The 72,089-nt window shown below is 36.6% G+C and overlaps 2 protein-coding genes across 2 annotated transcripts in view; both read right to left on the bottom strand.

The window, feature by feature from the left end:
• Nucleotides 1-2,723, bottom strand: part of TMEM184C (transmembrane protein 184C) — a 5,492-nt gene extending 2,769 nt beyond the window's left edge. Inside the window, exons 1-4 of the mRNA XM_015861087.1 lie at nt 2,411-2,723; nt 2,032-2,162; nt 1,898-1,934; nt 1-26 (exon numbers count right to left, since the gene is read on the bottom strand). The exon at nt 1-26 is cut by the window's left edge and continues 118 nt beyond it. Coding sequence (XP_015716573.1) covers nt 1-26; nt 1,898-1,934; nt 2,032-2,162; nt 2,411-2,527 — 311 coding nt within the window. The 5' untranslated portion in view covers nt 2,528-2,723. The remainder of the gene's footprint in view (nt 27-1,897; nt 1,935-2,031; nt 2,163-2,410) is intronic.
• A 14,430-nt stretch (nt 2,724-17,153) lies between these two features.
• EDNRA (endothelin receptor type A) lies at nt 17,154-44,792 on the bottom strand. Its single transcript, XM_015861153.2, has 8 exons — nt 44,443-44,792; nt 41,483-41,963; nt 31,583-31,710; nt 26,112-26,310; nt 22,261-22,413; nt 20,071-20,204; nt 19,597-19,705; nt 17,154-19,046 (listed from the first exon to the last, which is right to left on the bottom strand). The coding sequence occupies exons 2-8, from the start codon at nt 41,882-41,884 to the stop codon at nt 18,906-18,908; spliced, it is 1,266 nt and encodes a 421-aa protein (XP_015716639.1). The 5' UTR covers nt 41,885-41,963; nt 44,443-44,792; the 3' UTR covers nt 17,154-18,905.
• Between the last annotated feature and the right edge of the window lie 27,297 nt (nt 44,793-72,089).

Below are 72,089 nucleotides of genomic sequence, written 5' to 3'. Positions count from 1 at the left end.
ATGTTGGGGTATTTCAAAGCTATCCACTGTAAGAAGAGAGGTACACAAAAGGTTACACGCAAGCAAGGCAAAAGTGATTCCAATGACAACACTGGCAGGCTAGTTCAATAAGCAATACTACATTAGACAGGAAGCACTAATTAAATAGAACTTGAAGTAATTGTTTGGTAAGAGTGTGATGCTACAGATAGAAAATGACATTTTCTAAAAATACAAGTGAAACTTTAGATGGCATCTCTGCTTCTTCAAATGAAAGCAAGATCACAGCACTAAACAAGAGGAGCTCTGCATCTCTCAACACAGTTCAGTCTTTTAACTTAAAGGTAACTATGGAGATGGTTCCCTATACCTGACCTACTCCTATTAAAAAGGGACAAGATAGAACAGCTTCCTCAATTTCACATGTTCACAGTCAAAGTTTGGGGGTTGGAACTAGATATTTTTAAGGTCCCTTACAACCCAAGCCATTCTATGGATATGGATTTCAAAACTAACTTTTCACTCCCTTAGTACAAAGTTCATTTCATGTCTAATGCATAAATATTCTAGTGTGTTTGTAGCTATAACAGAAACACTAAGTAACGGTATGAAGCAGTGATTGAGCACCTGGTGGCAGGGCCAACCCAGGGGAGCTCAGGTGCATGCAGTGTGCCTGAGTGACCAAAAGGGGTGGAACCAAGATCCACTCCTTCCCAGACCTCATGTAAGAGTTGGCAGTGGGGGCAAGAGCATTTTTGTTACTGATCCCTGTGTACCTGAGGCCTTTTTAAGATAAGCAGTTTCTTCCCTTTATTTGTGTGCTGTTGCATTTGAGCAAATCCTCTCTCTGCAGCCTGAGACCTTGCTGCTCTGCTGTCATTGCTGAACTTTCCCTTGCATTATAGCAGAACACATGACAGCAGCTGATCAGTCTTCAAGTGGTAGTTGGTCATCACTCCAAGCTGGCATTTCTAAGAGAAAACTCTTGTGGGTTGTCTTTTTTTTCCCCAAGACTGTGACTATAGATCAGCTGTTAGAGCTTTGAGTTTTCTGTGGTTTCTTTTGAGTATCACATTACTGTTGCACTATTCAGTGCAACTTGCATGCTAGTTGCTGGTGGCTTTTCTTTTGGTTCCCAAACAGAAGTAAGCATTTTGAGTTTACTCAACACAAAGTACATAAGGTTGACACTTTATGTAATCTAAAGACGTTAGAGGGGGGAAAAAAAACCTCAAAGGAAAGTTCCTGGAAACCTGTCTTCTATGGGATTAATTAAAGTAACAGCAATGTCAAGTGGTGACAACAATAAGTAAACACACGCCCTGTATGTACAATCCATGGAATGACTATGCTGCTTAGCTCTATCTGAAATCATCTATGCATGCAGCAACAGGTGACACGTACACAAACAACTGGTAAATCTAATAGTACCTGTCATATAAAAAGATTCAGGAGTAGTTTGTTGTGAAGCCTTGTTCTTTGTCCCCAGAAGGAAGAACATTAGCACTAAGCATTTCTCAGTAAAGAATTTTAGTGCTAAGCCTAATGCAGGGAAAAATGGTAAGGCTCTGAATCTTGAGACTACATTTGTATCAGGCTGGTCAACAGGTTTCCATTTCAGCTGTTACTGAAGATGGAAGAAACAGAAGCAAGAACTTAACCTCATTCCTAAGGCAGTCAAAGAATGCTCAAGGACTGAGAGGTCTAAAAAGAGGTTGCAAAAGTGATCTTACAGGATTCCCAACTGGCACGTAATACTGTTAGACATACACTTCTGATGTACCCCATGAACACAGATGGAACAGAAGCTTCTAGGACTACAACTTTCTGTGCAGCACTGTTTCTGCTGTGACACCATTTTCCCTTACTCCCATAGCAAACAGTTTTATTGAGCTATTAACAGTAAGAGGACACTTACACTGTCTAAACTGTAAATCGGCACCATCCACAGAATCCTGTTACAATAACAAAAGAACATTTAATATTACTAGAGATATTTTTAATCTGAATTAAATTCAACATTTGCAGCAGAGGTAAAAGGTGAGATATTACCTTATAATTGGTTTCTGCAATTCAGGTTGAGTGTAATGAACTAAGTGTTGCAGTATTCCCCAGAGGGAGATGGGTATAGTCATCAATAGAAATATCCCTGCGATAAACCATGCCTTGGTATGGATTCCAACCTTGGAAAGAGAAAGAAGAATGCAAGATCAGAGTTCTGGTATTAATCCTTAAAAAAGAAAAAAGCTCTTATAATACTTGTCTTATTTTAGACCGAATCAAGCGTTAAGAAGGATGTTCAGCGCGTATACCAACGCTGCGCTGAGATTTTCTTCACCTCCTTTTGAAATGCATAAAAGCCCAAATCCCCCTTGCTGTCTGTGGATCCAGCTTACGGTACGTCCCGTGCTCGTTCCACCGAGCATCTCACCTCCAGCTTCTGCAGCTCCCACACGCAGAGAGGCACGACCACCAGCAGCCCCACGATGTACAGCAGCACCACCAGCGGCCGGATCCACCGCCTCCAATTGCCGCAGGTGCACGGCATGGTGGCTACGCTCCGCTCCGGCCCCGCGGCGCCTCAGCGGCTCGGCGCCGGGCCCGGTATCCCCCGCGGGGCGCGCATCACCCGCGCAACCTGCCAGGCCTCACCCGCCGCCCCGCCCCGCGGCACGGGACACGAGACACGGGACACCGCACGGCGACGCGGCCCTGCCCGGCCGGCCGCCACCCCGCCCCCAAGGCACTTCCGCCGCGCGTCGCTTCCGTCTCTCCCAGCTGCGCCGATTGGCTGCTCGCTGTGCCCGTCGTGGCCGCCCTGCCGCACGTGGCCGCCGCCCGCCAGCGTTACTCCGTCGTAGTGAGCAATGTGCTGCTGCCTGAGCCTGAGGGGGGGATTCCCTTTTGTCCCCCCCCCCCCCCAGCTAACTGTATTGCTTGCCATTAGCAAAGGGCTCTCTGTATATTCCAGACCTTTCAAACTCCTTGTCCCAGCTGCTACATTAGCAAAGATGCAGGTATTCAGATAGCGGAGCTGGCTTTTGGCAAACGTGCTGTGTTGATGTGGTACCTGATAGTTGGTGGCCTGTGGCTCCACAAGGTGGTGACAGTGTGGTGCAATTCAGCCCACAAAGCAGCAGTTAAATGATGTTGGTTTACCGAGAAGCTGAGGCTGCGCTATTGGGCTTCACATTCCTCCTCCATCCCACGTCTGAGGAGGCAAAGCTAGAGCTCAAGTGACACCACTATTCTTAGTCACTGGTAAGTTCCTTTGCAAGTGAGTGTGCAGTTGTGTGGTCCTTTCCACCTGGGCATTGCCTGTTTCCTTTAGCGTACAAGTGGTAGAGGTGCTGCTCTGCTACACAGGGGCTCGAATCCTGGAGGGTTAGACTCGATGATCTCTAAGGTCCCTTCCAACCCGCAGGACACTATGATACTATGATACTATGATACTGCTTCCCTTCCTTACTGTTGCCTTGAGTTCAGCAAGATGTTACAAGATGTCGGTAAGAAGCCAACCAGTTCAGTCAGACACAATAAGTGTCTAAATAGAAATGCTTTTCTTAAACACGCTGCAAATATAAAACCATTTTCAGAAAAGCAGGCAATACAACTCCTGAAGTACTAGAAATAAATGTGATTACTTATTTATAATTAATACATTCAAAATGGCAAAGAACGATTTACATTAATGAATATACACATTGTTTACAAAGAATTTAGGATTGTTTTTTATAATTTCCCCAGTAATTTGGCTCTTCTTATTTTATGGTTACCTTTATTCAGGAGGACTTAAGCCTTGGGGTAGATACACTGCTTATCACAAGCATACTCACGTGTCAGTCACTGCACTTCCAATTAATCTTACATTGAGAAGAGCATCGAACATTGGACTAGAAAACCTATCTTGTGATATCCCAGGGGATTGATATACTGGTCTGGGTCTATGCAAGACATGTAAAAAGGTTATGAACTTGGATAGCCTTCTCTGATAATAGCTTTTATATAAAGCCATGCTGTATGTATAAGTAAATATAATTCCTAGAAAAATGTCGAAGAAATATATTTCTGCAAATAGATTGTCTTGCATACTTTTAGGAAGCTTTTGGACAAAGTGAATCAGAAGTAAATACCTTCTGTTTTTTTTAAACCATAAATCTGAGGGTTTTGATTTCTACCAGTTCAGGTCAAAATAAATGAGTGAGTAGTGCCTCAGCAACTTTAAAAAGTGCCAGCACATTACTAGGGCATGTAAATAGAAATGAGAGGTGAAACAACTGTTCTGTTCTGCTTAACTGGAATATTGTGCAAGGCCAATGAAGGGGAAAATGTGTGTACTGAGAAGCAACTAGGATGATCAGAGGTTAAAAATACAAGCGTACAAGCTATATCAGAACAGACCAAAATATTTGTGTTTAGAATACTTGTGTTTAGTAAATGAGAAAACATTTGCCACCAAGAAAAAAAAAATCAATTCCATTATTTCTGATGGAGGTGACACAAGTGTGCTGAAACCGCAGCAAGGGAAATTAGGATATTTAAGCACTGGACCAGGTTAATTACTGTGATTTCCACTCTAGATGGTTCTTATTGAAAATCTCCTTTAACTTCATGTCTCAGAAATGATTCTGTAGTGTTATCTCCAGAATACACACAAAGCCCCTTGTCTTCAGCAAGGAGATATGTGTGAAATACTGCCTAAAAACCCAAACTGACAGAATTCATCTTCACTGACTATTAAGACTTCTAGCACTGTGAGAGTAGCATTTCTCTAGCATTAGAGAAATGAGCAACAAAGCTACACTCCAGAGCTTGAAGTTAACAGGTTAACAGGTATTAGTACCATTCTCCACTACTGGAGAGACTGAGGTGTATTACTGTTGATGTCAATCATATGTACATTCTGCTCTCATGAATTTCAAATTTATTTAAAAGAGAGTTATGCTGGAACATAATAAAGTAGGATTATTCCTTAGTATATGGAAACACATAAATAATTTGTTAAGTCAAAATAGAAAACAGACTGATTTATAATTACAGTTGGAAAACTTTGTGGCGTATTTTATTCATGAATTACATTTTTATTTATATGCCATTAATTTCTTAGGTTTCCTCATTTTTCTTTCTTACTTTGTTTTATACAAGTATATACCCTCAGTGAGAATTAGGCTGTCTGTGATGGGTATACAAGATTTCACCGTTGGGTGGCCAGGATTAAATTCAAATTCTCACATAGTCAACCTTAGATTTCCCTTCTTGTACTGTGGTAGCATTACTGCCAACCTTTAGAAAAGTGTGCATCCATCAGAGCACTGCTGATTAGTTCAACCTCCACTCGTACCAGCAACATTACTAATGCGTTTTTATTTCATTTTATCAAAACTTAATGAGAGTTAAAAACTCAGAGTAGTTTCTTGAGTGTTACCAGTACTAGACTTTTTTCCTTTTGTAATCAAATGTCTGTCACAGTTACATCACAGAGCTGTCATCGATTCTAAGAAATTGATATTCCTTGTGGAAATGCTGCCATCACATTCTGATTACTTCCTTACTTCTTTTGTGGATGATCAGTGAAGCTCTTGTTCAGCTCCAGAAGCGTTTGTAACCATCAGTTGCGGTGATGATTTATGATGTGGCTTCTTTGTTTTTAACATCATATATATATATTAAAATGCAATATATAATATATATATATTAAAATGCAGTGTATGTACCTATTTGCAGTTGATAAGAGTTTCTACATCTTGTAAATCTCTCCTCATTCATTGCTCTTTTTATGAGAGAATATGTGGGACCTGCATATGTTCCTCAGCACTAGAGGGATGAACTTCCCTTTCCATCTAGTTTTAATCTCAACCAGACTGAGACATTAGCGCTGCCTTAAACATGAGTCAAGCAGCAGAAGACCATGAAGCTAAAATGAAAACTAGTGATACTCTTAAGTAAGTTCTGATTTTTGAGTCTTTGGAAAAGCTATTGTCTGTCCAAACATCTTGTTTGAAAAACACATTCTCTGAAATCCATGAATAGTAGTAGTAGTAGAAAATATTTAATATGGTTTTAAACACTTCGGGCATGAGCAAAATACCAAAAATATATTAGGCAATAAAATTACTCTAGAACAACTGAAAGTGATTCAAGAAGGGAATAGAAAAATATGAACTTAAATACAAGGAAAGAGTAAAATGGAAAGGTCATCTCCACCCCCACCTACATCTGTCCTTCACAGTATCAGCTTCTGCTGTGAAACTCTGCTTTTATCTGATTCTTATTGGCCTGAGGGAGAACTGCTACAGCAGGATGCAGGTGCTCGGCAGGCAAATTCAGCTGTTCAGGGATATAGTAGTCCATTTACAGTTCTGTTCCTTTAAGGGACAAACGTGATCTGGTATTTCCTACTGAGAAGACAGACATTATAAATGTGATAATATCTCAGTGATCAGAGAGTGAGAAATACACTGAATGACTTTGCAGCTGTACGAAACTGAACTCACCCACAGAGGAATATCTTCAAGATTTTCTCTATGAAAATAATAATCATTCACAGACATCAACATAAGAAGTCACTTGAAACTCTCAAATAGGGTTTTTACAAAATGCTGTTTGAACACAAATAATATTTTGTTTATCTTGTATTTCCTTTATTTTGATTGCCTGCTCCTTCAAGAGACAGCTTTCTGATTGACTTGAAACTTTAAAGCACTCTAATAGGTTTGTTTTTGTTGACTACATTTTTAGCTTTTTTTGACTAAGTACCAAGTACTTTGTATAGCCCTTTAGTCGTATTACCCAGGTAAATTTTCTCAGATGAAGACAGATAGTTATTTTCAATTTGAAATGAAAATAAAGGGACAAGCTGCACTACTCTTAATTTTATGTTCTAAGTATAGCTAAAATTAAACATATTGAGAAATGGTTTTGCTTTTTAGAGCAAAATATCTTTAATATCTATAAATATCTTTAGAAGCAAATCTATATTATTTTATTTGCCTTCTATTTTCCCGAATTATCTCAGTTTTAACTGTCATTTTCTTCTACAATCCCAACTTCATTCTTTGTTCTTCCATAAAGCAAAAAGTGCATGTGCAGAAGGATGCCTGGTGATTATTTGTGAAGGTACTAGTGAGGTAAACTGAGTATCAGAGAAAAGAATGAATAACCACTAGGTTGTGCTGTTGGTCTAATATTGAGTCCCCTGTATTTAACAAACTGAACTTCAGAACTATCAGCTGTGATGTAAACATTAAACCCCAGAATTCTCATTTGGAGTTCTCAGAATAAAAGTACAAAATAAATCCTTTTTTTTGTAAGAAGAGGAATGCTGTATTTGAATGATAGTATTTTTTTTTTCCTATCATCCTCTGTTTTCATTATTTTTTCAAAAATTAAACCTGGAAATTGCTCATTTGCCAGGATTTTTCGGCATTTGGCATTTTGTGGCCAACATATTCTTTAAGCTGTTTGTTTATAAAGCAGACTGGTAAGCCATGTGAGAGAACTTATAGAAAAATCTATGAGGGCTGCTCTGAATGTGATGTTCTGAAAGTAATATTTTAACAGTGTTGACCCTTGAAGTCAGAGGCAGATGTTGGTAGTATGGCAGTAGAGATTTAGCTTTCCTGCCAATGTTTGCTGTGAAACAGATGGCAGCAGTGGGGCAGTCTGACAAAATGGAGTCTGACATGGGATGTGCATATAAAACAAAACAGAGTCACTGAATTCCTCCACGCAGAGCTGTCTGCACCCATTGACAATTGCTGATGCTTGCTGAACGTTTTTAGAGATCAAACATGAGCACAGTGAGGTGATGGGTGGTACATTTCAGCAGTGGTGACAGCAATGTGAAAGACAAGCCCCTTTCCAGATGGCTGTGCACAGGTGTTACACCATGAAGTAGCACACAAATTGGATAATGGTGGTAACAATGTTGAAAAATAGCATTCCACAGCTGAGAATTTTCTGTAACAAGTAGCATTACTGTGCTCTTCGTATCTGTTGTCATTTCCATGGAAAACAAAAAAAAAGGAGGCATTACTTTTGGAGCAACCTATGTATTATAGCAATGAAATATGCTCTGAAGGGACTGGTAGTTGGCAATCCTCTCAAACTAGTAACTATTCTTATAGACATCCAGAATAACAGAATTCCTTCAACAGTGAAGGGAGAAAAAATACTTCTTATGTTTTTTTTCTTCTGGATTTTCCATCTTAAAAAGCAAAACTGGAGCATAAAATGTTACAGATTCCTAAAATACTTTTATATTTATGTAATATAGATGGTACTTTTCATTACTGGTAGTGATTAAGTGATCTAGATTAACTGATCTGTGTTTTTCGAACTTCTACATCATGCTTGCATCATATTAAATGTAGCATTTCCGATCACTTCTTCTAAAGCCACTCAATAAGTGAAGTTTACAAAATATACATTTGGTTCATGCTTACTCAGCTATTAACCCATTGATCTTGCTAATAGTTTGCCAGAAGTGAAAGGCAACCCCTCAAATGTTGGATATTCTTTGGAAAACAGACAACAGCAAAAAATCCATGAGATAAAGCATTTTAAATGAAAAAGTCTCAATCCAGTTGAAACATATCAGCATAACAACTACTTCTGAAGAGTATGTTTCCTCTCTTTTCTTAGTTTTTGAGAGGCATGAGCTAGTTTCTAATCTGGGAGCCAGAGATACTTAATTATTAACTACTTAATGATTATAAATCATTCTGAAATAAAGTGTTATGCAGATACCAAAATTATTTCTGAGCAGTTGATTCTGACCTAGGATGCGACCCAGAAAAGGACATAAACACTTAATGTTCAAGTCAAGTGGAATTAAGAGTCCTCTAAGTATTTATACATCTGCTAAGTATTTACTACATCTGCTTGTGGTACACTCGATTGGAAGCTTAAGCAGCTTTTATTATTAAATGTGTAATAAAAAGAGCACCCCAGCAGTGCTATTTCACACTCTCAACGGTATTTAAGCCCTTCTAAGTAAGACTAGCCCTTCTAAGACTGAGCAGCCTAGTAATTAACTCAGGCTAATGTGCAATAGGTGTCCAATGATGAAGCATCTCTCTGTACATCTCCCTGGAGAGGTCTGTCCAGTAGGTGAGCTCTGACAATGCCTACTAGGCCAGGACCCTGCAGCAACAGCTGGCCCCATAGTGGGGAAAATCTGTTTCCTTTCAGACTGGAACTAAGTGCTTAGAACTGACAGAAATGTGGATGAGGTCCAGGTTCAATCCCTTTCTCTGAGAGGTCTTGGCCTTTTCTTTGGAGTAAGCCAATGAGCAGCAGACTCTTCAGAATGTAGCAAAGATTCTCCAATCTTCAGTTTCTCTTTCCAAAGTATATAAATCCTGTTCAGGAATTTAAGTTTTGCAGTTATGACACATCAGTGAGAAAGAGTAGCTTGTCATTTTTTATCTATATTTTTTTTTATTACAGAAACTAGAAAAATAATTAATCCTGAATAAGTATAAAGTAGCTGTGACTAGAATCCAAGAGAGTGTTCTCTTCAGTTACTGCCTGCTTACATTAGTTGGTGCCCCACAGAACATGATGATTTATGTGAACACACTTTCCTGCTTGCACTGTAAAAATATGCTCAATAGAGGATTCTGGGTTTAGATATGCAGGCTAGGAAGATGAAAATCAGATACTGTGATGCTTAAGAGTGCATTGCTTTGTCTTTTTCCAGATCTGTCCTAGATTCAATAAGAGAGATCTGTAAGACAGGGTAGAATAAACACCATCTCTCTTCCTTTCTCTCTTTCTTTCTTTCTTTCCTTGCCTATGCCTGATCTTTTTCTTTATAAGTCAAAGGTGGAAGTTATTCTGATGTTAATGAAATCAGAATTGGGTTCAGAGTATTAATAGAAGAATAAACTTTTAAAGAAGCTTCCTATATGTAGTATCAATTATATCTAGTACCATTTCTACTGGGATTTGTTATTGCGCATATCTGAGATTGGCCCTGTTGCCTTTACAGTACTCTAAAGAATTAAAATGATCTTTGTAGCGATTTAGATTTTAATATTCTGAGGTGTGATCTGTTAAGTGGCTAAAAGTACTGTTAAAATGGGGGTGAGAAAAGTAAGCTTTTTTTTCTCCCTGTGTTTATGTCTGATTTTTGCTTTTTATCTTGGCACGTGTGCCATGGGAAGAACTTTAAAGATGGAAATAGATTTTGATTCTTGCCAACATACAAACAAGTGGCTGGAGGTTAATCTTTGCACTAAGTACATTTCTAATAGATAGCTACAAGCTGCTAATGGAGAACAATATTTATTCATAGCTGTAAAAATGCATAAAACCAAAAGGTATGTTTTAAAAGCAACAGTGTTGCTTAAGTATTGTAATATTAGAGGCTTTATGGTGCCCATAATGAATTGCTTACTTTTATACTGCAGCTTAGCTGGAACAAACTGAAACCTCTAACTGGGCCTCAACAGAAAAAAAAAAAAGCAAAAAAAAAAAAAAGCTTTTTCCATATTTTAAAGTAGTTTTTCAGGCCTCCTGAGTCTTTCTGACACATCATTCTCAGACCCTTATGGACTGGGATGCTGCCAAACAGCTCTTTTCCCACAAAACTTTTAGTAAACTTTGAGTGCTGGACGGAAGAGAAGTGCATTTCCCAAAAAGCAGTATAGAATTTGAAAATACAGTATAGAAATCACTTCCTGAATCAACTCTGCAATATTTTTCATCTCTTTCTTAATAATAAGTTCACTTCTATGTCTTATGTTGGTTTAACACTTTGATTTTCTCGTATTTAAGAAATAGTTTTGTTTTACCAGCAGTACGATTCCTAGTATTGCTTTGTAAATTATTTGTGCTTTTCCTAACATAAGGATGCTTTGATTTTGCCAGGCATTATACCATACTTGTATTTAATTACAAACACATCAAAATATTTTAGAGCTACAAAGTATTTCAACTCAGATTACTCAGAAGAAGGAATATGCTGAAGGAGCCACGCATGGGCTGAATTCAGGTCTCAGTTACCACAGCTACCACAAGCAAATCCAAGCAAGTCTGTAGGATGCATTTATTTATTTATTTTTAATGTTTATCCATTGCTGGACCTCATCAAGTTTCAGCTTTCTGTAACTTCACTTAGAAACAAGGAGTATCAAATTCCATTGAAAATAGTGCTTCTGTATATAATGGTTGTTGTTTTCCATCACTCACCCTGCATCCTGTGCTTCCTTGAGTTTGGCATAATCTCATTTCATGTTCCAGATAGCAATACTGTTTGTTCTCCGTGTGCTTGAACTAGTCAAATGCTAAAATAATTCTTCTGATCTGTTTTGAAGTCCATGGAAGACGGTGAAGGGAGCATTGTAGAAAAAAGTTTTGTTAGTCATTCCAGACTCCTAGTCAGTGTGCTACAATAGCAATAGTCATGGAGCAGGAGTAGTGAAGTTGATTGTTTTAGTTTGTGGAGCACAACAACAGCTCAGGGATTTCTGTAACAACAGTCTGGGTCCTATTCTCTGAGTCAGCATTCTCAGGTGCATGTATGCTGTCCTGTTGATTTGACTGAGAGTCATGTTCACAATATGCTTTAATAGGAGCATTCTCTGAAAGGAGAACTTGTCTCACCTCCTAAGTAGCTAGTTCTACGCTGCTTACTTGGGCAAAGTTTCCACTGACTTTCTTAGAATACAGTCTAGCATGCAAAACACCAGGTAAGTTTCAGAGTGAGGTTTTGCTAGAATGCATAGTGTAAAATTGTCTTCAAAGTTATAAACATCCTATTTTCATTTACTTGTACGATTCTCTAATAATACCAATAACAAGCTGATTCCTTTTTGGAACTTTTGTTCAGCTACTTTTACAGATACCATTACAGGGAAAAAGATATAGATAGATAGATAGATAGATAGATAGATAGATAGATAGATAGATAGATAGATAGATAGATAGATAGATAGATATATCCACATTTCACAACCATACACTTAGCATTTTGCTGTATTCAAAAACAGACAACCTTAACACACATAAGGATGCTTAATCAAGGAGTGTCTTTGTCATTTTGGAGAAAGATGTGAATTATTTTACTGTGGGGTGATAGCATTGGGACAGGTTGTCCAGAAAGATTGTGGAGTCTCCCTTGGAGATGTTCGCAAGCCATCTGGTCTATATAGCCCTTCTTCAGAAATAGATTGGACAAGAGTCCCTCCATTTGTTCTCATCCATCCTCAAACATACTGTGAGTCTCTAATATAGTGGACAGTAAAAATAAACAGGAAGTACGGCCCTACCAACAATACTGTTAACTATTTCTGTGCTACTTGTTTCAAGAGATGCACTTCTCTATATTGACGTGCACTGTTATGGTTGGATAGTCACTGCATTTCTTGCTTAGTCATGATGAACCCGAAGCATTTCCAGTCAAACAAGTCTATATAAATACACTGATGTTGAAATAGATAAGTCATACAGCTCTTACTCTAACTTTTCTCCATCTCAACAACTTCCTATTGAGTTTGTTACTGTTCACATGCTGTAATGTGAAGTTTCATCTTAACAGTATTTCAAGTGGAGCACCTATTCTCTGTTACCTTGTTATTTTACTGATGCTCTGAGACACAGAGATATGAATTGATGACTTACAAAACTTAACAGTAGAGCCCCATTTAAGTGATGTTGGGAAGGTCTTCTAGTATGACATTAAAACAGAATTACTCTATATGCCAAAATTAAGGAAGAATGTCTCATAAATCATGCTTGGATCATCACTCTAACACCACTTGTTAACACTGACATTTAAGTTCAGTATTATGATCCTTCAGCCTTTCCACCACCTTAACACTATATCTCATAAACTATGCAGCAGAATGTTGGTCTAAATAATTTTGCTAATCTTAAAGAGGAACCCTTTGCCAGAATCAAAAGAATCTGTATACGCCCAGTGGTTGAAACTGGCTGGGGTCACTTTAATTTGTTTCATAGACCCATAAATGTGCTGATAAATTAGCTAATGAGCCCATTATTCCCATCAGGAAGTATATCAAATATTAATTTAAAAAAATGTTTTATCTTGCAGAGATCTATTTGAGTGAACAGACCAGGCAGCATGTAAACTCATGAGCAACAAGGTAAGTAATTGTTTTTACTGTTTCTTAGGAAAGAACTATGGGATACTGAATGAAATTATCAAATGGAAAGTTCATAGCATATCCTCACAAAATGTACATTAAATCACTGTATTCTTTGTCTTGAGAATCTGTGAATATCAAAGGATTGAATACAATCAGATAGAGAAAATCACAGATAAATACTTCAAATTTATCCCAAATGTACTAATTCTCCCCTCAAATTGGTGGAAGCTTAAGTAGACTACCAAGGAAGTGTTCCTCTATGCTTACAATGCCCTTTTACTCTTCCTTAGGTATCTGCTATTGATCATCACAGGTTGTGGGAAGGCCTGACTCAGTATAATTGCTTTTAGCTTTTTAGATTCTTACAATCATTAATATATAGCATTCTCATGCAAATACAAAACAAAGATGATTCATGCTGGCCAGGAATGTGTTCATTTCACATAGGGACTTCTAAACTATATTACTAGTTTTACTTTTGAAGAAATTCCCAGAAATTGGTTCATTCACTCCCTAAAAAATGTTTGACTAATACAGAGTGTTTTAAATAATGATTGTATAGTCTGAATGCAATAATTTCACGTGTATCACACTATAATCACATACTAAATCCCTGTCCTGTGACAGTTAATATCTTTGTGTTTGCCCCAGACTGCATTTCTTCTTTTCCTGCTATATTCCTATTGCAAACGCATCACTTACTTGGTTATCACTGTCACCTGGAGGTCTGTTTCCATAATTCTGAATTCCCATTAGGTACTATCTATTGATCATCTTTAAATGCATTCCTTTCCTTTTCTGCAAATTGATACAGTTTATCTTCTGCACATGCTTTTCTCCTTTTAGGTGTCATCTATTCTATGATGTTATTATAAAATTAAATTGATTTACTTCCTTGCTTATAGTAAAACCTTCTAAATTCTTTTTCCTAGGGTAATACTTGTGAATGGTGACAGGCTGTTCATCTTAAAATGTAAATTCTCTAGCTGTGTTAATCAACTTCAAGTTTGATGTGAAGGGCATTTTTTAGTCACTGTTTACACTGGTGGAATTTCTAATGCAGCACTCCTGCAACTCCACAAATAAAAGCAATTTTTTTTCTTTTTTCCTGGAAAAATGCAGTTTTGGGGCAAGATGCTAGTATGTTAGTTTCCTTTTTAAAGATAAGTACTTCAATTGGAGTCTTGAAGAGACCTGGTGTTTCAGATCTTTGTTTGAAGAGATTCATAATAAAAATCACGCCTTCCGCAAGCATATTCAACCTAGTTCTAAATGAATTCTTTTGGATTTCAGTAACCATTAATTACAATAGCATGTTATGATGTGTTTGCTGTGCTGCTGAGGTGTTTGGTCTGCCTAATCTGAGCTTTTTGTCTCAGTACTGATTGTGCAAATGCCAAATCTAGATTAAAATTAACATGTCTGTTTTTATCTGTAGTTCATCAGCTCTGGTTGAATGTTAATCCATTGCAAATTAGAATTCAGAATCATCTGTGTTTTTGTAAGCATTAACAATTTTATGGCATTTAGTTTAGTGTGAGGATTGTATAAATCCTCTACTTTCATGATGGGAGGCAGACACCTTAATCATCTTATTCACTGTGATTCTGAAGCAGCTTTGAGGAGAAAAAATTGATAGGAAGCCTTTTTTACAGATAAAAGTTAATTTCAATACCAATATTTAATTGCTCTTTTTCCCACCGATTTTACTGTTTCCTATATTTACCTCCCCTACAACTGTCACAATTTATTTAGCTTTATCTTCAAGAACTACCCTAACAATAAAAGATGTGTTTAAACTAGAATTTTTGGAACAGGATAGTAAAACCAAAGACCAGCTTTAGGCCTGGGTAGTATAAACTTTCCAAGTACTGGATGTAGTAAAGAGTCCAGGAGAAGTTAATTCATCCAACTTCTTGTCAGTGATAAGTCAAGGATAAGATCTCAGAGGAAAGGACAAGATAACAGCACAGAGATATAAAGGTCAAACTCTAAGCACTGAGTGTGTGTGGGGGGGGAGGGAGAGGGGAGGCTTGGAAATTAGAATTCAGTACACAGCTCTGAATTTCTCTAACTGGTCTGTCTACAGACTACTGAGAGAAAGTTTCTGTCTTTTGAATCTGCAGAGTTCTAAGGGTACTGCAGCATCTGGATAATTAAAAGCAGTTAATGCTCAGAGTTTTTTGTAGATCACTTAGTCATCATAAAATATTAGCATTATATATTATCAACTGTCATTTTTAATGCTTTTCATGCAGGCTACATTGCCATGGGCTTGTGGAACATAGTTTTGGGAAAAAAAAATTAAGGTGTTCATACAACATGTATTTGAAGCAGGATTTGGAATAGATTTTCAGCTTCCTGATGAGATAGGAATTGTTCCTGAGTTGCGCTTTTTATTTGGGATAGTTAATCCTTTCCATTTTCTGTCATGACACCCACTGTATTGTTGCTAATACCTCTGGAATTGCCAGGTCAGAGCCTAAACCACAGGTGTGGCTAACCTGGGGAGCTCAGATTCAAACTACACACCTGAGTGATCAGATGGTGTGAAGACTGGATCCTCCCCCTCATGTAAGGGTTAGCATCCAAGGGAGCAGTATCTCTCTACAGACTGCACTCCTTTTGAGTTGTCACTGTTTATTGGAGGAGGTGGGCAAATTTGTTTTCTTCTTTGTTACCTTCAACAACTTCATAGCACTTACATGCTAGTAGAAGGTGCTGTCACTGTTTTCCACTGCCATATATTAAAGTATGGCAATTTGGGGTGCAAAGAAGTACCACAGTAACCTTAAACTAAGGCGTAATGTTCATTAAATTAATTATCTGTATTCAACCTTAGAAACTCAACAGAAAACGTTACCAGGTTATCCTATAAATTAAGCATATCTTGGTATTCTTATCTTCCATTCAAGGGAGAGAGTATTATAATTTACCTGCAGATTAAGTACAAAAGTAATATACTGTTACTAAACAGAGCTTGATAAAAGAAAAATTCTCATCTCAATTTACCTGGAGAAGTTCCTTTTCTTGTGACATTTAATTTGTGTGTTCTGAGCTTTCCATGTGATTTTGCTTGTTAACTTTGTGTATAAAACAAGGTTTACGACTGCTTATACTTGTGACAAAAACTTCTGAGTGGGAATGGAAGTATGTGAGGTTTTCATGCAGTGTTTAGTTAGTGAACTTTTTCCCGAAGCTGAGAAATACATCCTTAGAACAGCTAAATCTGAAATCAGCTACAGAAGATAAGATCCTTCTGAAAGGCAGATTTCAGAGGTCTGTGTATTAGAGTAGCAAGGGTTTCCACTTGATGTCAGCAGGGTACACTCCCAAAGAGATGTTTTGCTCTTGAGTGTGTCAAATGTTCCAGAAATACAGTACACTATATGCCCTGCAGTAATAAATATTGATCCCGTGATTTCTCTGATATAACATTTCTATATTTCTAAGGTATGTACTGACCATATACTATGTCCACATTGATTTCAGCATAGACCAGTGTTGCTTCAGTAAAACCAATCTCCATAATTGCAGTAGGCATGTTAAGGGCATGCGAAGTTAGGATATTCCAGCCAACTGCACGTTGCTAGTATCTGCCTGCACAGTAAAAGGATACATCTAAGAAAACCAGTTATGTGCATTGACATAACTCATTCTTATTGAAATGCAAGGGACCATAAAAATGAAATAATTCAATGGTTCTCTTTCTTTGATTGTGAAGAAGTCCTTGACATTGGAATTATTGCAATTTGTTTAGGAGGCAGGAAGCCCAGATGTTGGATATAACAGAAAATATTAGTTAGAGACTTTTGAAGTACAAGACAAGGCACAATGATCCTTGAGGTCCCTTCCAGTCTGGGCCATTCTGTGTTTCTATGAACTTGGCCAAAAAAAAAAAAAAAAAAAAAAAAACCTATTACTAAATGCAGTTGAATTTCTGATTTGTGGTAGAGTTTCTCTGGCTCTTTTAGAGGAAAACAAAGTCTGTTTTCTTCTTGCATTCATTATCTGTTCAACACTTTCAGCAGTGAGAGTAGTAAGGAGACCATGCAATTAGGCCTTTCACATTGAAAGCATTGTTACTTATTTGCTATGATTTTTGATACAGCTGGAGGATAAACAGTTTTGAGTAAAGTTCAGTCGAGTCACATATTGAATGCACTGCTACAGAGCACTGTCAGCAGACTGTATTTATGTTAATAACATGATCATAATTTTATAGGTACTTATAAACACATACCATGGAGACAAAAATACATAAATAAGTTAAAAACGTTTTTTAATATACATAAGAAGATCTGTGTGAATGTAAACGTTTGGGAAATTTCTGCAGCAGACTTCCCTGTAGGTCCTCGTGTTTTGACCTTGTTAATAAAAAATAAGGAGGTTTTTATCATTCATTTGAAATGTAACTTTTTTTTTTTTTTTTAATTGTGGAAATTAGCTACTGTTTTTTTTTACCTGGCACAAAAAATGTTATGGATTTTCTGACAGGTTTGTGCACGTATCTGACACTGTACTGTGTAATTCCACTACTGAGTAAAAGGCTACCTGTTAATTTTTTTAATAGCCAAATAGTGAATCTCTTGCCATGTAACCACAATGGATGGAAATAAGTAAAATGCCTGTTTAAATGTATGCAAGCAACATTTTCTGCACATTATTAACAGCGCTTGTATGGTTAATGCTTCTAATAAACTATCAAACCCCATTAAAATTTTTGAACATGGTGAGAGTAAGACAGAGAAACTCTGTAAGCAAAAGGCACAGAATCCCTGTGTGCATATACAACTCTTATGGACTTCCATGGTTCTGTGTTGGTTATGACTGTAGTAGCTTCTTGTTCACAGTGTGTAAATAGTGTTATGCATAGTTGCTATGGAAGTAATCATATTCTCAGAACTCTTTGAACACATTTATTAATATTTCACTGTGTTCCAGTGACTCTCATTTTGACACAGATTTAAAGCAGCTATAGTCTAAGTAGATTAATAGGTTAATATAGTTTAAGAATTAACATGACAGGTTAATTGAAAACACATTGTAAGATGCCTGTCGGAGGACATCTTTTATTCACTTTGCTGATATAGATTGTTTATTTTGTACAAGCTTTAAAATAAATAACACAGCACAGTACTGCATCACTAGTACCTCTTTTTTTTTGGTATTAATCTGTGCTTAAGTGCCAAATGCTGATGCTCTTTTGTATGGTTTCTTCCTATTTTTGAGTACTGAAGTGCTATAAATATGAATTGCCCAGCTGATGCCATGACTTATGTTACAATAAGTAAATAACATATTGATGTGTAACAAAACATTTTCCGAAATAAGCCTGAATAAAAATACCAATGACAACATGAAAAATGTAGTGGTGTGTGGAATATATCCACCACACAAACAGAAGTTGGAAGACAAATGGGCAGAGAGAAAATATACACAGATTCCACTTAGATGTCTCCAGAAGAATTCCATAGTGATAATTCTTGGTTACAATCAGGTAAGAAGATAGTGATATACCAGTTAGACACCGGATAGTTTCTACTTGGTTCAGAAGAGCAAACTACCTTTATGGCTCATGTCTTTTTTGTTTTTGATTTATACTCAACATACCTCTGAGACAGAATTGCCATCCAGTAAATCTCAGTTCACAAAGCATCACAGCTGTAGTCTGTCAACTCTAGAGATAGCTATGAGGGCGTACACTTCTGAATTGATGATGGAACGCTCGTTAGGTTTCTTGTAGAAACAACTTTGTCATGATATTTATTTTCCTGATTGATTCTGAAGTGGTGTCAGAGTCCTTAGGTTTCAGTTTATGCTGTCTTTATGGCTGCTTCGATCTGTGTTGTGATTGTTTAATTCTTGATTTTTCCACTGAATGCTTGTTCCATTCATGGGCACTGAAGTTGCTAAACTTTTTGATTGGGAGCAGCAGCAACAAAGACATGACTGAAAATTTGAAGAAAATAAATTTATCACAAATCTGTCAGCTCTATGAACACTACCAACATTATTTTTTACTTCAGAATGAACAGAGGATTCTTGTTAAAGCGAGAGATAGGTGCACGTGTGCAAAGTTTTTACCCTTGGACTGCAAATGGTTTATAAGGCACAAAGTTACACATAGGCCTGGCCTAGGTTTCTGATTTAATAAAAGCTTTCATAGCAAGCACTGTAAAAGTTAGGTGGTTGTTTTTTTCCCCCTCTTGCTCACTGCAATTCAAACAAAATGTAAGGGTCGGGGAGGAGGGAGAGCGTGTCTATCTTGCTGATTTTTCACATGTGAAGACTGTGTTAAACTTATTTACTGATTTAGCATTTCAGATAAAGTGGACAGTTTCCTCTTTCAGTTTGACATGTCTGCAACATGACCTGCTAGCGGGCAGTTTATACAACTTATTCGTTTGCATGCCTCTCCTCCTAGGTGAGGAACAAACAGATCATAACCGAGTGATTTAATACTGTTTATCAACTGGACATAGTATCAGAAAGATCTTACCTGAAAACAGTTTTTAAACTTCTTGCTCACAAAATAGAGTGCTATTGGGTTTATACAAGAGTTCATAGTTGCCAAGTTGATGCTGATGTAATCCAGTGGCAGCAAAAAACTAGAAAACAAAAAAGTAAAACTTATAAATTCTTCATATGCATAGAAGCATAAATGTTTTTGTGTTTACAATCTCTTCCACCACAGAAATGAATTCTTTCTCACCTCTCTTAATCTTTTACAATAAGATACCTACAATGAACACTCTCATAGAAGTTCAAAAAGCCCCAGGAAAGAGATTACAATGACAATATATATATAGTATTTATTGTAGTATGCTATGCCGTTAAGACATCCACCTGAAAATGGATGTAGTTGAAAAACTGTGAAGTAGCATGCACAGCGGCATTTCTTACATAATCTTCAAATGTATGACATTAAATATTTTGGCTATAAGTAACTGGTTGTTAGAAAAAAATACAGTACCTGAGCAGTTCACATCTGCCGGGATCTCTTTCATTGTATACCATTTTCTTCAAAATTCGGCTCAAATGAAGAGGGAACCAGCAAAGAGCAAATATCACTACTAAACAGAAAACTGTCTTTGCAACTTCTCGACGCTAGAAAAATAAGTAAAGATAACTATGACTTTGTACTTAGTTCATACTGGTAAGAGTTTGTAGTGGTGTTAGCAGCCAAGTTACATTGTTTAGGTAAGCATGCAAGGATTCCCAAAGTGCAGATTTCAGACCACCTGGTGTTCCTGATTTTTATTTTTTTTTTTTAATTGGGCTCCTGTTTTTAACTCTGGCAGTCCGCTATAGAAACTGCACTGAAACTGGCATGGCTGGATTACACCAAGCATTGTCAGGGCATAGTAGTTGTTAGCCTAGCAGTATCCACTGCTGAGCAGTCCTACACCGTACAGCTTTCCCAGCCTTTCTTATTCCTCTATATTTGGCTACTTTTTTTGGCAATCTTTCAGATAAATCTCTATCTTTAAAAACATACATACCCTCTAGGAAACAGAAATCACTCTTATTTGAAAAACCACTTTCTCGTAACCCTTGATGTGAGGTAATTTGTAAACTCAAGGCACCCAACTCAATTGTCAATAATGATTCTATCATACGATGTATCTAGTCAGGATGTCCATGATAGATTATTTTATATTTAGTAAGCAACCTGTTACATGAAAGGATATGGCAGAGTATTATAAATTTATTGTTATCCTTGCAATGTGATCTTGACGTTCTTACATAGTATTTCTACAAGCAAAATTACAGCTTAGCCTCAATACTTAGGAAAGTTATATTTGAAAGTCGTGTAAAATATCCATTAAGATTTACTGATGTATTAGTGGATTTTGGACGATGTTTAGCAGTGTTCTTTGGTAGGTGTGGATTTGATAAAGAGAACTAAATAGGAGTAAGAATACCAACTCTGGAACTGACATTGTAGTGTGGCAGGCATAAGCATTTCAAGGTTGTCATTAAAAAACTTAAATGTATGAGCAAGTCTCATTAGGCACTATTATTGCTTTTTCTTTCTTAAAATAGCAGTTGTTATCAAAATAGAAGGACCATGACTAGAAATGAATGTGGACAAGACTGAAGTAAGGAAGAAGGGCAAAAAGTAACAAAGGGACAAGTATTGGTAAATGGAGGCATAAATTCATCCTCCAGGATCCAGTCCGAGTTGCTTGCTGGCGCTGCTTATTAAGTTGTGAAGGTTGGGGGAGGATTCCCCTGAACATACAATTGTCCTTCTAATGGGTAGAGTAGTCTGTGTGGCCTCAGGATGGTCTGGATTGCAAGTCCTGGGGTCTGATGAGGGGGGAAAAAGTGGAAAATCTGTGGAAGGAAAGGATCCTTCTGGTCTGCCCTGCTCTGAAATGTGGCAGCAGACAAGTAGTCTCTGAGATAGCTCTCTCAGTTAGAGAGAGAACTGCTGTGGGGAATCATATTTGTAAATGTGGAATTTGGAAGAAAGTGGAATTTGAAGGGCTGACATTAATATTATACCCTGTTGTCTGACTAACTGCAGAGGAAAAGCTACAGATTGTTTTTTAAATTTCAGTTAGGAATGAAACATCAGACAGCACTGCAAAAACATTATAGTGAGAACTGATGGTTCTGTGAGTGACTTTGTGATCACTTGTTTATACTAGTCTCCAATTGCGCTTTTCAAAGCAGTGAAGCTACAGCAGTGGTAAGTGCAACAGTGCAGTAAGACAAAAATATCTATATTCTAAACCAAGTTATTCTAGAGTGGCTTTTCATATGCACCTAAAATTGCATATCAAAGTATGCTAAAGTAGGGAGGACTCATGAAGTGAATAAGGAGGCAAAATTTTTTTTACTTTCAAATCTTTGAAGTTAGATTTCAAAGCATTTAGCCAGTAGTAATTTAAGATTAAACTACAGGAGAACACAACCATCACACTTTCTTAAGAAAAGTAATACACCAATTACTTTCTTGAGCTGCCTTTATTATCTCCATATGTTATGATTTAGTCTCTTGTTCCAGGATAGACTGAATACCTTAACAACAGAACTAACCTACATCCTCACTTCCTATTTCTGTAATTTAATGTATTTAGACACATAAACATTTCTCAGTTAACCCAAAGACAGAAGAATATCATTTTCAAGCACTGGTAGTCCTAATATTTACCTGCTTAAGGTGTTCACTGAGAGCGATTCTCAAGTTGCTGTTCCTTCTATTTAACATTTCACAAGTCATTAGCGTATAGAAGATGGCAGTACATGCCAGTGGCATGCAGAAATAGAAACCAAACAGCCACCAATCCTTTGCATCTTTGTAAAACTGTGGATAAGGTAAAGAGAATAGAAGGTATTTTCATATGATTCAGTAGAAAGTACCACAAAGATATGGGAAATGGAAAGTTAGTATGCTTGTATGTGTCTGTAAACAGCCCTAAAAAACATTCAGTAGGATCTACTTTCAACCAACATCAAAATGTGAACTGTGGCATTTTAACATTTATTTTACCTCAGTGACAATCTGCCTGTACTGTTGTTGCAACCTGTCTTGTATTAGAAGAAATGAATTTTGATTGTGTTTTTTGAAGATTTATTCAAGAAAAGGTGTTCAGCTCCAACTTCAGTATGATGTGCAAGCCAAAATGTAGACACTCAGTCTGAGATAACAAATGTCTCTAAACGCCTGTCTCAGGAAATACCATTTACCTCTGCAGCTTCTGTTCTTTATTCCAAAAAAGGAAAATTCAAAATGCCTTGTAACTTTAGCCACCTTTCCTTATCAGCGAAAGGGTTGGTAGTTGGTTTGTTTATATGTAGGGCTGATAGGAGCCTCTTCATAGGTGTTTGTCTGATATATGCAAAGCTTAGGACTGGTGTCTTTTATTGGTATGGTTACTTTTAACCCTTTACGTTCCTTCCATACCATTTGACTTTTGTGATAGGACCCTGAAGGAACTGATAGAGCTATACTTTCCTGTGTAATTTAAATGTTAGCTGTGGTTTAAGTTAGTATTTCCCATACTAAATATACTATATTTGAAAAAATATTTAAAATTATTATTTTCTGTAGGCAGCGATATCTTCAGGCTAAAGACAACATTCTATCTTATTTCTTAAACTTCATGCACAGCCAAAATTGTGAACTGAAATTCACATTGACATGACATTTTAAAGACTTCCTGTCTCTATATTATTAGTCACTGAGATGGATATGTATAAAAGGGAACCTTCTTTCTCCTAATCTTTCCTCAAGCTTGTTTATTCCTAGCGGATGTGCTCTTGTAACAATCATGGTTCCCACACCAAATGTCAAAATGCTAACAACTGAGGATTATACAGATCCTGTTTGAAGAAGACATTTTGTTTACATTTAAAACTGAACAGCACTAAACTTTGAAAGATGGAGGAAACAAATGCAATGCAATAGACTAGCATTTACTAGTGTTCATTTCTTAATCTGCTTTAGTTACACCAGAGAGTTGATTTACTGAAGAAAAAGAAAATGGCTTTTATTTTTCGCCCTCTAAACCCAACAGTTAGCTGCTTACTGAGCCTGCTAGTTTAGAGAATGCCGCTGGTATCTGGGCCACAGCCCCACCCAGAGGCATCCTGAACTGTGCTCATTAGCTTGTTTCCTCCGCCTTAGTGTAATCTCATCCCTGCATGAGGAGGGGCTGCAGTCTAATGCATAGTTACACACTCCTCTAGGGCTGCATTTTCCTGGCTGGGGTCTGAGCTTCTGCCAGCAGAAAAGCAGAGAGCAAAATGCCTCATATTTTAAGAGTTTGTACTGAGGAGAAATGTAATTACCACTCCTTCTGCAGAGAAAAGGATTACAAATACATGGAGCAATTGCCTGTTCTGTGGAAAATTCCTATGGGTCAGATTAGAAGCACATTGGTTGGACGGCACAATAAAATGTATACTGTGTGAATCCACACTATATTTAAAAGGGAAACGTTTTGTCATTTGTTAACCAGCTTTCATGAGTATTGCGTGTCAGTCAATGCATTCACAGTCCTATTTCACAACCCTGACCAGTACACAAATTCTGTACGAAAACCTGACTTTGTGAAGTTACAAATCCTACACAAAAATGTCTGCAAATGATTAATTATGGAATCTGACTTTCTCAAAGCTTACATCAAAGCACAAAACTGGGTTGATTTAAGAGAAGTAGACATTCTTTTGTTTGTCTTGAAAGCCCACATGGAACTAGTTTTCTACAGGAAATGTGCATTTTAAACAAGTTTCCTAGTGCACTCAGCCTCTAGGGAATCATGGTCTAGCATGAACCTTTCAAGTCCTTCAAGAATAAACTTGAATAAATTCTTGTATTCTTTAAACTTGAATAAATTCTCGTATTAAAAATAAAAGTTAATCATAAACCCTTCCCTAAGCTTAGTAATTGCTTTTTTTCATGTTTGTGTTAGTGAATATATTTAAAGTTAAAATATTTCTATTTTAATCTTGTTTGTACTCGCAATACACTGAAACACGGTGTTCTTTTTGACCAATGCATCCAACATTTATTCTCAGCATTAACCTGAATGCTGATCTATATCTTTAAAAATCAAATTGGTATGGAGAGATTTAGATATTTGAATTATTCTGAGCAAATAAAAGATGCTAATTCCTGCCAACATACAAAACAAACCAAGCCATTCTACTAACTATGCTAAGAACAGAAAAATAATCATTACTGTGCCTGTGGGAGACCTGAACTACTGTGCTTTGGAGAAACAGGATGAGAAAAACGTAAAACATTTTTCTCAGGGAGACAGGAAGTACTGATTGTCCAACCACAGCTGCAGAGAAAAGACTTACTGCAGTATGCATTTTTAAATCATACTTCTAACTACCTATAAACTATGCTGTCAGTATAGTTGAGAAATATACTGTAAGTTCTGGGCAGTTTCGCTTCTTCTTCACCTTTATTATTTCCACTAAAGATTTGCTTTTCTCTTGTTTCTGACTGCCATCTCTGCAGCCTGTGTAGCCCTGCCAATGTTGACGTTATTCCATTGACAAACACAATCCATGCACCCTTTTTATTTTATACATATCCTCACTTCATTTGCCTCACCCTTCTCAGTTCTAACCCGAGCCATGTGAGATTACATTGGATCTAACCCAAGATCTGATAAAAGTAGAAGTATTGGACACTTGAAGACAGAAAACAGTTTTCTGTCATTAAAAATTCTGGGGCAAGAAAAGTGTGGAGTTTCCTTCAGGATCTTGAATTACCTACAACAAAACAGAAGAAATCCTTTTTTTTCTACTTTTTTTTTTTTTTTTTTTAATTAATTTGTGAATGATGGATGGCCCTTCATTGGGTTCACAAGGAAAAATATGTTTCTTTTCCTTTTTCACAGGATAAGACCAAGCACAAAATCACCATCCCTCTGTGCAGTAAAGATTAGTCAACTCTGTAGTGACTACTCACCTGACTTGCTTTGAACAAGCTAATGTGGGTATTTGCAACTGAAAAAGTGCAGTAGCACAGCAGCTGAGGGTTATGAAATTTGCCAAAGAATACTGGTGTGTACTCAGGCATTTCTCTTTGAGTTGCACTGCTTAGGTGACAGCTAACAGTGCCATCACTACCTAGGTTGGACATATGAGTCTGTCAATTTCATAACCATAACTTCTGATAAATGAAGGGATTGTTCTCTGAATTTGCACAATTGTTTTAAATAGGAAAAATTAAGTTAGAGCTTTGAAGTGTTATACCTAGAAACACAAGACCTCTTAGGGCTGTGACTACCCTCGTGATTGTTCTATAATCAGGCCCAAATTGCAGATTTCTTTATTAAGAATACCTAGCAATGAATAATGTTGTAAAGTCACATTTGGTACTTACTAAGTGAAAGTAGAGACTGCTACCTGTACGTTAAAGTTCTTCTTTGCACCAATATATATTAGATTACATTTTGCATCTTAACAGATTAATTAAGTGTATCTTAAGTGTCTAATTTTTATACAGTGGATTCAAAAAGGAGAGGAAAGGATATTACTTACCAACATAAATTTATTTGTAGGGTTGAGCATGCAAGTAACATAACTTTCATCCTTGTATCTGAAAGGTACCACAGCAAAACCAATGGCTTCTGGAATAGCCAGGATGAAAGACAGAAGCCAAATGGAGAAAATTTCAATAGCAGTGATCATAGGGATTCCAATTCCCTGAACACGGCTCCAGGACGCAACTGCTCTATACCTGCGAGAGACAGACATTAATTTACAACGTTTAATCTCTTCCTCAAATTTAAATGTCTTGCTTCATTTTGATACATGAAGTAAAATCCTAAAGCTGACATCTTAGCTTTGTATTGCTTGCTCTTCTTGCCTGCTCCAAGGACTCTACCAGCTTGTCAAGCCACCCAGGACACCCAGTAGAGCACATCATTGGGTGGATAGTAGAGAGCTGGATGCAGTAATTAGGCTAAGGCAATTGATTGTATGGCATTCTGCTGTACGGACTGTGCTTATGGTTACTAATTCAAGTAGGAAAGGTTTGTAAGGACAGACTGTATTTTGTACTAGCTCAAGTGATTGTAACAACAGGAAAAAAAGTTCGTTGTAACGCAGTAGCTGTTATTAAAATATATGAAGCAACTATATTCTTCAGCTACATCAACTTTAACAGCAGTGCTGTCTAAAGTGGTCGGCTTGGCATGTGGTGAAATACTGTGAAAATACTCTTCATCATGTGAAAATGTATTTATTTACACTATTTAGTGTTAAAAATACTGTTTTTATTAGGTATATTCTCTTTTGGCCTTAGATTACAACAGAGTTATCAGAAAGGTAATGCAGGGGCTGAGATTTCTGCCAAAATGAAGAGCATGGCTAAGGGTGCCCATGCCAAAAGTAGCAATTTCCTCCACAACTTTATCCCCTAGATACAAGTTGCTGTTTAAAAAACAAACAAACAAAACTGGAATTACTGAAACCTGCTTTGCTTCATGAATGCAACTCATAGCTTGAAACTCAGATAAAAATAGTTTCAAATACAGCAAATGCACTTACAGCATTTCTCCTTTTTCCTCTTCCCCTTTTTACCTTCCCTGTCCCTCATATGCTAGATTCTTGTTACAGGCTGCAGCTTTCCCCTCCTTCAGGGAACAGGAACAGGGAACCTGCTGGTCTTTCTCTTCTCTGCCTGTTTTCAAGGATCTTGTAGGAATTTATTGGCTTTGAAACCTCAACCTCTCTGTCAGCTCTGATCAAAAGCTTCAAAAATTATTGAGAGTAGACTGAGAGGAATGTAATACAGAGTACATACCAGTCCATAAATTAAATTTTCAGTAGCAAATTTGATTGTTATCGTTACCCATAGCTGTAGCAAACAAGTTACTTAGCATTTCCAGAAATTTAGCAAAGATAACTATCTAAAAGTTGTGGAAAGAACAAACATTGGTTTTCTTTTTGAAATAATCTGAAAAGTATTTTGGAGCATGTGCATTGTAATTGGCAATGTAACAATTTCTAAACTGTATTTTGTTTTCACAGGGTAAAAGCACTTCTCATTTTGAATTACAATGCTACACAGGCTTCTAGTAGAACTAGTGTTTAGCTGAGAAGGTTATGATTGCAGGAAGTCAGAGTGTTGACATGGGCTCAAGGATGGCAAGGGTTTAAGGAAAAGAATAGTTGAGAACTCTAGATTAAGATGCTCTGTACTGAGAATGGCTGGAGTTTGAACTTCTGAAATGGAAGTAGTGAAGACCTTCTGATGGGATAAAACTGTTGAAGTATGTAGAACTTAGGCTTCTGATTTCAGTAAAAAATTGTTATTAAAGGCAACCATACCTCTCCTATAATCAGAACACTAGAATAGAATTGTAGACTCACATATATGGCATTTCTCCTGATTCCCTGTATCAAACCCTCCCTCCATGTTAAAATGGTTGCAGTAAGCAGATGAGAAACCTTGGCTTTGATAGTTGTAGCAATATCATACATAGCACAGTCACAGGTGCACTAGGAACTGGTTCTGAGTGCAACATTTTAATTGAAGGGTATTTATAAAGATTTTGAACATACTGAAGCAAACTAATGTATTGTGGAGTTGCAAATTAAAAATGAAAACCTCTAGATGTATTCTTATCTCCTAAAAGATCTCAGGAGGGAGACAAGTTTACTCATGTAGAAGAAGCCCATGAGAATTTGCAGTTTGCTCTTTACTAACTGGCAACCTTGCAATCAGTTCAGTCAGCTACGGAAGTGCATGGTACTATTTCAAATAAGAAATAAATTTGTGCTTTGTTGCCTGTGCAACTATGTAAGTGAATACCAAGAAGCTGTAAATCATGAATCTAATTCTTTCCTTTCTTGCACTGTCTTTTATACATCTTCACTTCCAGTTACGTCTGCTTTGAACAGGAGATCAGTGTGCACAGCAGCAAGGATCTGGATCATACATTTTGTCTTTTTTTTTTTTTTTTTTCAGTTCACATTTCAAATAACTATCAAATGAGGAATTACTGACTGGAAAATGTTATGAATGGTTTCACCTAAAGGATAAGAAGCTTACTAATTAGATCAGAATTTCCTGAATATGTATTAGCCTGCAATTACTTGGTCTCTGCTCATTGCTCTAAGAGCGATTTGAAAAATAGTGGTAGTAAAATGTTTCAAGTGGGTGTTCTGTAAGTTTTATTATTTGCATAATCTTTGTCTAGGCACAAAGATCCCATAATTAGGAATGGGAAAATACTGCAGGGTTTATTTCCCTCACATTAAAAAAAAAAATAACATTGGATGTCTGCCAGGGAACTGAAATAAATTTAATTCCTCAATCTAAAATCTACGTTCATGTTTTATCTTTTCTGTTTGTTTTCTTTTTCTTTCCAACCATGTCTAAAGTGTTCAGCTCTTTTCCATGTCATTTCCTTTTCCAGGTTTAGTGCTGTGGCTTCTTTTTTTTTTTGTTTTGTTTTCTGCTGCTCATTCGTGTGCTGTCAACTTCAGTACACTGTGCCCTTCAGTTGCTCTCTCCCCTCTGTTTCCTCTCTTTTTTCCTATTCTTATCTATTTATTCCAGCTTGCTTTCACAGATTCTTCAGGCCATACTGCTACTTGTATTCAAAGACACACAGTATTTAAGGGCAAGGGATTATTGCATCACAAAATTTCTATACATAAAACTACTCTAAAGGTTAGCATTTTATGCTTCTGCTGATACCAATCTATTCCTCTTTGCTGCGAGAGATTACAGCAGTTCCTCATTCTAAACACACCTCACTGTGTGTTGACTGCAGTATAAGTTAATAATAAAATAATAATTAAATTAAAATTAGGAGTCATTAATATATTGATATTAATCTAATAACTCTTAATAAAGCTTATACTGCTTTGTTTTGATAATGCAATCTTGTCTATCTAATACACTCACTGGAAGTTGGTCCAGATGAAAGCAACTAAGCCGAGTGTCCTATGAATTTTCTAGGCAAAAGAAGCAAGAGTGCCTATTTATGACATGATATCCATATCTTCACTCTTCTTAAAACCATCTTCTCATCAAAATTGTTATGTCTGAGAAATAAGCAAAAGTAAAAGTTCAGGAAGGAAAATATTCTTTCTCCACATCGTAGTCAGGGACTGTTTAGAAATAGAGTCAAACTGTCACCATCCTCATGACCCAGAGTTTAAAAATGCCTGAGAGGCATTTGAAATAAATGTGAGCTTCCTCTGAAGGGTGATGACTCTTTTGGTATTTTCTGTCAGCCTCTTGAGACCATGTGTAAGTGGACATTGTTCCCCTTGGGAATGCACAATTAAAATTTAACACACTGTCAGGGCAAGCCATTCTGTGCAAGGGGGAACTAATAATGAGTAGAGTTTCACTATGGCATGCAGTTAACAAGGGGACCAGTCCCTTTCGAAAAGAACAGACATCTTCTTGTAAATCAAGGCTGTGGTGTACAAAGGAGAGTTAGGGATTTAGACAGGCATAAACAATTACCAAAGCTATGGAGCTCTGAATTCATTATAGCAAGTGACTCCATCTATTTCTAACCCGCAGAATGCAGTCCCATACATAAGCACTTAAACTAGCTGTAAATGATGTACTTTTCAGGAGCTTTTCTATGGAAAAAAAAATTCAACAACAAAAAAAAAAGAGCTAGCCCATAGACCAGGAACAGTCCCACTGTGACAGCTCGCAAGTCCCTATTTACTCATTTTCTGTATTAAAATAATAAATAGCTGATGTACAATTTTGTGTTCTGACAGTGCTTGATACACCAGTGCCTAACATAGTTTGCTTAAGGTGCTTTCAGATCCTACTTTAATGTCAGTTTAACCCAGATTCAATTTGGGTTAGCCAGCACAAGACACTAGCTACACATACCTGTTTTCTAACATGCATACACTGTGGCGCGTACTGCAGTTGTACCAGCTGATAAATAATATGTCCTTGGTGAAGCGTGTAATTAAGAGGAGGAAATAAAGCATTCTGAGTCTGATCACATACAAAATTTTATACTCAAATAGAAATAGTGTTTGGTTCTTCTAAGGATTAGCTTACTTATATATTTGCTTGCAAAAAGACATTCATATATAAAAAAATAGCTTCGCTGAGTTCCAATTAATAAAAATGTATGTAGTTATAGGACTACAGCTAGTGAAACTGCATTGCTGAGAATTCTGTGAACAAACTGTAAGTTTCATATATGATTGATCTAGAATAGTCTTTGGCATTGTATTTTCTACCGAGCAGACGTTGTTTGAGAAGAATTCTTTTTACAGTTTTCAGACTTACTGAAGAAACAGAGCACTTAGTTGAGGAGTTTGTTTCTACTGAACTAATGAGTTCATTTAATAAGTTACTAATGTAATAAGGAACTATATTTTGGGTATAGATACTACTCAGTACTTGTTTATTGCAAACCTTGTACATCACATTTTCATATACAATTAATCTAACTTTTTTCAATTTTCATTTATCTTTGCATCACTATCTTAATGCACAGAGTGGATTTGGATAGAGATTTAACAGAAGTGAATTTTACTTCTGCTACTGCTTAACATGTACACATAAAAAAAGCACAAAGTAATAATTAGCTGTTGTTCTCCCATACTATTTATGTACCTTCTTGGACACTTTTGAACAAAACATTAATTTTCAAAATACCAACGTCAAACTATCAGAGCACATTTCTGATAAATTTTTCAATAAATTTGATTGGTTTTATGAGTCATAAACACTGTAATTGTAGTATATAGCTAATGAGTTGAAGAATTATTTTTAAGACCAAAGCTTATGATCCTGCTCAGATATGAAACAGTGTATCACATGACTACTGACTCAAATCCCAATTATAATTTATTATAATTTGAACTACAGGTGTGGTGTTATAGCCAGGATATCAAAAAGCAGTATGTAGACTATAGTATAATCACTGAGAATGTGCAGAGTGCTCCCAGTTACAGGAAAACTGTAAGAGGAAGAACAATGTCAGTCCAAAACGTGAAATATACCATACCTGTCCACACTAAGTGCACAGAGATTAAGGACTGTGATTCCCACTGATGCCTTCTGTATAAAGGGAAGGAATTTGCAAAGAAACTGCCCAAATTCAGAATCTCCAAAAGGCCACTTCTGAGCCAGGAGCTGAAGAAAAGATAAAAAATAATCAGAATATTTGAACAATAGCTTAGCAAGTATGTAACAAGTGTAATTCTTTCTTGTCTTATACATTATCATTTTAATCTTGAGTTTTTCATACCTCAAAGATATCTTTAGTACCAAGTGAGTCTGGAAAATATCTGCTGCTGTAGAAGCACAGAGGGTGAAAATTAAAGCTTAGTGCTGACCTTCTACACTTGTATTGTTAAAAGATCTTTTGTTGATGTGCTTCATCCACTAGTATTTGATACTGAAAACCTAACTCGACCCCATCATAAATGATTGCAGTTACCACATCCCAGAACCAAGCATTCAAAGCATAATTCATAGTTCTTAATAAAATACCTCAGAGCTAAATTCCCATGCTTGCATGCAAGTAGATTCTTGTCATTGTAAATGTGTTGCTGTGTAAGTCATGTCAGTATTCACTGCCAGATTGCGTGTGGAGAAGATAGTGCACATAAACAATTAGTTCCATATTACAGTCTAAAGGACTAGCATCATACACGTGGTAACAGAAAGGCATCTATTTGGAAAGATGTGAATGGGTCACTAGGGTTTAGATCAGTATTATTTTTTCTTGCATACTGAGAACTCTCCTTCTTCAAAGAGAGCTGAGAATGTTATTTGACATCAATACCAGTGCAGACAGAATAGGACCATCTTTGCAATGGTATTCCAGTTTAGGCCAGTTGTATTTAACAAAAGCAAATCTCCTTGTGCCAGAGGATAGTTAATGGATCAATAGAATTGAAGATTTTGCGATTGTCACAACCTTCTGTAATGAATGTAATGAGATTATGTCAGCAAGCTGTTGAACTGTTCTTCTGGATTATCTGTACAGACTGAGTGAAATACATTGAAAGCTCTGGTAGAATTATCTTCTGGATGAATTGGCAACAATAGAATTAATGCTTTTGAGGTGTGTTGTTGCTTTTTGATGGAAAATCTTGCATGAATCTTTAGTTTATGTCAGGGGCTGCAGAAAAACTGTTTGAGAAATAAAGACCAGACTGAACCCAAAGTGGATCTCCAATCAGTTGTGGTCAAATGGAATTTCAGCTTCACTTTCTGAACAGTTAGTGATCATATGGTATCTGGGTTTGATTAAAATCTGGATAGTTTTCAGGAACCACCTAATGAAAGCTAAGTGGCGTTGCCAAGGAAAGAGGTTCTAGCAGAATTATCGATTTTATCAGTTGTTAAATAGAGCCCCAAAAGTGATTTATCATTATAAATCACAATCTATGTGGTAACAGAAAAACAGCCCCCAATTTGTGTGCGCTGTCTGCGTCAGTAGCAAATCATCAGCAATAAAAATGAACAAGCACTTTGTACTGACTGTGAAACTGGTACTATAAAGCAAATATTATCTTCAAAAAGAGAAGTGTTGTACTTGAAAAAGGTTCACTTAGCTATTACTCCCTCACAGGGAAGCTTTAACACAGTTTCAACATGTACACATCTTCCCTGAACCCCAGGAAGCTCTCCTTTTTTAAGATGAAAAGTTTTTTATTCCTTTTGTTTCTTATACTTTTCCAGTAATTGAAGTACCGTCAGTACCAAATCATTAGACATTCTTTTCAAGTTGATTTTAATCAAAATCACTAGGATCAGGATCAAGTTGCTTGATTTTTAGGATTAACTTTGTAATCATTTCCATGCGTATCCTCCATTATCATTCCACATCAGCTATGCATTCATTACTTCCCTTTGGATCAGGTGCCAGCTTTTTTCTTCTGTAGATATTTTTAGTCAGCGGTTTTCTAATTTTGCATCAACACAAGTCCGTTGCCCTCTCTTCTACTCTAGCAGAATGTGGAAATTTGAGAGGGAAGTAGCACATTCATTTTGAACAAAAAGTTTGAGCCAGAAATTTACTTGAATCAGTTCTGGTTTACTCAGATACAGTACCAGGACTACTTGCTCCACTCTTCCAGTGCTTTTGCATGTTTTAATTTGCAAACAAAATGGAGGTAAAATTTTAGCAGATTACATTTTCCCTCAAGCCATGAGGATTGGAGGAATCGGGCTGATTATGCCAACTTGTATCCTAGTTCTCAATGACTTGGTCAAATGGATTCTGCTTTTGCAACCCGACTCAAAGAATCTCAGAGTTTTCAAAATAAGACTTGCAGCAAAGGAAGTGCACTTTTTCCCTTGTGTATTTGCAGCCTAAGAGTATTTCATAAGGTTCAACTGTGGAGCAATTCCTGTACCAGAAAAGAATACAGTCAACATCATATTTTTACACCGAAATCAGAACCGAAATTTCAAGGTTCTAAAGAATTAAAAAACAACAACAACATCAAAAAAAAAAAACACTCAACGTAGTGACCAGAAAGCTGCAGCTTCCTTGTGTATCCCCGCTTTCCTGCTCCTTTTTATGGCCTCTCTGCCCCAATGCTGCAGCTCGGAACAAACAAGACAGCAGTGCTGAGAACATTCCTTAGCAGTGATTTTTAAATGTCACTCAGCTGATTTTATTCTACTGCTGTTGCTATTTTCTAACCCCCATTAGCATGCTAGATGATGTACAAAACATAGATGAAGTCCCACTGTGCATCCCTAGCAATTTATGTATAGTCTAAAAGAGAATGTTATAATCTAACCGCATGAGCATTTATCAGTACATGCTCATATGCATCCAGTGTTTATCTAATTCTATGCTGATACTGTGTGTTTAAAGGCAGTTGATGACCCTGAAACTCAGCCCAAAATAGATGGGCTGAGTTGGATGCTGGATGTGAAATGACTCCTTAAAACCTGCTTTGGTTCAACAACTGCGTTTTAAGATGTCCTCTCTCTTTGCCACACGGCACTGAGGTTAAAAGCAAAGGTTTTAGTATATCTGCCTCTTTCTGCTCTAATTACATCTTACTGCTCTAGAATCTTCCTCCTCTTCCTATATCTGCTTGGCATCATTGCTGTGCAGACACACAAGATCTGTTTCCCGAAAACTTCTTGCCCCTGTGCTGGATACTCTCCTGAATTTTGTGAGCTGTAGGTGCTTAGTGATTCTGATGGCACAACTCTGGCAGTCAAGTTTCAGCTGTGTCTTCAGCACGACAAATAGAAATATCCTTTTTTATTCCCTGATTTGTATTCAGTTTGTGCAGTGATGGATACAGAGTCCAGAACTGCAGATTTCTGACTGTTTACATAACTTCTAGTTGCATAAGCTACCATCATCTTCTAACTGTGGAGTAGGAGTTATAAAATCAGTATATTACAGGGTGATTTCCTTTCCCTGCAACATGGCATAGAATGAAATATGAGTCATATCACATGGGATTTTGTCATGTTTCCTGTAGGAAATGTTGAGCTGTGCTAGTGCATCTCTGTCTTAAATTGTCACCTACAGTTGCGTATGTCTGTTTTAAGGCAAGGGCCTTGAAGACAGGTACCTTTAAGGTACTTGCTCTTTCAGCTGGAGTTCAGGTGGAATCTGGCTGCACACAGAAGCATCCAAGAGGATACTGACTTAACTACATTAAGTGACAAAAGATGGTAATTCTGACTGAAGTGTTCCTGTCTCCAACGTGCAAGACTTATTGATTAGAAAGAAGTGTTTTTCTTGTAGCATTTTGGTTGTGATATTTTGATTTAGTGACTTAGCCAGGACCCTTTCTATTCCTATGAAACTTCACAACACAAGAATTCATCCTTTCAAATCTTTTTCTTCCTACAAATCCTGTACCCTTAAGAGAATTGCACTGCAGGATGACATGTCTATTTTTGCCTTAGTACCCACAAACTGTTGCACACTCCAGATATATGCCTCAGCTCTGCTCCACCACTTTGCATGTGAGAGCTGTAAGGGTGAACAAGAGAGATTACTGCCTATCTCTTAAGTATTCCCACTATTTGCTTTTCCCACTGCTCGGGTGAAAGTCCTCAACTTTGGAAAGGCATTGAGTTTAGGAAAATAAGTGGAAAACAGGACAAACCTTGGTAGTGCACTAACACTGAGAATATCAAGGTGATTCAATAGGTTCAGGCTTCTGCTGACTTTGGTATCAATTAGTATTTTGCTTACACCTAAATGATGAAGACACACTGCATCTCTTCTGCTACTCTTTGCAGGAAATACATGCTTAATTTTGGTACAGCCAATAGCTATCTTATTTCCAATTTCTAAGGGGTTTCAAGATGGACTGTTTCTTTTGGAAGGAAGAAAGATTTTGTGGGGATGCAGGAGTAACTTCAAAGACATTCTTTCCTCTATTGCCCTATTACAGCTTATTCTACCACTTAGCTCAGCTGAGTGAAAATGGGCAAAGTCATTTTCTCTCACTTAGGCATCTGGGGAATGTATAGTTTTTACACAAGTTCTTACACCTTGAAGAGGTCCTGAAAAAAAAAAAAGCCTTGATTTTGAACAAGAATTTTCTGTTTCACTTAACAGGTGAAAACCATAAATCCTACGTTGTATATTCTCTTTAAGATTTTTATATTTATTACAAAAATCTTCTTAGCAGCAAAGCATTCCAGAAAACTCTAGACACCTCCCCTGTGATGCTTTGCTGCTTACAGAGTTTATTCTTTTTTCTGGTTGTTCTGTAGTGATGGCAAACTTCACATCCTCTTAATTACACTGTTTCTCAAGCTGTGCTCCTCCTCTTCAGGAAAATGAACTGCAAGTTGTGCTTGTGTGCATAGTAGTTTGCTATGGGCTTGTCCTTACACTGCTTCGGCACAAAACTATAACTACTGTGGATGTCACTTGCTCAGTTAGTATACAGAATCCCTCCTGCTATGCTTGGTGTCAATGGTGTCAATGGTTTATGGGCTGGAATGGTTTATGATGTAGAATACCAATAACCAAAAATCATAAAACTGTAACACTTGGTTATCAGCCTTGTTTGTGTCTAATATTCTGTCAGTGAAAGCAATCAGATAGGCCAGATAACTTGTGATCTAGAAGAGGTGATTGATGCTTCTGCATTTGCTCTGATGTTGAAAAGTGTTCATGAGTAAAAAAGCCTCAACTAAGTCTTCCTTTATGGAAGAGAAAATGTCTGAAAATGTCTGCTTACTGACAGGTAACTTTTACATTTTACTTCATAATGTTCCAGGTGAACCACTCAGATTTAGAAGCCATTGACAGTAAACATAAACTTGAGTAAGAAAATGTAGTTTACTAAAGAAAGCACTACTGTCATGAGCTGTTTGACAGGTGGACTCATGCTTTCTTTTCTGAGTAGATGTCTTTTCTATTATACTGGTAAAATATTTAAGGAAAAGTGTGTAAAAATGAAACAGGTTAAAACTGGCTTGTTTGTTTCATTTACTTTTCTATAATATGATGACTTAAGGAGTTAAGAATATTAAGATTTATGATGATAAAATTAACATAAATCTGCTGTAGTGTCTTTCTCAAGAAACAGAATTCATTTAAACAGATACATATATGTTTTTGTTGTTTTCTTTTTTTCAAAAAAAAAATGCAAATGGAGACCACTCAAAGCTTCTCAGTAACATCTTTAATGCTGAGCTTTGACATTCCAGAAATGAGAATCTGAACCTAGAATATTTCTAGCTTAATGAGCTCAGGAAACTTTCTGTTTCAGAAGCAAGAGAAATTTTTCTATGGAGAGAAGCTGCTGTTCTTGCTCCTGCTCCTGCTAAACTAGCCAGTGCTAAACAGGCAGCAGCAGCTATAAGGGCTTTCCAATGCTCTAGAGTACAACCAAGTCAACAGTGGTGCTATGGATGAATGTTCTGCTCTTCCTGCCTATATATTGTAAAGTGTCATACGTGAAGTCCAAACTTATCTTCTGCAAGTGTGTGTGTGGCAGTGATGGGTAATGTGGGTGACGCAGCAGCTTTCAGGGACATACTATATCACCTGATTCTAGAAAAGGAGGTATGAAATTCTCTCTTCAGTGCCTTAACCTTACCTCTACAGCACCACAAAGCATTGTTGTTCCCAGTCTTCTTTTCACTGAAAATACATAATTCTCACTGATTTGGAGGCTTCATGATTTGATATGGTGACTATCAGAGATTTGCATGTTTTGCATTAAGAGAAAACTATTTGGGTCCAGGTGCTGTAAGTGTGGTTGAAAATGAAATTCTGTTAGAATGAGTGGTTCAGTACATTAGGGTTGGATTTATAATTGGCATCTTTCTAGTATCATTCTAGCTCATTTGTTACAAATTTTAATATTGATTTGATCCTGTAAGTGACTATACTAGAGGTAATTAAGCCTGATGGAACTTTAATATATTCAGAATATCTTCAAAGGAGGCTAGTGAATATTACTAACATCTCAATCCATTTAACAAATTGCTAAGGGGAATCCACCACATAATTACAGTAATTGGAGAAAGTAAGTGGGAATTCTGGAGTCTACTGTACAGTAAAGAAAGGATAAAAACATCAAAAATCTGTGGCCATATCTGTAACTGACATCAATTATGTAATTTCTTTGTTTTTTCTTTCTTTTTCCTTTTTCTTTTTTTTTTAATGTCACATCATTGTTAATCATGGAAGTGCATAACAGAATCATGGACTCATTCCTCCTGGGACCTTAAATTTTCCAATTACTATAATTTGTTAACTGCTTCTTTCTAAAGATCTGTAAAATACATCTGAGTATCAGTAAAATTAACAATTTATCTTCTGAAAGTTTTTTGGTTTTTTTTGTTTTTTTTGTTGGTTTTTTTTTTTGTTTGTTTGGTTTTTTTTGGAGTAATTAAAGCTACCTTATGATTCAGGAAAGTAATTATACTTATTTCTGATTTTACATTGCAATTATGCTGTCTTACAAGCTTTTGTACTGTAGAATCTGGCCATCTTAATACTGTATGATTGGTCATTTTAACATGCAAATGAATGCTTGCTTTACTCTGATTCTGATTTTAAAGCTGTTTTGTCCTCCTCAGAAGGAAGATCAGACTTATAAGGTTTTAAGTGTGTGACTTAAGTGTGTATTTATATAGGATATTTGTTTAGAACATAAATTTATGAGAACATGAGGCTGACTCTGCAGCTAAAAGATTGTTTAAAATAACTAACTGATTATATAAAACACTTTTAACATCTAAGCTTTAAAACAACAGGAAAAGTACTTGTTTTCCTTCACTAGCTGTCACTGACACCTTCAGATGATTATAATATTTTTAGTATCCATCATTTATATTGTCACTCAACAAGGGGAACTAGAAGGTGTCACAGATTTTAAGATCTCTTGAGATACAAATACAAAAGACACCTAATGGAATTTAAAATTAACTTTAAACATAGGTAGTCATATTTCTGAATGGGTAATTTGAAAATTGCCCTGTAAATAATAATTTCCAAGCAGAAGTAATAGCACTCACTGTATATACTACAAACACGCCCATGGTTCAGAACACGTGCATCTAACCTTATACAACAAGGTGGCTGCACATGAGAATTTTTAAGTAAATAATTTTGGAGGGTCAAGTGCTCTAAACTACTAAAAGCTACGTTTATGCTGTCATCATGATTTTAATTCTGAGTTGTAGCGTGTAAGAGTTGACATTGATGTCAGAGATCTGCAATTTCATCTGCAGCCTTTAATTATCAAATACTTCCTTGCAGTCCAGAAAGATATTTTGTTATAGTCTATGGTCATGTTCAATAGCACAGTTCATCATGCACGTTATAGCAAGGTTAGTGAACTTCCAGAACACAAAGACTGTCAGAAGGTGAACTGTAAAAATGTATTTCAAAATAATAAAAAGAGTTAAAAATATATAGTTTGTTGCTTTTAACTAAGCTCCTTAAGAATTTTCAGAAGACTATGAAAAGGCAATTCTGAAAGGCAAAATTAATTTCATATTTCTAGTTCTCTTTCACTGTGAAGATACAACAGAGCTCTGGAAAGGTTAGAAAAGACTCTGTAGTAAGAATACCTATTCTTTCCCAAAATTAGCTTGGAAAAAACACATGCCATATTTTCCTTTAATTTTCTTATCAAACATTCCAAAGAAACTAGGACAATGCCCTAGCAAGTACCTATAAAGACAGCAATGCAGTACAGGAGATGTAGTCCAAGTTACAAATCCAATTTAGTGCTGAGAATGAAAATATGGAAAAACCCAATCTCATGTCTCATTAAGCATCACGTAGCTATGGAAGACAAAGGGTAATCTGAAATCAAGCAGAGGCCAATCATATGCATTACCTTGTTATTGTAAAATATTTTTTTTCTGCTATCTTATCATTAAATTAAACATTGTATTTTCCAGATGGGACACTGGAACGTAGAAAGTAACATTTCCATTAAATTATGTTCATGATGATTATCAGTCTTTTTCCCATTTTTAAATTCAGAAGTTTAAAGATTTATCTGTAATTTATACTACTGTTGGATCAGAATCAGGTAGTGCATGTTACTGTAGATTATATGCCTCTCTAGAAATTAAATGTATGTAGGTATACATATTTTTAATTCATTAATTATTTCAAGCTGTTATGATCTTGCTGTATCAATGCCTGTGTTATAATGCAGGTCAAGTTACTATGTCAATAGATCACTGGTGTGTGTTTCTTTTCAATTTAAGAATCCAATTTGAAACCATGGAACACAACTTAATCTAAATTTATGCATTAACTTGTTTTGTTTAAAATGTATGTACCTAAAAGTTAAGTTTCAGTAATCTTTAAATGCCAAAATGTGAGGAATAATCTTTCTCATTATGCTACTTAATGTTATGTTTACTATCAGAAATGCCTTAAGTGTTTACTGATCAACCATCAGCTTGATTGCATAATCCACAAGGATACAGATAGAAGTATACAAAATTATTTGAAGATTTTCTAAAACAAGATAATATCAGTGAGATAGATATAGTCATAAAGGACTTCATTACATTCCTTCAAGCCTGTCCTGGAATCTTATAATCATTAAGATTGGAAAATACATCTAAGATCATTTAGTCCAACTGTCCATCTACCACTGATATCGCCCACTAAACCATGTTCCTTAGTACCACAACTAAATGCTTCTTGAATACTTGCAGGAACAGTGATTCCACCACCTCCCTGGCCAGGCTGTTCCAGTGCCTGACCCCTCTTCTGAAGAAGTTTTTCCTATTCATGCAAGTTACGTTAGTAAACATATATTGCATTAGAAAAAGCACTACCTTATGGCTTTGTTTGATTAAAATGGAAAATAAAATTTAAAAAGAGACAGAACAACTGGGACAGAACTGCTGAACTTACTTTATACTTTGAGAAAACCAGATGAAATTTGATTCTTCCAAAATGTTCTGTGATACAATTAACCTTGCTAGCCCTGAAATAACTTCAAAAATCTGTTTTTTATGGGTGTTGAATTAAAACCTTAATTCACAGCGTAACTGACATAATGTCTCTCCGCAGCCATAACATGAATCTTGCTGATCACAGGGTATTTTCTGTCAAAACATAAAGTAAGGATAGGCTATTCCAAAAATAGCAACTAGCCTCACACTGTATGTCCATAAAGTAGGAGAACAGTTCATAAAAAGTCTACTCTCACAATTTGTTTTGTTAGCTACAGCAGTTAGAATACACGAAAAACTACTTGATATAGCGTAAATATAGTTAGGAGCTATGTATTTCAAAGAAGAGGTTAGACCTGAGAGCAAGAACTCTGTTGTAGAATGGAAGTGAGTTGTGTTTTTTCTTAAGTGAACTATTCATTGACAAAGGAGTACTACTTAGACAGAGAAGTAACCATAGAGAACTAGTGTACTCGTAAGGAAACTGCAGTTAAAAGGTATTGTTGTTGCATCCTACCTTGTACACAATGATAGGAATATCAATGACAATATAGATAAGGTCTCCTAGTGCCAGACTGGCTATCAGTGCATTCGGGCCATTCCTCATACACTTGTTCTGGTAAATGATCCTCAGCAGAGTTGCATTCCCAACCATTCCAACGATGAAAATAGCACAAGATACCACTGTGTTAATGTATTTAAAAGTTTCAGCAATCTTAGTCTGCTGGGAGCATTTGACAGTTTGGTTGGATACCAGGGGCCGTCTAGTGGTGGGGAGTACGCTGGATTCAATCCCTGAGGAAGTGGGAAGGTTGTTTCCCACATCACTCCAATTGGTAACGCATCTGTCACAGCTGTCACAGAGGACATATCCCAAAAGCAGCAGCAGCAAAGAAATTCGTAAATACAAGGCTTCCATCACGAAGTCCCAAATGAGCAATAAGTCAGTGAGACAGGTTTTTTTCAGTATCTCAGTGAAATACTTAGCACTTTTTCACCTGCAGAGAAAAACAATAAAAAAAAAAAAAAAAAAAAAAAAAAAAAAAAAAAAAAAAAAAAAGGAAACACATCAATACACCAAGTAGGGTAACACATCCTATTTCTCATTTAGAAAGAAGGGTATTTGTGCACTTTCTATAACACAAGTATGTAAACACTTGTTCATCATCATCGTGTTACTCCGAAGTCTAGATTGCCCCCATTTGTTCATTCTCTAACAAGACACAAAGACAAATGAGATCCTGCAGAATCCTCTTAGTTGGAGACAATTTGTATATGAAGGTACAAAATATGGTGGGTGAAGCTCTGTTTTAAAATACAGTCTCGCAAGAAAAGCATATCATCAAAGGGAGGCCTTGGAAGCTGTTCTAGGGTATTTTAAACCAAATTAAAGGTTATTATTTTGTCAATTAAAAGGTGAGGTACCAGTGCTGTATTAATACTTATAGGCACCATATTTGTTTTTGTTGGTTTTTTTTTTTTTAGTATTTTTTATATTTTGCAATAATTAGGCTTCATGGGCTTTTTTCCCCCCAACTTTATAATTACCCAGATTTCAGAAGACTGAAAATACATATATTTAAGATCAAAATTTGCACTGTATCCAAAGTCCAAAGACATTAGGAGGAAGACTTTCACAGTCTCAGGACATTTGACCAGGAAAGGCCCTTAAAACTGCTTGTGTCAATGTACTGAGATAAAGAAAAGCCTCTGGTTCCTGAATAATGTCACTGTAGCTCATGTTGCAGTCCTTATCAGGGGTTAAGTTAATTATAAAAAAATTATGCTCTTCCAAAGATAAAAAAATACTTGGTTTAATGTTCTAAGTGATAACTCGTGACATTTCCAGATAGGAAAGGAAGCATCACAGCGTTCCTTCCTGGTATAACTGCCTGTGTGTATCTCCAGAGCCGCTGGCTCCTGCTGCAGGGGGCAGATAGAACCTTCTGTGAAACCTCCTGTGGAGGTACAAGCCAAGGAAGTCACTCTAAAATCCATTTCCTTGAAATCTTGATCTAACTTAGGATGAGGTTTCCTTAGGTGGTTTGTGTCAGTGTTGCCAAATGAAGAGTAGAAAGTATTTATAACTTTCTGATTTCTAGAGACTCACATGAAGGATTTGGGAGGATCCTTTAAATGAATCCTAATTGCACTCCCTATGGAGCTATTAACTCAGTTTATAATAAAACAAAACAATATACAACAGAAAAACCATGGCAGACAACTCACTGATAGAAGCTCTGGACACAGCCACACTGTGAATATTTATTGTGTGATCTGTAAAAGTGTGTGCATGGCTATATGCAGCTTCTGCAATGCTAATGCATATTTCTGCCCGGTATGTAGAGCCCTATCCCTCACAGACCAGTAATCCAAATTGAGTCTTCTGTCTTGGTGCATTTGAGATGGCCAGCTGACCAACTGTGAGTACCTGTGCACTTGCTTTCAAAGTTTTATATACTAAACAGCAAATCTTTCTTTGTTAAACGTCTGTTACAGTGATAGTGCAGGGCAGTCAGCAAACATCAGCAGGATGGAAGTGTTTTTGCTTTAGGATTCTAAATCATATCAAAAATAGCAGGCAACTTTTTTTTTACCACAACTCTTTTCAGGCAAATATTTACATCATCCATAGTGACTATAGCTCCCACACACAGTTTTAGTCATAATATAGTATACTCCTTATTTAATGATGCTTCCCTGTGACAACTTAATATGCACATGCCATATGGACATGGTGGTAGCACGGTAATCACACAGGCAGCATGCAAAGCTAGGAACAAAACTGCCAGTTGCCACCTCTTCCCTCTCAGCAGAAACTTACCCATAAGAAGCAAAATTAAAATTGTGTTATAATTATTTCTAACGATATATTCCTGTGGATTCCTGACAAATCCACAGTGTGTGTATTATTACAGTGCATAGCAACAGCCCGCGACCTGCCTCATGTAGTTAACATGTTAACCTTACTAGTTACAACTTAGAACAAGTTAACCTTACTAACTTTCAGCAATACTGTATTTTCCTTCTTCCGCACGGTGTGAGGCGGTGCGGCAGACCTGCAGGCCACGTGTATGTGCTGTCCCTGTGCTCAGTTACAAAGTATGGGCTCGGGGACATATGGGTATGGGCTCGAAGCTCCCCGCGCCTAGAATGGCAATGAGGGCATACTGTTGGAAGTGAAAGCGTTCCGAGTGTTAAAGAAGAGCTAGAACGTGAACAGCACTTTGTGTGCCCCAAAGGCGGCTGAGGTGGAAACAAGATCTAATAAACCAAAGCACGAAAGCTGTGAAAGAAGCAGCGCCGACAAAGTGAGTTTCTCTGGGTTGTCTCCCAGCGGCACAGCGAGCGCTCCTCGCTGCCGGGCTGCTGTGTTAGCAGTTCTCCCGCTAACACAAAAGACTGTCCCTCCACCCGCACCACCACCGGGGATCCATCCTCACCCCACCCTCCAGTCGCTCCGTGCCCCGCCATTACCTGGCGCGCTGCGGGCTGCGCCCCGCGGCCGGCTCCGCGCACTCAGCCCAGCCGTGCGGCCGGCCCCGGCTCCGCGCTCATGCTGCGGCTGCCCCCGCTGCCGAGATTTCCTCCGAGATCTTTTCCTGGGATAGTCTGGGCAGATCCTTCTGCCCGCCGCTCACTGGGTGGGATAGAAAATCTCCACCTCCGCTGAATCAGTAACGGAAAGACGGACTGAAGGCTGAGCGTCCTCTCCGTTCTGCCCCCTCCCCCAATTAAAACAAGCCTGCAGCCCGATCCGAGCCCCTGCCAACGTTAAACACAAAGGCTGCCTCCCGGGCACAGGGGAACACTGAGAGCTCTTTAACTGTTTCCTTTCTGAAATGGAGGTAAACTACTTGACCGGACTCATTTAAGCAACAGCCTTTGGGAATGCATCCAGTCCTGTAGCTGCCTCCTAATAGCGTGTTGGGTTCACGCAAAGGTTGTATGTCTGATTGAATCAGACGACTTACGAGCCGCAACCAGACTGGGGGAAAAAGATATGATTAAATGCACAGCTTTTGTTTGCATTTTTCCCTGACTTGCTCAGGATTATGTTTGCAAGGCAATCAGTAAAACCGGGTGTGCAAAAGTTTCAAAAACTCAGGATCTGTAAAGTGCTCTTGGGTGAAACGTTCTGTGGTCCATCCAGGACATACCTTGTTATTACCTTTTATTTTTCAACACCAAAACCTCTTTTACAAAGACAATAAAATTGTAGGATGTTTTGGGATTTGTGCATTTCCTAATACTGCTCTTCTGACAAGGTAGAGGAACAAAAAACAGAAAAATGGGAAGTTCTCTCATGGTTAACAATCTTCTCTCACTATGAAGAAAAAAAAGAACAGCTTTTCAGAGAGTGCAGTGCAGCCTGAAATTGAACCAGTTTCAAGTTCTCTTCACACTAATAAGTTTAAGAAATGTTGAATCCCTTGTTGAATCATTTCAAGATCCCAATTTCATGGCAAGTTTCCATCTGGCTTTAGCACAGAAATAATTTTCTACTTTTGAGGCAGTCTTCCTAAATATGATATAAAAATGTATGGTCCTAGAGAAATCAGAACAAAAAGAAAAGAACAATAGAAAAATGCAATGCCTAGTGGCCCGCAGAGTTAAGATACCTGGTAGTAAATCATGTAAGAAGTTGTTTAAAACTTTATGAGTACTGCACAGTTAAAAGAACGTTTCTGTAGACATTCTCTTAAATCACTTGATAAAGCTTGAACCAAAAATCCCACAAAATCTGGGTGTCTGCATCAACTAGAACACTAATGCTGCGTTTCTTCTAGAAAGTCATCTCTGTTAAACATGTCAAAGTGCAAGATCTTTCAAGGAACGTAAGTGTTCAGGCTGAGAATAACAAGAAGCCTACTGCTATCAAATCAGATATAAAAGTTTAATTCAAAATGTCATGTTGCCTTGAAGCTGAGTAAATGCTGACAAGCCACTAAATTGTCCATGTGATATTAGTGAAAGTTATTTTAAAAAATCTTTACAGTTTGGTCAGAGATGCTTAGTATTAACAATGTGCTTTGTCAAGAATCATCTGTAAGAGAACGTGCTGGAAAACCTCTTGAAGTGGTAGGTAGGCTGTACTTGAAGTTCATGCACACATTATGGAGTGCTTTCTCTAATGCAATTATTGAATCTCTTGGATGTTCTCCCTTCCCACAGTCATTTGAGTCCTATTGTCCAAAAAGTTAGAATTGTGTGATCAACACGATGAAATTTGGATATCTGCTCTCACTCAAAAACACATTTTCCTTTCAATTAATAGTTCCATTAATTTGAAGGGTTTATATCGTATGTTGATACACTGGCATGCCTAACTGTATTTTCTATTAAATGGAATGAACAGATCTGCTAATGCCATTAAATTTTAAAATACAAAAGAAAGAGAGGTACTTATTACCATTTTGCTTTCTTCTGTTATTGCCAACCCACATAAGTAGTAATAATTATTAGAAATTACTGAGTTGCTCATAGCAATTTTGTGTTCTTTATTTTGGTTTATGTATGTTTATTTGTTTGGATTTTATTTACTTATTTATTTACAATTAATTGGGCCTTTTTTCTGTCTAATTTTGACAGGTGTCTAAAACTGGCTTGAATTCGTGTCTTAAACTCAGAAACTGTACTTAATCATTCCTGATAGTTTCTGTTGTTGGTGGTGGTTTTCTTTTTCTTTTTTCTTTTTTAACTTTTTCAGGAAGCTTTGTGGAAAAGTGATTGATCATATATACACTATCCATAAATTCGATTTCCAAATGCAGTTGACCTCAGCTACTAAGAAAAGAGTCTATGTACAGTTCTTCACACCAGTATATTTTTAAGTACCACAGAAGCCTTCACCGCTGTTGTAGGTCTGCTCTGTACATGCGTTCTTTTATGAAAGAGCTCTTGACTGAAGTCTCAGTATTTCAGAATCAATGTAATGACAGTGTTTCCTTTGACCTCAGCTTTCTGTCTTCAACAAGCTACTTAGCTTGACTTGCATAACTCCAAAGATTCAGACTAAGGGTAACATACTAGTCTTACAACACAGAATCTCATTTTATTTAATTTTAAGGATATCTGAATTTGTCAGCTAGAGTCATTCTTCACAAGGACTCAGCATTTTTGAAAGCTGTTTTCCTGAAGAGTTCAGGAATTAGAAAGGTATGCTTTGTTACAAGGCAAATGTACCTGCAGTGACTTTCTACATACATACAAGAGAAAGTACATTTGGATGAGCTAGTTTGGATTGAAATGCATCTCCTCTGAATTAGAATGAGATAGAAACATATGTTCACATGTTCATGAAGTCTAAAATCAAACTCATATGACTCAAAAGGCCAAAACAGAGAATAGATATTGGTCTACCTTTGGCATCCTTGTAACAGTTTATTTTGCCATGGCTTTAATTTGTAGAATTTTCATAAAGTCAAAAGAGTTATTTATGACAAAGTATGTAAATATCTAGTCATTTAGCTTTCTTCCACTTGATATGTATTCACAACACAAAGTGAATTATAGTGAGCGTTGCTTTAATACTAGTTTATTATAATATTGGAAAAGTCACATGTATGAGAACTGCTTAAATGTTTCTGCATTTGGAAGTTTAAACCCAAAGGTGTGGTAAAATAATAAGAAAAAAGAAGTTAATTCATGCCAATATTTCTTAAATCTGAGTCCTCCATCTTGTTCCTGTTAGCCATAATCTGTATCTATTTAAATTTCATGCATATGTGGAAAACTACAATTATTAAATATTAAAAATATTAATTTATATAATTCCTTTATTTATTGAAAGAATTTTTTTCATGATCCATCTGTAGTGGGGAATCATTTGCCTCAATGCCTCTCAGCCTCTCTGCCTCTTTTGAGCAGTAATGAAGCATCAGAATAGCAGAGTAGCAAAATTTTTCCAAACTATTCTCTCAGTCCCTAGTGAAAGATCCATGGCCAAAGGTGTCCCTGTGTTTAGGAATATTGGCAACTTAATAGATCCTGCGCTATTTAGACTCAAACCCAATCCATTGATACATGAGATCCATTTATCTTTATTAGTAGTTGAAAGAAGTTACCTTAAGACCAGTGATTAAAGCACTTCCACCTTTACCTTACACTACTAATCACCAAAGATTATTTTATTAATGTTTTCAGATATAGGCAATGCTGTCCTGCAGTGGAAAGGTCTATGAATAGAATATATAAACAATAACAGGAAAGTCAATGTGCTAAAACCCTGAAATTAGCTACAAGGGATACACAGAACCTGCTCAAAGAGACTAGACTTTAATGATAATAAATAAGAGAATTTTACGTGACATTCTAAATGCACATTAAAAATTGACTAAAGAACTGTGAAACACAATGTCATACAAGATGCCTGTTCTATAGTTTCGCAATGAGTGAAACTATGCAATGAGTGACTGTATCATTACTAAAAAAGAAAAATTACAGTAAATACAAAGACAGTAAATACAAAGAGTAAATACAAAAACAAAGCAAAGTTTGTTTTAAAGAACACTAATATTAAGAGAATATGTTAGATTTTATTTTATTTTATTTTAGCTTTATTTTACATAGGCAAGCTCCAAACCACATTAGCAGATGGGAGCCTGTGCAGAACACACTTTCTGTGACAGAGGAATGCTATTCTACTGCCAGATCCTTCTTTTATTATATTAATCACTTATAAAAATTATCTGGAGAAGATAGTGAAATATTAGAATGCTATTTTATCTTAATCTAAATAAGATTAGAGCTATTTCTATTGACCACGCTGCAGTGAAGATATTTTTCATGGAAAACCCTGACTCATCTCACTTATTTCTAAAGTTTCCAAGTTATCTAATTTTTTTTATTAGCCTAACTAAATCTTAATTAAAATAAGCAGTGTGTTCATTTATTTTGATACAGCAAATTAATCTTGTATTACTTAGTGTGTAGTGGTTACCTCAACAGAATTACAGAATCACGTAATTGCAGGGGTTGAAAAGGACCTCAGAGATCACTGAGTCCAACCCTGCTGCTAACTCAGTATCCCTGCAATAGGTTGCTCTGGTAGGCGTCCAGATGAGTCTTGAATATCTCCATAGAAGGAGACTCCACAGCTTCTCTGGGAAGCCTGTTCCAGTGCTCTATCGTCTTTACCATAAATAAGTTCTTCCGCATGTTTGTATGGAACTTTGTATGTTCAAGTTTTAGGCCATTACTCCTTGTGCTATTGCTATGCAGTAACAAGAAGAACCTGGCCTCATTCATTTGCCTTCCATTTCCTCTAGACATTTATAAACATTGATCAGATCCCTCCTCAGTCTTCTTTTCCCAGACTGAACAGACCCAGGTTACTCAGCCTTTTTCTCATATGGGAGAAGCTCCAGGTGCTTTATCATCTTTGTGGCCCTCAACTGGACGGTTGGGAGGAAACTAACCTTGTCTCATTTCATTTCTCTTCCATCTGAGCTTATATAGAGCCTTATCTAATCTCTTTTTCTATATTCTTTCTAAGAACTTATCTTCCAAGTATACTTTTTAGACACTGAACCTTAACAACAGCACTCATCTGCTGTTTTTCTTCTACTGATTCTTGTCCTACCCAATGCTGACGATCTACTGTAGTTTGTCACACAGTTGGTAGAGTGTATTAATTTTTCATACACTAAACATTTCCTACATTACCCTAAATCTTATAGTGCTGTAGTTTGGCATGATAAGAAAGGATAGACGAGCAAATTGAGAAAATGTCATGCCTCTGGACCTCCGTAGCCCTGTAGGAATGGCTGGCCTTTGATGCTCCTAGAAAGAAGGCATGCCAGAATGAAAAAAAAAAAGAAGAAAAAAAAAAAAAAAAGAGAGTAAATTCTCAGCTACAAAACACTATTTTTCAACATAGTTACCACCATTAGTTATGCATTTTCACCAGAGATGAACAAGAACCTGCATGCCATCCTTGTAAAAATCTGCACCAGCAGAAGTGAGCTACTGTTGCTGTCACCACTGCTGAAGTGCACCAGCCACTACCACCTCACAGTGCTAACATGCACTTTTTGGTCTCCATAAATGTTCAACAAGTAGTGATAAATGTCAGTGGGTGCAATTTCTTCAGCACGGAGGAATTCAGTGACACACCTTTGTTTCATGTGTACTTCTATGTCAGATGCCTTTTTATCAGTCTGCCCTTCTTCTGACATCTGTTGCATAGCAACAAAACTTTATGGAATATTGGTGGGAAGGCTCAACTTCTACCAACAACACCCACCTCTGGTGTTGTAGGCCAATATAATAAAATAGGAAATACTATGTTCAGAGCAGCCCTTGTAATACGTAACTGAGCTGCTCTCTATGTATCAAGCCACTGTTATGGTGCTATCCAGTGCAAGAGCATAAATAATGTACGGAAAAACTCCTACAGCAAGGCGTTTGTACCAAGCTGTAACACAAGACTATTCCATCTGTATAGATTAAAAAAATAAAAGTTCAAGGCTATGCAATTCCTGAGCACCATAGGGTACCTAATAACTTTCTCTGATAATTCTTATGAATATAGCGAAAAATCTGTTACTATTGCTAATAATTATATGAAATAACCTATTGTGGGTAACAAGAACTAACGTATTTTTTTAATGTTCAACTACTTATCCTTGTCACAAACTTTCATCAACTCTTGTTGGTCGAATATGCTATTCAATTTAAATGTTCAGGTTAAATAATACCAACAATAAATATATGCAGATGTATTCTTATGTATTCTCTGAATCAGTGAGTTTATAATTTACCTCATGCTTTCTTAAGGACAAATAACTGGAAAAGTCAGTTCAGTGCCTTAAGAATATCAAACATGCATCACTATTGTAATCAAATGTCACCTGTTTACTTCAGACCCATCTGCAGTACTGTATCCAGATCTGGGGCCCCCAGTATAAGAAAGACAGGGAGCTGTTGGAGAGGGTCCAGAGGAGGGCCACAAAGATGATCAGAGGGCTGAAGCACCTCACCTATGAAGACAGAGGAGGGCTTGTTCAGCCTGGAGAAGAGGAGGCTGCAGGGTGACCTCATTGCAGCCTTTTATTAGCTAGAGGGAGCCTACAAACAGGAGGGGAGACAACTCTTCTACAAGGGTAGATAATGGCAGGACAAGGAGAAATGGTTCTAAGTTGAAGGAGAGAAGACTTAGGTTGCATATCATGGGGAAGTTCTTCAGTATGAGCGTCTCTCCCTGTCCCTGGGAGGTGTTCAGAGTCAGTTAGGAAGGGGCCCTGGGCAGTCTGGTCTAGTACTGGATATGGAGGTTGGTGTCCCTGCCTGAGGCAGGGGGGTTGGAGCTTGGTGACCCTTGAGGTCTCTTCCAACCCAAGCCATTCCATGCAATGATTCTATGAAGTACTGAAATCAAAGTTACCTTGTGAGACTCGATTATAATGCTGTTGGACTTGATTCTCAGCTGGCATAAATGAGTGTAAATTTCTTGATGGGACTGGAAATACAACAATTATTTGTATAATCACGGAGTGATCATAAATGATGTAAGTATTTCAGTCTCATGTTAATGTACTGTGCAGGGAACCATGCCATTACGCGCATATATCTCAAAATATATCTAAAACTGGACATTTGTGCAATTTTCTACAAACTATTCATACTTCCTCAGATTTTTAATCCTGCCATTTTCACAACATTTTCTAATATGTCTTGATTATTTATAGACATTAATTAACTAGTGGCTATAATAATTTTGACAGTACATTTTCAATAACTTTTGGAAGTTAGTTGAAAATCAAATTTAGATTTTGAAATAATCTGTATCCTGAAATATTTTTTTGAATGAAAATATTTGATGAACTCTGTATCCAAACAGGCTTTAAATGGTAATAATGCACTTACTTATTGGCTCTGTGAATGAGCATCACTTCAAGTATATTTAATTTTCTGTTTCATAATTGCAAGAAGTGTTAACATTTGTACAAAATTATATAATTTGTGTGTAATTTTGAATCAAAGATAAGGTTGTTTGAAATATCTGAACAATTACATAGTTGTATGAAGATCAAACAAATGGATAAGGCTGGATTCTTGTAAGTTAAATAGTTTAGGTGTTTGACACATATTCACAGAAAAATATCTGAATGAAAGCATCAGCAAATGCCCATAATTGATTTATGAGATCCAAGTAGCTATCTTCTATTTTTTCAGTTGGTGCAATTCAAATCTCATCTGCAGTATTACTTTTGAAATAATAGCCAAAAACAATAAAAGCTTTACAAGAACAGTAAAAACATGGCAAAAAATGTGCTTTTTTTTTTTTAAATTTAGATTTAGAATACTGCAGTGGTCTGACAAAACACAAGATGGACTAAAAGACTGCTTCCAGTTTAATTTGGAACCTGTACTTTATACCATTGTCTGAGCTTTATTTGGATCAGGATCTGTGTTTTGACTTTCTCTCTTCAGTTAATGTTAGTAAGTGGAAAAATTGGGAAGGCCATACTAAAAACATTTTTTTCCCCTGTAATTTAATAATGCTTTATTATTATTATTATTATTATTTAATTTTGAAGTAATTTGAACTGAGCAGGAAGATTGGTTTTGGTGAGCTGCTACTAAGATATTTTGGTCTCTGCAACCCAAGCTTTTTTAGTTCAAGTTATCGAGTGTTTATTAACTCCTTTAACTGCACCTTCAGTTCTTTGAATTCACATGCCTGTACACATATATCAGATACAGAACACTAGAAGATTTTGCTTATTGTCAAAATTCAAATATGCTAAAAAGTCTTTCAAGCTATGCAAAAGTAGGAAAAAAGTCTTTATGATTTTAGCTTCTAGCATTTGGCGAGACTAAAGGGAAATGAAACAAACAGATGTCCTATAAACTGTCAAGACCTAATAAGTCTGGTATTATTAGACATGTCTGGGCCAAGTGCTCTCTAGAGATAGTAACAATAATTGTTGCTTCCAGATAGTCACAAACCTAGTCTCTGCAATTTTCTAAAGCATTCAAAATTTCAATTGTTGTGTTTTTAAAAAATGTTAATTAATCATTACTCTCATTATAATACTGTCTGTAGATGTAAGCACCCACCCTTAATGAGGTGTCTTAACATGAAACAAAGTCTTAGGGTTCTTTTTAAAGGTGAATAGGAGCTGATATTTTAATTCCTTTTGCCTTGAAGGGTTGGTATGAGTTGGTATATTAAGAAAAGCTAGTTTGAACAGATATGTTTGGCAACTTATATGGAAGTGTTGAGACTCAGATGCAGACTATTTTCTTGTATAAGACTGTACACCTTATCCTCCATTGTCACCTTGTGGTTCTGTCAGCTTCCACAGTACTTGACAAAGTATCTCACAGGGTCAGGAAGGTGGTAAGGAAGGTGAATCGGTAATACTTTCAGAGACAACAGTTTACACTTAGGACACTGGATATGAAGTGATATCAGCTAACAAGGTTTTGACTTCTGGTAGAGCACACCACTTTTTGGTCTCTTATTTACCACTGTCAAAATACTTGCATAAAACCCCATAGGCCTAGTGGGAGACTTATATTTCTTACAGAAATCACAACATTCCTTAATGAAAAGCAGGCCTGGAACAAACACAATTACAAACACACAGAGGAACTTAAATTATCAATATTTTTTACAAATATACTCTTTTGTATGTAATGTTACTGTAGAGGCATATGAAATTCTCAGTGGCAGTTCTGTGGCTTCTTTCAATAAAGATTTTAGATTTTTTTTTTTTACTAAAATGGTTGACAAATGTTTGCAACCACTTAATAAAAACAATCTGGTACTAAGCTTTTAAAATAAGGCTAAAAATGTCTGGCATTAGAAAAAAAAAAAATCCATGCACAGAAACTGGAACATTTCTGCAATTTTGTGGTATTCTTTTGGGCTCTCATTTGGAGGGACTGGAATACAGAATCTGCTCTCTGATTACTTTGAAGTAAAACGGCACTTCCCTCTTAGTTCAAATCTGCTCTAAACAGACACCTTCTGAATTTTGTTGTTCATATTTAAGATGCTGTTGCCCATCCATTGCTTGTCCACAATCAGAAGTAAAGCATGACCCTAAAGCTCTGTTAGGAGCTTGTGCCAGTCCATTAAACGAGGGCAGCTGAGTTGGCCTGAAGCAAATAGATATCCTTGGGTAGGCCACTTTTGAAGTGACAAGTTGGTAGTGACAAACAGCTGAGGGGTGGAGTAGTCTTCAGAGGCAGAGTTTCTTCCAAAGTAGGCATCAGTTGGTTGCTATAAGAGCTACAACCCTCAGAAAAAATTATGAATTATCTTCATATGAAAACTATAAATTTGTGCTTCTGATTCATTAAGTAACTGATAATATTAATGAACCTGTGCTGGCAGTTGCTATAACTTAAGCTGTATACAAAGGGAAAAACATTGAAACCACTTGATGCTTTAAATAAAAATTTCCAGGTTTCTGTTCTGAACAGTTTGACTTTTCCTCATACTTTTCTTCCTTATTTCATTATCACATAGTCAAAGAATGGCTTAGGTTGGAAAAAAAGATCATCTAATTCCAACTTCCCTGCCATGAAGTTATCTGATGTCCAGGTTAGCCTTAGTTCCAAACAGCAACTACTTTGATAAAGAGTATCTGAATGTTCTGGTATTTCTCACCTTCACTAGTTATATGGAAATCAATTGGTGGAAAAGTCCTTCAACTCTGAAAGACGATATTCAAAAAAAAGAAGGTGAAGCTTTAGCTTTTCTTTCTGCTATTTTTATTTTTGTTTGTTGGTATGTTATGCTATTATGCTTTTTTTTTTTTTTCTTATGCTTGTCTCAGATTTTTCTTAATTGTTTCAGTATACTCTCTGAAAAGACACTAAAACGGAATCACTGTTTCATGCCTAATTAGCCATCAACTGATTTTCATCTGTTAACTCTGGCTGTAAAACAGCACATTCATTAAAATGACTCTTTGATCAGAAGAAAGTTTTGTTCAAAGTGTTTCTACAAAGGAACATGCCACTTTCTTGACCAAAATCAGTTAGTACAAGCCAACAAACAGGAAATAAATTACCCCAACCCCAAATCATACAGTTTATAAAAACAACCTCAGAAACTGCAGGCTTGAGATCAGCCTGGACAAAAATGTCTCAATGCTTTGAATAAATACTGGGGAGCAAGAAGGTAATCTTTTACTCTTTACGTGTGTATTTTACAAAGCATATCCTATTTTGAATCAGATTGGAAAGATTTTTCTCTTTCCATTGATCTGTGCCAGAATCCAATTATAGAACACAGTATCCCAGTAATGGCAATAAATAATGGTTATAAGAGAAGAAAGAGGAACGGGAAGGCATGCTGCAATTTGTTGTTGCCAAATATGACCCATTAATATGAAGTCTGTTTATTCTCTTTAAAGTGACATTCCAGATGTTTTATTCCCTATTTATGAAGAATTGGTATACTTTTAGCACTGGAGAGAAGACAGTCTTAGGGCCAGTCTTGGGTCTCGAAGCCTCAGATCAGTGTTAAGAGTTTTCTGGCACTTGTATGTTCTGTCTTTGATGGAAGTGCCACAGGAATGGCTATTCCTACAGCATTTTGGCATTACCAGGCTTAGCTTTGTCTCCATCAGCTTCTTGGAGTAAAAAATGTGTGGATTACCAAGTTTTAGGAATGAGCCAATGTTGATAGACAGTGAAATTGACTTAATTTATATTAAGGAGGAAAAAAAAGCAAGAAGTATTTAGTCAACATCAGACTACAAGCCATCAGTCTGAGGCAAATGAGACAAATGTAGTGTTGAGATGCAGCAGTGGATAGGAGTATATCCAAAGGATACTGGGAAGTTCTAATGTCTTTGCACAAAGCACTAGTGAGTTTCTATGTTTGATTTTAAAATTCATGTCCTTGCTGTTATTTCATTCTGTATTTAAATATTATCTGTTCTTTTCATGAGATATTCTTTTCTCCATGGTGGCATACATAACAACCAGATTTGTGTGACTATGGAAAGCATTTTCACAGCATTTAAATGTAGTCAATGAGTGAATAGAGTTGTCAGTATCCATCTAATCTAATTGATGAATCTAAGCTGGAAGTTCCATCCCTCTAGAATCTTATCCAGTCCCTGGGAAGAGATCTCATCATCTACAGTAAAGGCAGATCAGCTTCCTAACACACGTACCAAAAGGTGATGATTTGAATACCCTCCTTTCTGCCTTCAGCTATCTTTATTAACATGTTCCTACTTTGTATAAGAATGTATGTGTTCAGTGTCCAACTAGGTGTGAAAAAGCATTTTGCTACTTTTACTAACTCATAAAAAGTTCTGATTCTAGCTCCGTAAGACTAACAGCCTTCAAGGAATGGGAAAGAAGGATGCAAAATGATGAACGCATGTTATTGTCTACTTATAGGCACTGTCAGTTTTTAATCTGCCTCAGTGTTGCTATGGTTAGGGATCTGAACTTTAAAGTTCTTATGGTTGAGTAGATGAAATTAAATACACTCAGCTATTAGTAATGTGCATAGATAAATGCTTGCCAGGAGTTAGCTTATGAGAATAGTTGTTGTATGCATACCATGTTACAACTGCATCCTGATCTGAGAATTAGAGTTCTAAAGAGAGAGAAGTCTCACTACAGAGAAAATGGATAGTGGTAGAACTAACTTATTTTGCCACCGCATCTCGGAGAAGTGAGTTTCTATCTATATATGTATTAGAGGTTTTATTAGCAATAATTTTCATCTCTCTGCACAAAAGCTGCAATTTTCACTTTACCTTTCCTCATGTACTGTTTACATGACACATGATTTTCAAATTCTGTCCATCATCTTAATGAATTTAAATGATTGGAGAAGTCTTCTTATGTCTTTAGTATTTGGACTGCCAAAGAGGAACTTGCTGACACGAGTTACACTCCCAGATAGAATAGGTAGGTGGAAGTCCTCTTTTGTGCTCATAGATTCACAGAATAGCTGAGCTTGGAAGGGTCTTCTGGTAGTCATCCAGTCCAACAACTTCCTCCAGCAGAACCACCCAAAGCAGGGTGTCCAGATGCATCCAGATGGACATAAATTTTTTTTCAGGTGCATTTCCTTACAGCTAGTTGCATTTATATTTGAAAGTATATTTGTCGCTTGGAACTTGAAACAAAAAGCTCTCTATTTTGAATCTGTAAGTGTCTGTGACTGAAGCATATAAACACACTTGGGAACATTAATGATCTCTCATTCTTACTTATTTCCCGGGTTTTGATATATACAATCTAGAGCAAATCTTTTTGTAGTATTCCATTTTTTAAACATGTTAGCTGAAAGAACTAGGGAAAAAAAAAAAGAAAGAAAACAACAACAACAAAAAAACATCCGGATATACTTACTAAATAATCAATTCCATCTTTCTACCAGCATTAGTAATAATTTCTGTAAGATGCTGCCAGTGCAAGTTTAAACAACTGCAATGACTTAGATTCTACCACTTCCTTCAGAAATCAGACTGCTGTCAGCTGGAAGCTATCCTGTGGAAGTATTCCAGATCCAGGACATCCTTTTGAGGCAACAGCTCTATTAACAAACATTTCACGTATTCTCTGAAAAGGGATTGCATTAGAGCGTAACTACTCTGACATGGCAGTAGTAATAAATTAGAAAGGGACATTGTGAACTTCCGTATGGGTTCCCTCTGCGACTTCTCTTTCTAGAGAAATAGATGTGTAAAACATACACACAGGAAAAAAAAAGAAAAATGCTTTGTGAACTCAAATGGGCATCTGTTCCCAAAGTTGTGTTCTTTCTGATTTCGTCAATTTTAAATTTGGCAACCTAAATGTAGATAACAGTTGTGCTTGTATATATGCCAGAGGGAAACCCAATGTATGCTTGTCCGAAAAGTTTTGTGGCAACATAAACAAAGTTTGCCAGTAGAAAGGATTGTCTTTCACTGTATTGCATACTTTGTCCACTGTTTATATAGAATTAAGTGTGCTTGGAAGGAGGTTGCATGTCAGGTATAACTCTCCAAGATATTCTTATCTACTCTAGTTCACATGCAGTATCTTTAAGCAGTAAAAACTCTGTTGGAGTCTTCAGTCTAAGCATGTCGATGTGAATATGTGTGCAAACTTCACTCTTGCTGGCTAGGTGATCATTGCTTTCCTTATATATGAGAAGTTAGTTTGAAATAAACCAAACAGTCTGATCCAAATCCTTCTGAAATTAATTAAATGTGCTCTAGTCACTGACATAAACTTTGAATGAAGCTGTGCTACTTTCTGCCTTTAGTAGTCTTTAGCCTTCCTTTGAATTTATGAGGTTACTAATGCATTAGGTAAAAGTGTTGCTGTAATTCATCACTTTCTCAGTTTTCTTAATGTTTGAATGTCTGATATTGTTGAATAAATCCAGTATTACAAAAGTTCACAGTTTAATAAGGCACAGCAAATATAGAGGTGTAAATAACACAGCATTATTTGTCTTTATGATTAAAAAGTTTAAAATGGAGTAACTTTTGAAACAAAACTTGTAACTTCTCTATATGCTATGCATATGTTAAATTCTGGTTGCAAACTCATTGGCATAGATACTGAAAAAGGGGCATAATTTCTGGATTTAGAGTGATATCAACCAGATTGTATTTGAAGCTGAAATAGTCCAGATCAAGTTCTCAGAGATACTCTGTTGAAAATACCTAACGGTAGGTATCTTAAATAAATGACTGAACATTAGATTGGATGAACTTCTCTAAGTTACATTGGAGGTGAAAATAATAGATGCTCAGCATTTCTTATAAAAAAAATTGGGCCTTATTATCACAATTCTTATACCAGCTTGGGGAACGTGATGTAAGGTAAAGTAACTGAAATTCTCAGCTTTATCAATTTAAGCATCTGCACAAAATAATGAACAGCTTACCAGTAACATGAAATCAAGTTGCTTGAATACCTCTTGGTTTATTAACTTCAAATAGAACAAGGTTTCTGTAGCAGTTCTACCTAAGTCATGTTTTCTTTAGCTTATCTCTTTATTTTGTACTAGTACAGCAGGTAGCAGAATGTTGCCTCTTTTTTGCCATGGTAGAATCACCACAGGATCAAAGAATTGCTTATGTTGGAAAGGAAATTAGGGATCATTTGGTTCTATCCTCCTTACCACCCACTAGATCAGGTTGCCCAGAGTCCCATCCAGCCTGGCCTCAAACACCTTCAGGGATGGGAAATCCACAGCTTTTCTGGGCAACTTGTCCCTGTGTCTCAATACCCTCTGAGTTAAAAAAAAAAAAAAAAAAATCCTCCAAATTTCTTATCTAAATCTCTCCTCTTTTAGTTTAAGACCATTCCCCCTCATCCTGTCACTATCAGACCATGAAAAAGTTAGTCTTCCTACTGTTTATTGGCTCCCTTTAAGTAGTGGAAAAAAGCTGTTAAGTTTTGCAATAATGCATCAGCTGCTGTTAAGACATTGCTTAGCTCCATATCTTCTAAATTTTAAATATAAGGGTATGTGGAAAATGTATTTATCTTCACTATTTCATTATATACTCTAAAGAGGCTTGGAATGTGTAACATAATTGGTCAGCTGAGATGTGTTACTAACTTCACTTTGCCTAGATACTTCTTAAACTCCTTCCTCCTTTTTCTCTTCTACAGTATTCATTATTTTGCCTTGTAGCTTTCCTTGGTTTGTTAGATATGCAACATTCCTCATTTTCATTTGTACAGCAAAAATGCAATTTTTAAAATTACTTATGTATATTGATAGCATTATCTGAAAGTTCTAATATTGAGACTGCAAGGCAAACACATTGTGCATGCAGAGCTCCATAAATAAAAAAAGGCAGTCTTATTACAAATGACAAATGTTCATCTTTTCCTGTGGAGATTTTGTTTTGGTTTTGTGTCTAAGATTGTTCTAATTTTTGTTTTTAATCCCATTCCACTCTGATTAGACTACACCAAAACTCACTGAGAAGTACGTGCATTTCTGTGACTGCTTCGCAATACCTTCAGTTACAGAGAAATAAGGCACTTGGAATCAAAAGATGTCAATGCTGAATCAGCCTTGGATAGATATCCAGATGTCTTTGTCCTGGAAATTGAGCAAGAACAGGCTTCTTATGAATTTTTATTACCTCGTTGTGTCAGCCAGATCAAAAGTGCTATGAGAGTAACCTCTCTCACGATCTTTCTGTCTCACATTCTTTTCTTCTCATGTTTCTTTCACTTCATCTTTTGCGTATTCCTTAAAGGGAAAGGTTTAGAGAGAACACTATTTTATGTCAGAATACGCATAATGTATACATTTGGTTTTCATTCTCATGAAGAGCTTGTAAACAGTAATTTTCCTGTTTACAAAATATTTTTTTCTGCTGTCCCAAGGTAGGCTAGAGCCAAAATTGGGTAACTAATCTTTTGTGTCATCCTTGAGAAGTTATATACTGAGAAACTTATTCTTCCAGAAGGTTCTTTGGAACATTAAAGATGTTGACAGATTCCTGTTGTTGTTTATGGAAACATGCAGGTGTCTGAATTCCAGTGGAGTGTAGGCATCACACCTGTTTTTCTTTCTGAAAGCCAAACTCAATGTTTCCTTGCTGCAGCTCCTTTTTTTTTAAACTTAGTCTTAACTGCACAGTACTATATTATTATGAACTGTAGTCAGAAACCACTGTCAACTTGTGCTAGGTGGTATATAAAGTAAGCAAAGTTGATTGTGTGTAATATCACTACACATAAGAGGAAATACAGTCAGTAAGAAGTCAAAGAAACTTGTTAAACTGTATTTGCTACTCTAAGAGTGAAAGGAGAGCAAGAGAGCTTAATAATTTGCAGGCTTTTTGTGGCTACCATATCAAAAGAGACCTTTGGAAATGTTTGTGAAATATCTTTGTGGAAATATCTTTGTGTTTATGGAGTGCTCTATCCATATGTGAAGGGCAGTTGGAGAAAAAGTCCAATTATGATGTTTTAAAATGGAAAAGTTATTTACTTTTATTTACTTGTATTTACATAAATACATACATGGCTGATCAAAAGTGGAGGCTGACATTTGAAAAATGTTTAATGTTTAAGAGGTCACAGAAAGTAGACCCACAAGAAAATGAAGAATCTAAAGGTTAGTGAACGTTAAGGACCATATCACCCTTAAGATTTTCCAAGATTTGGACAGAGAGTCCAAGAATTTTTATGACTACAAATTCAATGGTGACCTAGAGGCAATAGCCTACGGTTGAAATGGAGAAGGGTATACGCACGTTGTTGGAAGGCAAGTGAGGATATGGACTTTTGAACTTGCTGTTAGAAAAAAGTGCTCTTTCTGATATCGACTCTTCTGTGAGAAATATTTATATCCTGAATTCGTATTTTTTCTATGAACAAATTTTTTTTCAAAAGTTTTGGACCAGAACATGGAAGAATTTTTCTTTCTCAGTTACTATCTAATTTGCCACTTCTTCTTCATCCTTTTATCCATTTATGCCATCTAGATTTTGTACCATCTCTATGATTATTCATGTATCTCATTTAGTTCAGAATGTGTTCATTGAGTTCCTAACTCATCAAAGAACAATGCCAGCTTTCATAGTGGAATCCTAGTGGATGAATGCTTGTTTAAGTGCCCAGTTGAAGCTGTTTTAAACTTAGTTATTTCAAAGAATCACAGAATTGAAGGGGTTGGAAAGGACCTTAGATCATTGAGACCAACTTTTGTTGAGTTTTTGCAATTTAAACAAATAAACTTGAACTATATTCCCCAAATTTCAGATGAACTTTATGTGTCATTATGTGAAGTACAGTGTTATGCAATAATAAAAAGCAATTATTGAGAAATGTCTGAATCTATAAAACAAAAAGCTCATTAGCAGAAATTCTGTAACTGAAGTCCTGCAAGTAGATTTTTTTCCATTTGTAGCTATTTTCTCTCCCCTATTCCTTGTGTTTCAAAAGAAACTTCATTTTGAAACTGTAACTAATTTCTCTTTCAGGAAAAGTAGAAGTGGGTGAATGAGCAATTAGTTTTTTGCATGTGTATCTTAGAATCATAGACCTGTTTGAGTTGGACAGGATCTTTGAAGATATTCTAGTCCAACTCCCCAGCAGTGAATGGGGACACCTACAGCTCAATCAGGTTGCTCAAAGCCCCTTCCAGCCTGGCCTTAAATGCCTCCAAGAACAGGGCACCCACCACCTCTCTGGGCAATCTATTCCAGTACCTCATTACCCTTATGGTAAAAACACTTTTTTCTTGTGTCTAATCTATGTTATAGACAATCTGTCCATATCTGTTGTCTCATTTTCTGTTAGATATTTGGCATGGGCTTCTGAGAATCAGTAAATCACTGGAATTGGCTGATTTACTCTTGATGTTCTCATGGAGAATGTTGTCCAGAATCAGGCCCAATTTTTCTAATTCAGGAAGCCTTTACATTGTAAAACAAATATTACAGTGAAAAACATTTCCTCATTTCATACTAAATAACTATATTTAGATGCTTTTTCCTCTTTCATGCATCTGCTTGTGATTTCAATGCAGAAAAATCGTGCCAGTGCAAGCAGAGTCATGGTTTTTCATCAGCATTTCCCAGGTGTCATTCCTTCTCGTACTGTGTTACAATGTCTGTGATATTCAGTAAAGATTTCAGTTCTATGAAATAAGAACATTGAAGAGTTATTTGTTATTCAAGATGACAAAGGAAGCAGGGAAGTTGTAACTGTAGCAGTTCATTACAAAAATGTAGGATGTGATTGTGTTCTGTATGTGATGCAATTTTAGAAGAGGTGCCTTGTGGGCAGAATGATAAATTCTCAAAGTTTATCAGCATTAGTGCAGACCATTTAAGTCATTCCAAATATTCTAAATTAATCTAATGAGTACTCATTCACATTTCATCTTCAAATGATACTCCAGTTGTCTCATGCATGCTGTGTGATCTTATTCAAGATGATCTGCTCCATCTGCTCAAAGACCCAGATCCACCTTACAACTGCTCTTATAGATGGGAGTCACACAGGCAAGATTCCAGTCCTCTGGGACCTCTCCGGTTCACCAGAATGCTGAATGATGGTGGAAAGCAGTTTGGAAATCACCTCCATCAGCTCCCTCTGCACCCTCTGGTAGATCTCATTTGGCCCCATGGACTTGAGACAGTCCAGGTAGAGTAGTGGGTCTCTATTTCCACCTGAATCTTGGGGGATTTATTCTGCACCCCACCCTAGACTTCCAAGTCTGGGGTAGACTTTCATGCTGTGTGTGTGAGCCTGGAAGTACACACTGAAATGTTTTAGTCTTCACTGGCGTGTTACCTGATCAACTTTTCTAAGCTATCCTGTACAATTTCTGTTTTCTCCTTTAGATTTCTCTCTTCATTTACTTTACTTTAAATTCAGATTCCAATTGAATTTTTATTAGATTCCTCATGGTTTTGTATCAGGAAGCTTTAAAAATGTCCTATAAGAACTGTGTAAATTATAGTTCATCTTTGTACATAATGGACACTTCTAGAAGAATTTGGCTTTTAAATTGTTTTTTTATTGTTTTTTACCTTTCTTTTTCTTGCCTTTGGTGAATACAAGGTGGCAAATTTCACTCTCCCAGAAAATCAGTCAGGTTTTACAAGTGCAACTGAGTCTGGAATTTGGCCTCAGTTATGGAAAATCACAGAAAATTGAATAGCCTTGTGGGAAATATCCAACTTCCCTAGTATTTTTCAATTGATTGATCCTTCTCTTTCCTGTTAGGTTTCTGGGCTTCTCCCCATAGAAACCCAAGTTATGTCACTTAAAAGTGTACAAAAGCATAGCACAATGTCAGATTTTGTGTCACTTAAAAGAATGAATGGTTCTAACTACTTCCAGTTCATGTATTAGTACTAGCTGAGTTACCAATGCTTGTGTGTAATAAAGAAGGCATTCAAATAGGCTATGATGTTGCTACCATTATTTTCAGTACATTAAGAGATCAAAAATAAGTTGATGATTTTTTTTTTAAATGTATTATTTTTTTTTAATATATATAAACCAGGAAACTAAATACTAGACTTTATTCCTGTAGTCACTTGGAAGGGCATACAAGTTGTGAATTTTCCCAGAGAAAGTCAATGTTGTGGCTGAAATTAATGGTTTGCTTTCTGCTTTTACTCAAATTACTTGGCCACTGCTGTACTTGATATTATTAAAACAGTTTCCACTTACGATCAAAGTTCATGTTACCACAGATCACCAGATGACTGGCTGAAAGGATGTGTACAGTGGTTGTGGGATTTGCTGGGTGCAGCCCACGTACAGTTCCTACTGACATTTGGAATTCCTCTCAATTGTGTCCTGGAAATGCAAAGAAGGTTCCAAAGAGAATCACATTCCCTGTTTCTAATGCATACATAAGGGATACAAGCAGTTTGTAATCATTTAATGTTGAATACATAATAATGAAGTAGGCTTTGAAGTGCACAGTAACCTTCAAATCTATGGTTTCATTCTAATCTCCCATTTATGTTTTTTTTTTGTTTTCCAGTGCTATGGCAGGAACAAATTTAGTACATCATCTAGAAAATAAATGAAAACATCTGCATAGCAGTTTCAAATCCTGAAGTTTAAGTGCCCAGCATTTAATGCATGCATCCCAAATCCTGGTAATTTAGATTCTACTATAATAAAGCAACTCGTGTTTCATTTTGGGAGTTTTGTGATTTCAGACATAGAAAAATTCAAGTTCCCATGCTGTTTTTATTTTCATTTTTTTCTTTCTTTCTTTTAAAGTTAGAACTACATTTTCAATCAACTGGTTCTTCCCTTCTCTGTTACATCCACTCTGATCAAATTACCATATGTACAGAATTCAGCTGTAAGGTTTCTGACTTGCCCTGGGTCCTGGGAACATACCACCCTTATTTTGATCTCTCTGAATTAGCTTCCTGTACAATTTCCTGTCAAACATGAGTTTCATGAGATTTGTCCTTGAATGTGTGTGTGATCATCTCTTCTCAGTGCAATGAGATTTTGGCTGCCTAACTAGCTGGAATGTTATCGCTGAGTCTGCTTTTATGAGAGTAAATACTAATGAAGTTTCTTTTACTTTTTTACACACAAATTCTGGGAAGAGGATCAGCAGAGATAATTCAGTTTAATTCTCATGCAAAAAATTTAAAGCAATGTTTTATGACAACCATGTTTGTGTGAAGGAATTATTTTCCCTCATTCCCCAAAATAAACCTTTCTTGCATTTTGTAAATGTATAGAATCAAAGAGTGGTTTGGGTCAGAAGGGACCTTCCAACCCCCTTGCTTTTCATGTTCTTTATTATGATCTTCCTATGTATAGGTAACATAAAGTGAAATTGCAGAGAGAAAGTGCTAGTTAATGCTGCTGCAGGAATGGTTTTTATTGTGACTTGCTGTGTCACTAAAGAGTAGACCATTAATAATCATTCTTAGATAAGAATATTATTTCCCGAGAGACAAAACCTGAGGATTTTGTCCGACTGACTGAATTTCTGTGGCAGCATACATGTATCTCATCTGAAAATCAGATAGTATAGCTTAATGTGAGTTTAAACTCAATAGCTACTTTCAAAACTGATTATCAGATTTTTTCTTTACTACTTTTGTTTGGGTATGATGAGATTTAATTTATTCATGGAGCAAGACTTACACTGCAGCATTCTTCTGAAAATTTTGCTCCTCACTTTGCAATCTATTTCTAAAATAAACTATCTGAGGAATATATTCTCAAATTGAGGATTTGAAGGACACAGAGCTAATTATAGGTCAATCTATGGCATGGAATACTTTCTGTGATTGGCAGAGATAATCTAAGAAACAAGTTCAAAGAGCCGTATGCAGGTAAACCAAGTACTCAGGAGATATCATTTTTAATGGTTGGCTGAAAGTGCTGATTAGGGAAAGTGTCAGACAAGTATGTTTTCACTTTCATGAAATATTACTTTTAGGATGATTATCAACGCTCTTTCCTTGCCCCCCAGAATTTTAACACTGAAATTTTAATGAACTTTTCTAGTATTAAGAAATGGCACATGGTGTTTTAAATGTAAATTTTGCTCTGACTTAATTTATTAAGTTGCAAGGGGCAGGAATATCTTGCACCCACAACTGAGAAACCTCAGATCAAACATAAGCTAAAGGAACAGCTCCTTAGAGCTGAGCATTTCTTTTATTATCTAATTATTAAAGTTGCATCATTGCGTACATAGAAGGCAAGAAAGTATTCCCAATTTGTCACTCTTTTTCTTGGTCTACGGGATCAAAGCTTGAATGTAGCGATACTGTGTCATTGATTGAACCAATTTGATCTTATGCTTTGATCATTTCATGCCACTGACCTGAAAAAATTCTGTTTTTATAGCTTCTTGCTTGTGACCATTCCTTTTAATTATCACTCCTGTCCTGACATCTCATTTTGACCTAAAACATATAAGACACGTTTTTCTGGACTTTTTCAAAATGTTAGGAATTAAAGCATAAATGATTTTTTATTTTTTTTTTGATTTTTTTTTTTTTTTTTTTTTTTTTTCCCTTTTCTTTTTTTTGTATACACTTCCTTTTCGCTTTTCATGTCAGGGATTTCTTTTTTCTCTCTAGAACAGAGGTCTTAATCTTGAAACCTTAGTTTTAGAGACTGCAATAGTCATGGCACTATGGGGTGGAGTGAAGTAAAAATTGTGTTTAGATACCTAGCAGATGATAATGTATGCTAACTTCTCAGTTTGGAAATAGCTTGCTACAAACAAAACATGCCCGGCTATGCAGAAGCAGAGATGGGAGACAAGACATTGTCTCCTGGATTGATCTCATTGCCAGAGATTATATTCCTGGCAATTTAACAGAACCATAACTGTGAAAGGACGATTCTTTCAGTCCCTTGTAGAAAAACAGCAGAGAAATGGCTGCAGAACCTATGGAGGTCCTACCTTATCTTTTTGATTTTACTACCCATTGTCTAATTATCTAATATAAGTACTCAAACTAAGGTCAAACTAATATTCAGCCCTGTATTTCAGCCCTATATTTCAGCTCTGTTTTCTTGTTCTGGGAGCTTCGCCAGGCTGCTTGACTCCGGAAACTTAATTGGGTTTTTTGGTGCATGGTGCACGGGCTCAAGAGAATAGAGTAGTATCTGGATTATCAAAATGGGTAGTAGTTCAAGTAAATGGCTGATCTCATGGTGGATCAGATGAGAAAGTTTTTGGCTAAGGACTTGAAGTGTCACCTGAAGGGAAAAACTTGATTTATGGCTATTTAGGAAAGGAATATATACATAAGTCAGTCGTAGAACTGTCCTGAAGGACAGACATAGTATTAGGCAGCAGTTTATATGGACTAGAAAACAATTAATTTTACCTGTGGGTGAAAAAAAAATAAATCCATACTAAAAACTCACCTAAGCCTCTTGTCCTTGCTACTGCTGCTGATGGAAATATTGAATGGATGGGTTATGGCTGCACAAACAGCCTCTTTTTGATACAATCACAGATTTTATATTCTCTCCTGTTTTTCATGAACAAAAATCCTTGACATTTGAGATTTTCCTTACATCATCCTCACTCCCTCACCCATTCCTCCTTTCTGTATCTCAGCAGCAAGGTGAAATTCACTTCTTTTGTATCAGAGTAGGAAAGGGGATCAGCCTGGGTGGAGGAAGTGGGCTTCAGAAAATATCAAGAAAAGAAAAATGAATAAAAGAAGGAATTAAGCAGAATTTGAATACAAACATTAATTTCTACATGGAGTTCATTTTCTGAAAGAGAGCTATTGTGTGCAGTTAGAAATAGAAAGTACATTTCTGAACATGCTTTTTGACAGCAGTTATAACTTTATCATCTTAGCTTTTTTTTTTCTCTGATGAATCATCCTTTTGTTTATATTTAGCAGAAACAATGTGACAAGTAGTAGACAAGGAGCTGTTACTTATCATAGAAGTCCAGAACATGTGACCAAGCACCCAAAAGCATAGCACATAGACCTTTTCCCATTTACATCTCTCTACTCTTAGAGAAAAATTTCCTTCAGAAAGATTACCATTCATTAATGTTATCTGAGGTTTTTTTAAAAGAACATTGTGTGATACTTCCACATTCTGCATAGGGTATTGCACTGACCTTGTAATGGCCTCCAGTAAAAATGCTAATTTGTGGCCTGAACCAGTAATTGAGCACCTGGTGGGAATGCAGGGCCAACTCAGCTGCATGCAGTGTGCCTCAGTGATTGCAAGGGGTGGACGCAGGATCCTGGGCTCTCATTTAAGGGTTGGCAGTAGACGTAAAGGTGTTTTTTTAGAGATCTCTGTCTACTTGGGGCCTTCCAGAGGTAAGTAGTTTTTTGGTTTTTTTTTTCTTTAGGTTTTGTGTCCTTGGCTGCTACGTTTGGGCTTGTTCTCATTTCATGTAACCTAGGATTGTCCTGCTCTGTTGTTATTGCTGTACTTTCTATTGCATTTTGGTAATATATGTGCAAATATTGTTTGCTTTGTGAATGTTTTTCTGGACTTCGCATCTGATGAATGTATACTTTTATGACTTAACTATTTTCTAGTTTGCCTGTGTGTAGCCCATAGTTTGATTCTGGCTTATCTTTGTTTAGTAGATTGAATTCAGGTGTTATGAGTGAAATGCAGCTTCAAAAGAAATTGTCCCTTCATGTACTTATTTCTTTTAATTCAGTATTATTGCGGTTGTTCTCACTTTGTCAGTTTATCATAAACTTTTATTACTGTTTTACACTGCTTTAAGTAGAATGATAATTTAGCAGTCTCAAGCACAGATGCAGGTTGGATAGAGAATGGCCTGAGAGCAGCCATGTGGAGAAGGATTTAGGAATGTCAATTGATGGAAGATATAGCATGAGCTAGCAAAGTGTACTTGCAGCCTAGAAGGCCAACCATATCCTGGGATACAATCAAGGGAAGTATGACCAGCAGGCTGAGGGAGGCTATTCTGCCTCTCTGTTCTTGTGAGACCCTATCTGGAGTACTGCATCCAGTTCTCCAACACAAGGAGAACATTAATATGTTGGAGTGGGCCCAGAGGAGGGCAACAGATATGATCAGAGGGCTGTAGCTCCTCCCCTACTGGTACAGACTGAATTACCCTCACCTGTGCTCCCACAGCTGACCCAACACTTGCCTCAGCTGATTAATCAGAGGTTCAGGCTGTGAACCTTTCCTATACATGTTTAAATTTGGTAGTATCTGAATAGCAGTTTTAGCTATCTTTTTGAATCTGTCAGTTAACCGTTTTTTTGTCATGTCCCTGAGAACAGTAACTTTCTTTTTACAGGTTCGTAAGTTTGGTTTTTTTGTTTTTTTTTTAAGATAGTATGGTATGACAGGATATACAAATACATGGACAGCTAATTATAAGGACAATAACTCTATTTTGTGTGAGGACAGATGGGGCTTCAGAGGTGAAGAATCTGGCCAAAAACTGTGCAGGGTGTATGTATGACACTAGGAATATTTCTTGCATACGTAATTATTACCAAACTGTAACAAGAAAAATCGTATTTCTTTTAGCATAGCTAGCTCAAATTTTTCCAGAACACATTATTTCTGGAGACTGCTGTATCATTTAGCAGAGGAAACTAGTTCAACACTAGCTTTTTATCAGACCAGATGTTCCAGGAAGCAATTAGTGCTTAAGCAATGCTTTCCTCAGTGACCTGCAGAAGAGAGTCACTTCCCAAGTGTGTCCCACTCAGGAAGCAATATGATGTAGTTCAAATGATTTTGTTTCTTTTGAGGAAAAGATAATGGTTAAAAGCAAAGATGATCAGTCTTGTGTGTTTGGAGCCATTCATTTGGACTTTTCTTAGATCATAGGAAAGCATAGATAGCGTGTACAGTGTAGTTGTTGCATCTGCTTTTTCAGATGAAAATAGTAAGGAAGCAATAGCTTTTTTTTACTATATGGATATCAGTATGTGATATTTTAATTCTTTGTTTTTCTTGTTACTCTTTCTACTTCAGAAATGTACTTAATGTAAACTTTAGCTGAAACAAAGTATTTCTTTTAAACTCAGAGCTATAATTCGTAGTATATAAAACAGTGAAATTTAGCAATGCTGTTGCAAATATGCAGGCAGTGTGCAGGGAAAGCAAAATGCTTTTCTGAGAACTGGAACATAAAATTCATATGAGCTCATGAAGGACAGACCTCTATTCTCAGGAGATGCTCTGAGCTTTACTGGGAACCCATGACAGCTTGCTTAAGGGTTGGCCAAATGCCCAGTAGGAAAACCAGCTTTTTAATTATTATATGCTGTATTCATTTGAAAGCAACCAAAATACTTAGTTTTAAATTTAGTTTAAGACAACATCTGCAGCAAGTAGACCTTCAGGTGGAATCTTTTTTTTTTTTTTTGAAATCTTATGTAATTCTAGGAAAAATTGTTCAACTGTTCTTTTTTTCATGACTGTTCCTGTAATTAGAGCTGCCTTGAAAAAGGAAAATTGGAGGGGAGAGATCTATGGGGAAACACAGTTGTCAGGAAATCCAGATAATAAACCCTGGAAATTCCTGTGGAAAAAAAAAAAAAATAGGCAGGAAAACAAAATACTTCTGTAATACAGTTATAGAAATGAGCTTGAGAAAGATGGATGTTATCTTTCTTCCTTTTAAAGTGGTCCATTCCAGTTTGAATGCTATGAGTTTTAATTGGTGCCAAAGATAACACCTACACCTCTAATGGTTTACTTTGGTGACCCATCAGTAATCTGATCTGATTTGGTTTCAGATCAAAAAGCTTCATTGCTTCCAGAAGACTGAAAACCCTTTGCTCATTCAGAGGCAGCTCTCCATGCACCTTTCAGCAAGCTCATCTGGCTTCTTTAGCCTCAGGTCTACCACTTCAGAGTCCCTGTTCCTTGATGTTCTGGCAGTGTGTTGCTCTGGCCACCCTCCAGCTCCCTTCTTGGCTAGCTTTCACAGTAGCAGCTGCTTAGAGCATGCCATCTACCTGCCAGCCATCCCTCTAGATCCTTTTTTGCCCATGTTTTCTCTTCTCTTTCTCTTTTTCCAACCCTTCCCTTAACATTCCTTTAATGAACTTTATGATAGCAAAAGAACAGTAAGATCAGTCCTGTTATCCTTTACTATGCATATGTTTGTAGTTAAGCCTGAAGGTAACTTTCTAGAATGGCAGTTTAGTAAATAGAGAAGTGTTGTGTTCAGTGGGTTATCACTTGTTTAATTTTTGATGGCTTTTTTAATTATTTAGGCTGTCTATGATTCTGGTTTGCCAGCATGTTTTGATAGAACTAAGGTGTTTGTTTGTTTTTTTTCTTTCCTCCTCTCTTGATCTATAATATTTTCTTACAATACCCTGCAAAGTTGGGCGGGTAAAAACCTTGGCATGAGTTTATGAAATGTCTTCATTCAGGATACTGGAAGACTCAATCTCACGGCTGTGTTTAAGTATGTCCCTTTCTGAAACTACAGAAGGAATTAATTTATTGATATAAATGTTGCTACTTGTAACTGAAGTAATTAATTTTAAAACAATGAGCAGTTTATCTTTGGAAGAGAAGTAAGAAATGGCAGAAAAACTTTGTGCTGACCAGAGATGCCCTGGAAGGTGGAGCGGTTATTCCCTTTAATACGTTTCCTCCAAATCTAAGCCACACTTTTTATTTTGCTCCACATTGTTCCCAGCTCATTTTGGATTGTCATCAGGATTTAAGTTTAGTCCTGCCCATTAAATTCCCCGAATTTTTGGAATAATGGTGAGGTTTTTGACAGGAACCACTCTTGCTAATTCCACAACAGCAGTAGCAGTGCCATGCAGTCCATTTTGTACCTGCTGCTCTATGCAGAAGTGCATAAGGGCTTGCTTTGACAATTCTTAGAAGGCACCCTTTAAAGCTATCCTTTCCATTATTCATTTACTTAAATGTTAGCCAGTGAAAATAACTATTTATTTATATCTAAATTATAGCTGTAATTCATGAAAATAAATCAGTGATGCCATTTCTTGACAAGCTTCTGAGATCAGTGGGGAAAAGGAATTTGCTGTTTACTGTTTTGCTTCTCTGGTACAGAAATGGAGTCTGGCTGCCAACACTGAGGCCTGGGCACATCTGTGAAATAATAGCAATCATTTTTTCAGAAGGGAAGTTTTCCCCATTATCCAGTAAGTTAAGATTCTTCCTTGCTGTCTGGT

This window comes from Coturnix japonica, chromosome 4 (genome assembly GCF_001577835.2).
Source record: "Coturnix japonica isolate 7356 chromosome 4, Coturnix japonica 2.1, whole genome shotgun sequence".
Classification (NCBI taxonomy): domain Eukaryota; kingdom Metazoa; phylum Chordata; class Aves; order Galliformes; family Phasianidae; genus Coturnix; species Coturnix japonica.
Note: the sequence above shows the minus strand (reverse complement) of the source record. Positions and strands in the feature narration are given on the sequence as shown.

Excerpts from the sequence above, each read along its gene's own strand:
- EDNRA (XM_015861153.2), bottom strand. The coding sequence starts at position 41,884 with ATGGAAGCCTTGTATTTACGAATTTCTTTGCTGCTGCTGCTTTTGGGA. Across the intron at positions 26,311-31,582 it reads TGTGCACTTAGTGTGGACAG|GTATAGAGCAGTTGCGTCCT; the intron begins GTATGGTATATT and ends TGTCTCTCGCAG. Across the intron at positions 22,414-26,111 it reads CTACAAATAAATTTATGTTG|TTTTACAAAGATGCAAAGGA; the intron begins GTAAGTAATATC and ends CCTTATCCACAG.